This window comes from Schistocerca piceifrons, chromosome X (genome assembly GCF_021461385.2).
Source record: "Schistocerca piceifrons isolate TAMUIC-IGC-003096 chromosome X, iqSchPice1.1, whole genome shotgun sequence".
NCBI lineage: Eukaryota > Metazoa > Arthropoda > Insecta > Orthoptera > Acrididae > Schistocerca > Schistocerca piceifrons.
The window spans coordinates 408,683,238-408,755,326 of NC_060149.1; the positions used below are offsets into that span (position 1 = coordinate 408,683,238).

Here is a 72,089-nt window from a genome sequence, read left to right on the forward strand (position 1 = left end):
AAGGAGGTCCGACATGGTATTAGGAGATATCCTATGACTTTTGTCACCTTAGTGTAGAACAAGGACCATTTTAAGGTGATGTGAACATCTATTGTGTCATCAACCATGACAGCTACAAAGGAAGCTTTTCTAATTTCCGTCCTTGTCTCCTCACATATTTGTAGCAGGCAGTCAAGAGTCTCATTCCAAATGGCCTTAGAAATATCTTTGAAGACTGCAGTGGTTTCTAAGTGCTTCTTCAAATCTGAATATAATTTAGATGCAAAATTTACTAATCCGCTAAATATCTATGGATTTCCTGAATCATCTTTTTGTCATGTCCATATAAGATAGTTTCACAGTTTCCACAAACGAAATTTTAGTATATGATTTTGGTCAAAATTTTGTGGTTATTTTTAACCTTTATATTATGCTCTTTAACTGAAATTCTGTATTCATCATTAAGTTTCTCCATAATATTTAAAATTCCTAAAAGTGACAATGAAAGTACTTTTATCAGTGTGCTTCTTGGACTTCTCATGATTTTTAGGTTTTCCTCTCATTTTGTCTGTATTTCCAAATGCATCTTTTGTAAATGTCACAAAACCTCCAAATTACAAGCATGGGAAGCAAAACAATGCATATTTCATTTGATATCTGGTTGAGATATTATATCATCAGGTGTTAAACAACGTCTTTTTTTTTAACTGTAACTTCCTCATGGAAAGGAAACTATGAAAACTTAAACTTTCAAAGTTCACTTACTGTCAGGTAACTTATTTCTTGGAGCTGCAGGGCCATGTCTAAAGTGTTTTATAAGACAAAAGAACTGAAAAAATAAATTAAATAGAACAGCTGGAAGCAGGATAATAATCTAATTCTACACTTCAAAGAATATAGTACATGGCTTTTTAATCATAACATCACATAGAATGAAAAAAGACCTTCCCCCAGCATCATTTTGATAGGATTGGCACTGTACGAGCAACAGTGCTCTCTCTCCCTTGCAGTGTCACTTGCAGATTCATATGTGCACATGCACACAACAGCTGAAAGCCACACTGCTGGAACTCTGAACTGACATTAAGATTATAATTATCTACATCTATATCTACATGGATACTTTACAAATCACATCTAAGTGTGTGGCAGAGGGTTCATAGAAATCACCTTCACAATTCTCTATTATTCCAACCTCATATAGCTCATGGAAAGAATGAACACCTATATCTTTCCGTTCGAGCTCTAATTTCCCTTATTTTATCGTGGTGACCATTCCTCCCTATGAAGGTCAGTGTCAACAAAATATTTTCACATTTGGAGGAGAAAGTTGGTGACTGAAATTTCATGAAAAGATTCCATCACAACGAAACACGCTTTTCTTTTAATGATTTCCAGCCCAAATCCTGTATCATTTCTGTGACACTCTCTCCCATATTTCACAATAATACAAAACATACTGCCTTTCTTTGAACTTTTTCAATGTACTCCATCAGTCCTATCTGATAAGGGTCCCACACCACACAGCAGTATTCTAAAAGAGGACAGACAAGCATAGTGTAGGCAGTCTCCTTAGTAGGTCTGTTACATTTTCTAAGTGTCCTGCCAATAAAATGCAGTCTTTGGTTAGCCTTGCTCACAACATTTTCTATGTGTTCATTCCAATTTAAGTTGTTCCTAATTGTAATACCTAGGTATTTAGTTGAATTTACAGCTTTTAAATTAGACTGCTTTATCATGTAATCGAAGTTTATTGAGTTCCTTTTAGTAATCATGTGTATGACCTCACACTTTTCATTATTTAGATTCAACTGCCACTTTTCACACCATTCAGATATCTTTTATAAATCATTTTGCAGTTTTTTAATCTTCTGATGACTTTATTAGTCGATAAATGACAGTGTTATCTTCAAACAACCATAGACGGCTGCTCAGATTGTCTCCCAAATCGTTTATATAGATAAGGAACAGCAAAGGGCCTATAACACTAACTTGGGGAATGCCAGATATATTGTACAAGTATAAAGAAAGAGTTAAAAAAAAAGGACTCACCATATTAAATGTTATCAGTAATATCTAATGGAAATGGGGGGGTCCCTTCTGTTCCACAATGCCTGTACACAAGCTACCACTGTTGCTAGCATTAGTCATATTGAGAGAGTCAAATAATGTTAGCGGTGGTACAGTGGCCCAGATTGTTGATGTATTAAACAAAACAGAGTATGAAACCAACCAACAAATGGCAAACATAGATATGAGATTAAAGAATCTGCAGGGAGTTAGTTGTGTATACATGTTCACAATAATGTTGCAGTTGTATAGCTGTTTCTCTTTTTTTCCAAACACATGTACGATACATAAATATTACATTAAATGATATAATTTTGTGGAAATGTTTTTGTAACATGAGAGTTGTAAAAGTTTATATGGAGTGATGAGTGGATGACGTAAGCTTGGAAGAAGGCGTCATCTCTAAATTCTTTGACTGACCAACTTGTGAAAGTGGCAATACTATGGAACTTTACACCTTTGAGAAATGTTGTAAAGTGGGATCAGTGGAGGACAGTACTACAGAATGAGAAAGTGTTAAAACATAAAAGAAATTAAGCTATTGGTGAAGAGGGATTACAGTCAGGGTATAAGAAGTAAGTTGACGGGAAGAAGTTTGAGGTGCAACATGAAACTGAGGACCAGGAAATAAAGTACTTTTATGTTTGAAAGGAAGAGGGTGAGTCAAAGAATGAAGGTAGAAATGATACTGAATATCCTGGAATAGGTAGTAAAATCCTGGTTGAGCAAGTTGGACATGTTCTGCAAATTGCTGAGGGGAAGATACAAGGATATCTTTCAGACATTGATGATAAAGATAGTGTAATTACTCTGAAACCTAAAATTAATCCTGTACGGCACATTAGCAGCACTGCAGCTGTAAAATATGGTAATTCCATATGGACAGATTTAACGAATGGCAGTGAAAAAGCATTTAATGTGGATTTATAAAATTTGAAAGAATTTCATGGTTATTTGTGGATGTATTAGGACCAAGAATTGCATAGTAAATATGACTGGAAAGTGTTAGCTCTACTGTGTAAAAGTATGGACCATGAGAAGTAAAATGAGAGCAAATATTTAGTTGCTAGATTTATTCATAATAAAGAAATGAGTGAAGATGGATGGGAGGAGATACATGCATCGTTGTTCCATGATGATGTAGAAATAGATGATTTGTGAAGCAATGATAATGCAGTTAGACTAATAAGGAACACAGAAGAAACAGATAGCCTAAAACATTTTGTGTTCAAAGCTATCCTGAATACTTACCAGAGAAAATGGACACAATGAAATAATAAAAAACAAAAAAAAATCCCTTAGTAAATGTGGAGATAGGTTAAGTGATGACTGACTGTTTAATTGACAGTGGTAGCTAGATGTCAGCAGTATAAAAGAACAGAATCAGCTTTCATTTGCAATGGGGTGATAGGTTTTGTAGAGGGGTAAGCTTCTATGAACTAATCCTGGAAAGCCTAGTTTAAGAGCACTGCACCATTTATTTTATAACACTTTTTGAAAACTGCTTGTTGAAGCAACTGAGCTACCTCACTTAAAGCAGAAGGTTGAAATTCTTTAGTTCTGACAGCTAGTTTCACAGAAAAGTTTATAAATATTTATTTGTGGGATATCCACAACTATTCTGCTACATGTTCAAGGTAAGCAACTCCATCAAAGTTGTAAAATATTTTATTGACTAAAGTCTTGCTCAACACAAATCACTATATGCTAGCATGTTATTTAGTTTCACTTTGGGATGTTATTTGACAGTCCCCCTATGGTAGATGATTGCCTATTAGTTGTTAGGGCATGGACATGGTGTCCTATTACTAATGCTAGGTAGCTTGTTGTTCAATCATTTCATCGGTTTTGCAGTTTATTAATGTCAATCTTTAATTTTTTTTAAATTTCGTAGTTGGTTAATGGAGAAGGTTACAATTGTTGTGTTATCCACTTGAGCTAGTACAGAAGTTTCATTTGAAGTAATTTCTTTAATGGTAACGATGTTAGCTATCCTGAAATTTGAACAAATGTGGGTGGTACATTTATTTGTTTTTATTTAAGTGCAAGTGCAAAAGAACAGTAAATTGAATTTCTTTTGTTATTTAGCGGTAATGCAATAGCAATATAATCTCAGACAGAAAAAAAGCCATCAACCTGTGCTTCTAGACAAAAAAGACATCAAAATGATAAGTATAACCATAGCTTTTGTTGCTTTGGGAATCATTTATTCATGGGGACTCGTTTAGTTGCCAAAAATAAACATTTTGGCGTTTTCAACTTAGGGAACCTGTGCTGGGCAGACTATTTTAATTGAAGCGCATGAGTTTAGCACCAGATTTGGTTATCATTACAATGACATAAAATATTCCTATTCTGCATAAATGGCATACCACTAAATATAAATTCCCCATCAGTTCCATTTGCAAATGATGTTTCTGTTTTAATTGAAGCTGATGGTGTAGAAAAAATTCTGAGCTCTATTGCGAGAACACTTGTTCCACTTAAATGAACATTGCAAAAACCCATATGGTACATTTTAAAAAAACAGTCAAAATGTGTGGTGCATAAAGCAGTACTACAATGAATTTATGGAAGATTTTTACATAGTCAAATCCCTTGGATTAAATGTGGACATGAACATAAGTGGGAATATGCATGTTGACTTGATATCAAATAAATTAAGTAGTTTTGTGACTACAGTGGTACTGATGTGTGTTCGCAAAATGAAGTACATCCTTTTTTTTTTATTCTGTCATTATCTATGGTACAGTTTTCCGTTTAAATTAAAGCTGAAATAGTCTACCTCAAATACTGAAACTGCAAAAGAAAATTGGCATATATATGTGTACGATACAGCAAAAAGAATCTTGTTGTCCACTGTTTCAGAAACTGTGAAGGTTGTGGATATAGCCAAGCTATACAGTAACAGGGAGAAGCCAATACTGCTGGCCACTTCCATAAAATATATTAACAACAAATTATGACTAGTGCTAATCTACTCAAACTGATAATTATGGTAATTACATATAGAGTACTATATAACTTTACATAGACCACTATTAACTGCTTTTTTACATATAAAACCACGACATATCTGATACAAATATTAGAGTTAGGTAGATTTTTTCAATTTATTGAGTTTTGGGATGTGCATATTCAGCCATCTCAATAGTGGAATGTCAGTTATGATGATAGAAATATAGGGACAATGCAACACACAGACCTTGAGTGGGAAAAAAACCTCTGATCCAGCAGGGAATCAAACCTAGGCCCCTTCACTTAGCAATCTGTTATGCTGACCATGCAGCTACTGAGGTGAATGAGTTGGGTAGAATTTTCATTCTTGATGGTACATTGGGGCTATTGGCCCTCTCTCATAGCAACCAGCCATACATCACCATCAAGTGGGTGACCTACAAAGCAAAGCTGGAGGGGCATCTCCAGAATATGACAGCCCGAAGGTTTTGCATGCATTACAGACTGGCAGGCTATAGCGTGATCACCACAAGAGGTCTCTGGCCCCATGGACCTTCTTGCCTTCAGAGTCATGTGTAGTAGTAGTAGTAGGAGGAGTAGTAGTACCAATTTCAAATAAGCTAATTCGTATACACATATATTTACAGACTTCTAGTGAGAAACAATCATTAGATTTACTCCTGGTATACAATACTTTTTTTACAAATAACTTACTAAATAATGTAATGCCACACTGTTCACTCATATCTCACTATCAATCACTGCATACCACACACACTGGTGATCTCTGGGCCATTTTCTGTACTGCAACTTCCCATTCGCTATCCTGAAAAACTGAGTCAGCACCCCTCCATAATAAGTGAGATGTTGAGCTCAGAAAGAGGAAGAGGTGTTAGTATTGTGTTATGCATAGCTTGGGAGTAAGTATTTCTACAAAGGAAAAAAAAGAAGGAAAAAAAACATAAAGTGAAGGTGTTATGTGGAAGGTTGGATGTTTTATAATCACCATTATTATTATTTATTTGTATAACATTTTATATCAAACCCCTACTCTGTTTTATCTAAGTAATCCTTCAATGTATAAAATGTATTGTGTAACAGGTGGCCACAAACAGACCCAGCTGTAGCCTGGTGCCTTCACAATATTTAGGCTGACACCCAAGCCATGCTTGGGCAGTTCTTTCCTAATGAGCTCTCTGAGCCAAGCACACCAAATGCAGTAGCAATTCATCAATCAGTCTCACTAAGGAATCATCAGGATTTTTGATGCTACAATCCAGCTAGCAACGTACTCTGCATGGAGCAGCCAGTGCTGCCGATAGGCTTTGCTGAGATGTGATCTCTGCACCAAGGATTTTTCTGGTTTTGTCATTAACTTTTTCATTCCAAAGTGAACTTTAATTTTGATATTTATTGAGGCAGTCAGCCCAACAAACAGTTATTGTGACTTTCAAGTGCAACTCTGACTTGAGCACATAGTGTAAATAATATAAAAATTTATTTCAACGAGGAGATTTGAGTTCACGTGTATACTAATATACTTGTTCTGTGTTGTTCAGTTGGTCTGTGTTCCTATTGTGCCTATTGTGCCTCCAGCAGTGCAGTGTATATCACCTGAGTCTAGACTTACAGATACATTGTAAAAGAAGTGTCTAATGAGGTATTCTTTTAGTTTGTGTTAAAATATTTGGGGATTTTCAGTTTCCTACCAGGTATCTACTGGCAACCTGTAAGACTTTTGTGCCAGAGCATAAAACTCCATTCTTAACTCTAGAGAGGGATGCATAGTCCATATAGAAACTATTTCTACTTCTAACATTGTAGTTGTCAACTGCTAATTTAATTCACAATTCGTCCTTGTTATTAACCACAAATACTAGTATGGCAGAGATCACATGTATTTTAATGTAATGTAAGAATCTTTAGGACCTTAATTAGGCATCTCTGAGATGTTCAGTTATCTAATTTATGCAATATTCTTATTCCACATTTCTGTAGAATAAACATTTTTTTCAGCTTAACTGCAATTCCCAAAAGATTATGCCATAGGATAGAATTTAGTGAACAAATGCAAGCAAATTTGTCTGTAGGTCAACACAGTGAGAGAGATTTCTGAATGAAAAGCAGGCAGAAATGAGATTTTTGGTTAATGTATCTTTATGCCTGTGCCAACTCCATTTTTTTTTGGGGGGGGGGGGGGAGAATTGCATAATATGAGTTTCCCTAGATTAAGGGTTGAGGCAATGGTTGTGAATCAGTTGTAAGCCTGTTCCATTAATCTCCTGGCTGTGTCAACAGCAATCATTACCGTTTTTGAAGGCTCCTCCAATGTCCCCATTAAACCATTTATTTATACCAAGAACTGGAACAGGCCCAACAATGAGCTTTGTGGCACACCATATTTAATGTTTCTCCACTCTGAATTTAATCTTATTCTTGTTGTATCATTTCCCATTGTGACACACTGTTTTCCGTTTTTAAGATATGACTCCATCCATGCAAGGGGAAAACCTTCAATGCAGTTCCATTTTAGTTTCTCTGGCAGAATTTTATTGTCTACACAAGCAGAATCCTTATCAAGATCATAGAAGATGTCAACAGGGTAATTTTTTCTGTTTAGCTCTACTAGCATTGAATTTCAGAGAACACATATTGGATTCTCAGTACAGAAACCTTTGTCAAAGCTGAACTCAGCTTTTGTTAAAAGTTTATTCCCAGAGAGACAATTCAGTGTTCTGTCATAAGTTACTTTTTAAAAAGTATTAGAAGGAATAAGATCAATCTACAATTTAAGATCATTTACTTTTCTCCACTTTTGTGTGTTGATGTTCCTGTTGATACTTGTCTTTCAGGAAATACTCCCTGACACATTGACTGACTACAAAGATAACTCAAGAGTGTACACCACCAACTCCACACAAGATTCTAGTACTTTGGCTGAGATAGTCACAGCCAGATAAGTTGCTACTTCTTAGTGACATGATGATACTCGTGGTCTCTCTAATAGGTGTGTTAACAGAACTGGTTTCTGGTAGTGTAGCATACATTACCTCTCTGTGTGATTCAATTGGATCTGCTTTTTGTGGACAATATTTTTCCTTGTGTTTTCAGCAACTCTTAGGAATAATTCATTGAGTTTAGTAGCCAATGATTTTAATTAATCTCTCTCTCCCTCTCTCTGCTAATAATATTGTTCAATATCATTTCCTGGCCAGGTTTATTTGTTTCATGCCTACGTATGTTCCAAATTGTTCTTGACACCTTTTTGATGACACACTGGAGAATTTTTCAATAGTCCATTTGTAACTCTTAATGAGAACCAGTCCTTTGTAATACTTCCCTCACACAAATTGCAGTTACACGCAATGTGTCCACAGTATATGGGGATGAAAACATACACGGTCCACCCACATTAATGTGACCATTGCCTATGTTTGATGTCAGTGTGCAGTAACCACTCACAGATGGCAGGTGGCAGCACTAGCAGTGGAGGGTATATAAACAATATTTGGGAGATGTGGAAAACAATACAGTCATTCTCGTAATGCATAACTGGAGCAATGTGTCTGATGTCCTAAAGGGACATGGTCTATGGTTTTTGGGCCAAGGCATGGAAGCATTTCTGAAATGGCTAAGTTTGTAAAATGTCTGTGCGCCGCCATGTTTAAAGTATACCATGCATGGCACAATGACCCGACACAAAATCAGCGTCGAGGCAAGTGTGATACACCACAGGTCGCAGATCACAGGAGTAAATGACAGATACAGAGATGTCTACACATGAATATATGTGCAACTGTTTCACAACTGAACGCACTTATAAATTAAGGGGCTACCAACAGTGGCTCCTCAATGGTCATTCAGCAAACACTGCTGTGTCTGGGCCTCCACAGCAGGTGCCTTCATGTAGCCCTGCTGACTGCCACTCATCAGCAACCGAGGCTGGAATTCACATATTAATATTGCAACTAGATGTCCTCTGAGTAGAAACAGGTGGCCTTTTCAGATTAATCACATTTTATGCTCCATTGAACAGATGGTCATTGGCGTGTACATCGTGAAACATCTGAAATCAAACATATGGCAATCAAGAGAGTTATAGTCTGGGGAATGCTTTTGTCACATTCGTTGGGTGATCTCACTATTCTGGAAGGCACAATAGATCAACACAAGCATGCATATGTCCGTGGGGACCATGTTCATCCCTACACACAATTTGCTTTTCCTCAGCATTATGAGCTCTACCAGCAGGACAGTGCAGTGTGTCACGGAGCACACAGTGCACATGTTGATTCAAAGAGCCCCAAAGTGTGTTTCCCATACTCCCTGGATCTAAAATCAAAAAGAATCTGTGGGACCACCTCAACTGAGCTGTTCGCACCGTGAACTCTCAGCCAAAAACCTAGCATAGCTGGCCCTGACACCGGAGTTGACATGGCCGCATATACAAGTCAGTACCTCATTGACTCTCTTTCCGTGCATCTTGTGCTTCAAATGGTGGTTATCCAGGCTTTCAATAGGAGGTCACATTGATGTGACTGGACAGTGCATAATAAATTACAGGCCTAAACTTGCTTAATATGAAGCCAAATCCTCTAAAAATAAGGCTGCAGGAGATTCTGTGAGAGAAATGATGGTATTCGGTAACAGTGGTTGAACAATTCAGGAAAAGCTTGGAGGATGTAACACTATGATTTTTCTTAATAATAACAAGTAGATCACTTAATAAATCTATTGTTATTTGTTACCTTAAGGATGTATTGCAGTATAGGTGCTGACACTTAACTTTATTTCATGAGTTTGTCAGACTTAACCTACATTTGCCAAGGGTAAACAAACAAACAAAAAACAGCATTTTCTCCAAGGAAATGAAATTCTACAATAAATTGCCCAAATAGATTGAGGAGACAACAAAAACACAATACATAAGTCATTTAAAGTATACTAATTAAATAATTTGTACAACAAAGTTAAGGATTATTTAGATAACACTGTATAAGAAATGATTAAATAATTAACACTATTTAATAGTAAACAACTGTCATTTTGTAGCCAACTGTCATAGTTTAATAATTCTTACTGCAAAATTCTATGTCCAGGATCTACGTTGGACAGTTCTAACTTTTTTCCTTTTTCTTGAACTCAACATCTCATAGAATGGCAGCAGCATCATCAAGGTCCAGATCTCTCTCTCTCTCTCTCTCTCTCACACACACACACACACATACACACACACACACACACACACACACACACACACACACACACACACACACACACTACACTCTCTCTCTCTCTCTCTCTCTCTCTCTCTCACACACACACACACACACACACACACACACACACACACACACACACAGAGAGAGAGAGAGAGAGAGAGAGAGAGAGAGGGATCAAATGGTACACAGGCAGCCTGGGTACAAGACTAAATGTTAAGACAAAAATACTTGTTCAGACAAGGAAGGATCTACAGGCATACACCCTGCCCCCCACCCCATCCTCCCCCATACCCAACTCCCCACACAGTGGTGTACAGTGTGTCAGAAAGGAATATAGGATGTCTAGGAATGGTGAAGGGAAATATGTGATACATGCAAGGGAGATGGCATTATGGAGTATGGAGGTGTGTATGCTGAGTGGGGTAGAAATAACTGTAATAATATTTTTAATCAGGAGGCAGTGTGGGATTACTTAAGGAGGAAAATAAAAGTGGAACAGGGGAATAAGGACAACAAGAAAGAAGAAACACTAAATATACCACATCAAATTACAAGAAGTTATCTTAGAGAGTTAGCGTGAAGTATAAGTTAAAAGTAATATGTAAAAATATTTTATTTTTCAGCCCTTGTGTATGTGATCATTATTTAAAAATAACTTTTTTAAGTTGCATGTAGTATGTAAAATGTGATTTTTCTCTCTTTCTTTTCTAGTGCTAAGTATGTAATTTGAAATGGTTGAATCCTGGTATTATCTTCCATCCTCTATTTTCACTCATGTTCCCCTGCCTTATATTATTATTATTATTATTATTATTATTATTATTACTACTACTACAGCCACTTTCCCTCCCTCAGTACATGATCTCCCCCCCCCCCCCCCCTCTCCTTTCTCTGTCTGTGTCTCTGTAAAGATGTCTGATGTCTGCAATCTCACCTGCATGTACTCATGTTTCATAACAGCACACTCACATTCCTTCCATATTCCTAGTACCATTCTCAATAAGTTGATCTGCAGTGCTCAGGAACAACAGTGCTCATGATTGTGTTTTTTTCCCCCTCACTACCTTTTCTGTGTGGTGAATAATGACCCGTCCTTATATGCCTAGTAGTTATTCCATCCTGAATTTTCCTGCAGTTCAGTGGTTGTGCATGTTAATCAACTTAAGCTGGCTGGTGTGATTTCCAGAAGTACTGGTAATGCGAAAATCTCAGTTCATTTTCTTACAAACTTAAATAGTAAAATGTAATAAATAGAAGTGTAACACAAAAATTTACACATTTTAGTGAATCAGCATGTTCTGTATTATGTTAGTACTAAAAGTAAAAGTGGAATAACAGTAGGCCTGCAAACTTGAGGCAGCACATACTGGAACTTTAATTATAGGCTTCATCATGTAAATTGCAAATGTATTGTGCTGTGGTTACACTAATCATAGAAAGTCCTTATCTCAGCTGTATAAATATATTTCACTGTATGAATATATTTCACTAGTTTACACACATTCAGTAAAGCATTTGCATATAGTGGTACAGTGTTTGATGTAAACAAGTGTGTGTTCCACATTCCCGCAGTACACTAATTCCAAACAGTGATAGGAAACATAGGTCCAAATGAATTATTTAAGTTTTCCAGTGACTGAATGGTACTAATACCTTTCAGCTTTACTAATACCTTTCTTCATGGAGTTCAACATCCCATTGATCTTCATGTCATGGTAGTGCTGTGTTGGCTCAGTTCTTCATAGGAATGTAATAAACTCAGCAGATATTACATTAAGGATGTGAACTGCCTCCAGTTCCTTCTGCCTTGGCATTGCATCTTGCTTAAAGAGCAAAGGTGTTTAATCACACGAGCTGTAATTGTTATGAGTATTATGCAAGAGATTTAGTCTGATAAAAGTTTAGCATGAATGTCATCAGCTGTGTAAATTTCTTTTGTGAACATTGCATTGTGTTGCAGCTTATCTGTTAAAATGTGTGATTGTTTCTATCTACATTTTGTGTAGTAACATGAAGTGTGGGTTTTATTATCCCAGTGCTCTGAAGGAGTTACTTCTTTGTTTTTGTGTAATGCAAAGACACAGTGCAGTGATTATTACACAGAAGAACTGTAGCTTTAAGTCTGAATTTGCATGAGTTCATCATGTATCATAACTTGATTGGTGTGTTGTGTTTTTGAAGTAATAATTACTAGCAGCATTAACAAATGTATCATATGTGGGGTTCACCTGTTTAACAATTTCTCTTAAAGTATTGGAGTTGAGCCCATGGCCAGGGATCAGGACTCCATGCATCGATCACACCAGTGTCACTGGGCTTTACCCTGGTCATTATTACTGTGATTCTTCCCTTGCTACTTACAGCAGTCATTCACTGCAGCAAGGGATCCAGGCTCTGTTAAGCAAATGGCAGTTGAAGATCCCAAGACAGAAGCCAACAGGCCATTCATTGACAAGTTGGCCACAAAAGCCTCAACAATTTAGTAATCTCTCTTAAGATCATCAAATATGGCACCCCTCCATTAAACCTGGCTGGTGAATAAGTATTATTAAACAAAAGTACTATTTCTTTTATTTTTCTGACACTAATATTTCTTTTACACCTGTTTAAACTTTATATATTTATTTTTATTCTCAATACAGTATCTCTGTTCCTTGACTCATATTATGATGGTTGATATAATATTCTTATTTCAGTTTTTTCCATCTTCTAATTTATTTTTTTTTTTTTTGTTATTATTTACTTGCTATGCAACCTATGGTTTGTTTTCTAGAAGTTAAGGCAAACTACTACTACTACTACTACTACTACTACTACTACAATAACATTATGAGGTGGGCTTTGACATCCAGATTGAGTTTCATTAAAAATTTCTTTTAGGTATTGTGCCATGTCATTCAATAATGCAATGAAAATGTTAGAAATTCCAGTGTTTCAGCTGTATTGAAATGGCTTTCATCAAAAAACAATAACACAAAATTTAACATTTTAATTGTTTTGCATGACAACATATCATATCCAAAGGGAGTTTAATGAAATTGGATACTACATTCACAGAAAGAAAGATTACAATAATTAAATAACAATTAACTCTAACAATAAAAATTGACTTAAGAAATGCTCAAATTATTTCCAGTCATATTTTACTGATCCATGTACCAGCACACAGTAGATACACTACACCAAACATGTGCCATGTTCTTGTTCTCCATGAAAGATGCTGCTGGTTCCCGAATGTGCTACCTATATTTTACACTTGAGGGAACATTTTTGTGTATGAATTAATTCTTTTCCACAACACAGCTTTCTTTCCATACACATTTGAAAAAAGTGAAATGTTCTATGAATATAATATTTTGGCTTCATTTACCTGAATCATTTTTAAGTGTAGCAGGTGCCTTGTTATCAACTTCCAGTTGGTAAGTTACCTGCTTTGTAAGTGTCAGACAGTAGATGCATATTCCCATGCTGGACAGTTTCTCCTGTTCTGAGCCTCAGTCCTACAACCCACTGACAAAAATACAGGAATACATTTTCTGCAAAATTGTATGTAACCCAAACAGGCTTGTGATGAAGCAAGCTGGGATAATTTTAATTTCCCTCTTGTTTTGCCATCTGCCTCCTTAAATTCATTTTTTCACTTTTTAAAATTTATCATTAATATACATGAATATAATCTGTATTTTTGTAAAAGAGAAAGGCTGGCCCTCAGTTCCAGAGGATTTAACACCAGATCTAATTTTGTGCTTAGTTTTATCTATGTATTTGATTTTCTAATTTGTTTTGGTTATTCCTAGTTAGTATCTTTTGTTATAGGGTGAAATCAGTGATTGTTTCATAACTTAAATTTTATTGTGGACATATAAGCGAGTATAAATTCTGTAATAATTGTAAACATTTGGAAGACAAAATGCTAGCAATCTCTAAATATCTATTTGCCTCTAGTCAGAAACGTGTTAGTAAACCCAAATTCCAAAGTAATTAACAGTTTTGTCAAAAGTATTGTTTACATAACTGTATGTGTTAATTTCATGATTTAAAGAAATAATTTGGCTTAATCCTTGTAGTAGAAGAAACTGTTAAAAAGAACCAATTTTTCAATTTAGTCAGTTAATTTAATGAGTTAAGTTTTAATTGTAATTTCTGTAAATTAAACTTTGAACAATGTGTAGTTTCAGCACCTATTATTGTGAGGATATATAAGGGCCCGACTTTTGGTCACAAGACAGTCAGTCCACAGCCGAGTTTGTGCTGGTTAGAACAACAACAGTGTTTCAAATTAACTGTGGAACAAGTGTTAAACACTTAGGCCATGTGTAAAAACAGTGACAGTGTCTGCTCCATACATACCTGATTATTCTTCAATAACACTGAACTTTGTGGTTAGGTTTTACTACTTGTAGCTGTTCAACAGTAAACTATTATAGCAGTATGTGGAGTTTTGCCTGCAAACTATTAATGAGGCTTATGGAAAGTTTAAACAATAGTGCACTGGCCATATAACTGTGTATTATTGGGGGGTTGTGAACAGTGAAATTAAAGTACTGTGACACACAACTGTGCACCTGTCGGCTACATAATTTATAGTAGTCAGTGTCGGAATCTACAAATCCCAGATTTCATTCAGTGTAGCAATGCAGTACATCAACACCGAGGACAACAAATGACGACAAACAAAATAATTAAATGCAGGTGGAACCACTACAGGCTGATGTGACTGTGAGATAGAAGGATCTTAAAAAAATCCATTTACTTTAAGAAGATAATAACCAGAGTGTCTATTATGATGTTAAAATTTCTCCCTGCATCTAGAAATAGATGATCAGACTCGTCAAAAATATTTTTACTGTCCTACTATCATGTTTCATGTTTTGATAATAATTACAATTGACAGAAGCAAGGCAATGTCTCATGTGTAAATGAATAAATTATAATATTTGTCAAAAATTGAAATGAATAGCACTGATGACCTCAGAAGTTAAGTCCCATAGTGCTCAGAGCCATTTGAAATGAAAAATGTGTTTGTGTTGATACCTTTGGATTGGATCCACATCCATTTATCTTCTTGGTTAGAATTTTAATGTAATTATTGTATATATTATAGCAATTCATACTGATACATAAAGTGTGGTTAGTCTTGTAAAGAGAGTTAAAATTGATTTTTCTTCTTTGATAATGAGGTTTTCAGGTCATAAGTCAAATGTCCTATTTGTGCTAAATAAAAATTACATACCTCATTGGTACTTTGAAATATACAGGACTAATCATACTCATAGACTGCACTTACTTGGTATTCAGTAGGAAGCATGGGAGAAAAATCATATGCTGACTGCTGGCCACCACTGAAGCACATCAGATTCAAGCTCCAGGTCTGTCTGGCACTGGCTTTCAGCTAGCAATGATATAACCCTTCTCCTGCTATCCTTTTTTACTGGGCTTTGTTCCATTACCACAATTAACATATTCTCATGACCACCATGACTGGCTTACAGCCTCACAGGTCGACATGGATGTGCGCATATGTGTCCTGTACAGTGAACACACTGAAATTTTGTTTCAAACAGTTCTTTCATTGTAAAAACTCGCTTCAGTTGCCAACATGCTTGCCTATCCTTACCAGGTCAGTTTCTGCACCTGTACAATACAAAGTATATTTTTGCTGTTCCTTTTCTGTTCCAGTGGTTTGCATGCACTTTAGTATCTACAATTTTTGTAATGACTTCTCCATCCTAGTAATGGTTTCCTAAATTTTACCATCTAAATATGTAAAACACAAAAGCAGTTGTGCAGGAATGTGGATAGGACATCATCTCCTTTGAGGGAGAGGTGTATAAAAAATTCAAAGCACAACTATAGTTGCCCATGTGGCAGCCTCCTATGCCAACCTGTTAATGGGCCAACTAGAAAAACCTTCCTAGCCTGCAAAAAACCCAAACTTCTTCTCTGGTTCTCGTTCATTGATGATATCTTCATGATCTGCAAACAGGGTCAAGACAATCTATCCTCATTCCTACACAACCTCATAACCTTCTTTCCCATCTGCTTCATCTGGTTCTCCTCAACCCAATGTGTCACCTTCCTGGACATTGATCTCCACCTGTCTGATGGCTCCATCCTCACTTCTGTCTATATTAGACCCATAAACTACAAACAGTACCTGCACTCTGATAGCTGTCACCCCTTCCACACCTAACAATTGCTCTCATGTAAGCTGGCCACCCACAGATGGCATATCTAGAGTGGCCCCTACCCACTATGCTGTAGGTTTCACAAAGGCCTTCACAGAGGGGCACTACCCCCTAAAGCTAGTCCACAAATAGATTTCCTGTGCCACATCGTCACACCCTCGTAATCCTTCCACCACCACCTAAGTATCAGCTACAAAGGAATGTACCCCCTCGCCCCACCCCCCAACACCCAGCATCACCCCAGAGTGGAGCACATGATCCATGTCCTTTGCAGGACTTTGATTATCTGTCTCAATATACAATATCAATAGTAGGAATAAAAAATCTGCATCAAGACCTGAAATCACTTATCTTCATACAGAAAGGGTTCAATTTTCAGGAGTACACATTTTCAATAAGCTGCCAGCAGCCATTAAAAACTTGGTTTCAGATAAAGCATAATTTAAACAGAGTTTGAAAGACCTCTTTGGTAGGTAACTCCTTCTACTCTATAGCTGAATATCTTATCAGAGACTGTTAGACCAGTTTAAGTAAAAATGTCTGTTAGATTTCAGTTCTGATAGCACTTCATCACATCAATCAAGATTGGGTATTGTGTCTACAATAATTTATTAAAAGTGCATAACTATGTTTCATTCTGACAGTGTATTAATTCTGCAAATATAAGCAGTTTGAATTTACTGTAATGTTTTCACATATCTTGACAATCTCCTGACAAATGAGCAGGGAAGTGAGTATTATATTCAAATGTTCTATGTTTTAATGTTTTATTTTCTGACATGTTCCACACCCATGAGAATCATCTTATTTCTGGGTCTATGGAACGAAAGGTGAATCTAATGTAACTCAATCTGTCATCATGCCCAAAAATGAGGAACATCCTACCTAAGATCCTTCTCATCCCTCTTAAAGTGGTATTCCATCACCCACCTAAACTACACAACAACCTGGTCCATCTCTACATCACTCCCAAATGCAAGACCTGCTCCTTTCTCCCACCCAGTCCATCCTACTCCAGTCCTGTCACTGGCTTAGCCTGTCATGATAGGCAGCAAAGTCATATACCAGCTCTGCTGCAATCACTGCTCAGCATTTTATGTGGGTATGACCACCAACCAGCTGTTCCCCAGAATTAATAGCCATCCCAAACTGTGGCCAATAAGAAAGCTGACCACCCAAAGGCACAACGTGCTGCTTAGCACAACATGGTCAAGTTCTACCTGCTTCACAGCCTGTCGCATCTGGATCTTCCCTCCAGCACCAGCTATTTCGAATTACATAAATGTGAGTTATCCCTAGCACGTGCAGCTGTCATCCCTCGCTCCCACATTCCTAGCATGCACACATGCTGCCTTCTCCAAAGCCGTTAGCTACCTTTCCCCAATCCGTCCTTCTGCTTCCCAACTCTTTCTTCCTCAACCAACCCAACCCAACACAAATACAACTCCAACATAGTCCACCTGTCAAACTGCAATTCTGGCATTGTGTGTCCACCCAGCACACTGTAGGTGTTAAGTTGCTTGTGCGTGTACATGTTCTCTTGCTTGTCATCGTCAAAGCACTTTTTCTGAAAACTAATAAGTTTTCTTTCTCTTTTGTGTGTCCTTATCAATGACTCAACATTTCTCATATTCTGTGAGTGGTTTCCTTTACTCCTAAATTAATTATTTACATTCTGCTAGAACTTTCCTTACTACATGAAAATAAATGTGACTGCACCACTTAGTATTTTTATGGTTACAAGTTAACAATCAAATGAAAAATAATAATCATTTCAAGAAATGGTCTTGCAGTTGTCACTACTTCCTTATGTTTGGTTGACAGAAGCAATGAATTTACACAACCTATTTATCAGGTATAACTAAAAATGTTCAGAGAAAATAACTTTAGTTTTAATATTTTACCATGCAGTAATGCATAGGCAAGAAAACTGTGCAACTAGTCTTAGGCTGATCTAATTCCCCATATTCCTCAGGATCTACCATATTATAGCATTTTTAATCCTCCCAGCTCTCTTGTTGACAACTTGTTTCTCCTTTAGATTTCATCAGTGATCACTATTATAATTATTAATCCCACATTAATCTGACAGTTCAAATTCCCTGACCGATTGATCTCAAAAAGTTTTTGTATAATAATCAATAAAATTGTGGACATATAGTTGTTTTTCTTTTCATGTTTCTACAGAAACGAGATAGTTCGGTTCAAGGAATGGCATGGAGTGGAGAAAAGGAGAAATAGCCTAAGCATCTAGAGGGACCATGAGAGGGAGAATGTTTACTTGTTTCTCAGTTAGTATTGACAACCCACAGATCTGCTGACCTTGTACTAATCATCAGTTATGGTATGAGTGCTGTGAGTATGATGAAAACAGGAACAACAGAAGAAAGTTGAGTCAAAATTTTTTTAAGATTTAAAAAAGAAACAAATTGATGTGCCTAATCTTAGTAAAGTGATAAGCTTTTTATTAGGCATACCAGGATCAAATGCTTACACAGAAAAAGTTTTTTTGTCTTATGACTAATCTACTTACCAAGAATGCAGCACTACTGCTGGTAGCTACTCCAAAATTTTGTGCATATCACTGCCAGGATGAAGAATGGTTGGACTGCAGAGCACAATTAGAGGCATCAGCTACTAGCACACATAATATATGTTTGCAGATTTGTTAAATTTTATTGTGATTATATTTGTGTATCCTATACCATAAACTTTTTTTGTTTAGATTATATTAGATTCATTATCTTTTATGACTAAATCTCCCTTAAACCTCCCTCAAAATCGAGGTCTCATGTTGGTTATCATCTTAAAATCAAATGTTGGCCACACTAGCTAGCCCCAACTCATCTTATCTTCATTAATATTTCATATTGTAAGCAAATTTTTATATCTGCAGTATGCTGAATGAGATAACTTATTTTAGAAGTGAGACAATAGGTCAATGTTGTATCACCACTAGCACATTGTGTAACAATCATACCATAAACTATACCATAAATATAAAATTAGTAGAGAAAAAGAACCCTTACAGATTACTCTGAAATATGGGCTTCCAGCATTGATTATTGACATGGACAACAGTAAAAAATTGATCTGCAATTAACTCAAATTTTACCATCGCAGAAAGCATCACTTTTAAACTCTTTTGCACTACATGAAAATCAGTGAAAGCTGAACAAAACTACCATATGTTATAAATAAACTGACTCTTCTCTCTAAGAACCCATATTTCTTAGCTATACAATAATCTCCATTTTTGGTCTAGCATGAACATGGACAGAAAATAATGTTCATAACTAAGTCAAAAACTACAAATTCACCAAAGGTTTTCTTGGGAACTTTACCATTGTCATAAATCATCCTGCATGAGCCTGCACATGTTTCAGTGTTAAAATTCTAATGAAAGAATGGTAAAATGTATTGTGGTATTGCCCAGACATTGCGGTGCCACACTAAAGTAAGTAACGTAAAACAATACAGCAAACGTTAGCGATATCTCACTGCAATCCAGAACAACATATGGGGAGTGCTCCTGAAGACCACGCCTCCCCTCTCATTATAGCAGTGCCCTTGTGCTGAGGTCAATACTGTGTGGAGCATGCAAGAGTTCTGCCTCAGTTTGTCACCTCAGCTTCAGAATTCAACATCATCTGGTAGGACACTCTTAGTCGAAATCTCAACGAAACACGTTGTTGTCTTGTTGTTAAACTTTGTACCATACTTCAAGAGAACAGTTTGTGATTGTATGCATTAAGTGATTCTTTCATAGTCAATGACAGTTGTAAATATTCTACACTTTCCTGTGACAAAGAACTTTCAAGTTAAGTTATCATTTTTATTCATTCATGCAATAAAATGAACTAATAGTAAATGTGTTTTGATAAAAATGAACCACCTCTCAGAGGTGCAATTTCATCTGATATCATCTGATATCAACATAAATTGTGGCTGATAATACTAAAAATTAAAACAAATAATATAGTGCCTGTTGGCTTCTGTCTTGCATTCTTTGACTGACGTTTGACGATTTTTTCTCTCATTTCACCAACATGAGTGGTTGGCATTGTCAATGGTTCACTCTCCATTGCGGGTGGCAGACTGAAGTCGAGCATGCACCTGCATATTATGTGAGGGACTTTCAATAGTTTAAGAGACAAATGGATGTATAAATGAAAAAGTTTGTAGGAAGAATTTTGTACTTTCGTGGCTTTTGGTTGGCATCGGTGGGATGAGCTGAGAACAGCTGATGGACATAAAGTTTTTTCTTATAAACTCACAACTGTTTTTAATGATGGCGTGTCCACTTGGAGTTTCCACATTGGTTGAGAAACGTTCAGTGATACTTATTTGCTTTCCCCGAAGGCGAAAAACCAGTTAAAATCTTTTCTCAAATGATTTTACAGTAACATGAAAGTTGTGCAATCTGTGGAAATTTTTATAAGTGGGTAGAACAGTTCAAAGACTTCCGCACCTCAGTTCAGAAAACATGAATCAGGGGTAAAAGTCATGTTGACCATCTTGGGAATGCCTTAGGTGATATCTTTTGTGATTATTTGGGAGATCACCATACAGTAAGCAATGGCTACTACTCAGACATGCTTTTGAACAAATTAAAAGCAGCAATGGAAGAAAAATGTTGTGGATCTCAAAGTAAAAGCTGCATGACAGTGCTCGCCCTCACACCACCAAGCTGATCCGAAAAACAATTGAAAAAATAGGTTGGCAGATACTGCCTCATCTTCCCTACATTCCAGATTTTACTCCATTAGATTTTGATTTCCTGGCTCCATTCAAGGAGGCATTATGTGAAAAAATGTTCAGCAACAATGAGGAGATCAAAGAATTTGTAGGAAATAAACTCAAATAAAGAGACAAAGACTTCTTTGTATCAGGTCTTGAAAAACTAGTTCATCTTTTAGACAAGGGTCTTAATGTTGGTGGGGATTATGTTGAGAAGTTGTAAAAGTGTCACTTTTTAAATACATACTTTTTTCTGTATCAGTGTGTCTCTTTAATACTGTATGTCCCTCGTATGTACCTGTCTCAGCAAAGTCTGAGGACTTTTAACAGGTCATTACCATTGTGTTTATCCTGATGCTACCTGCAACAGCCGTATGCTGCAGCACCAAAATTCAGGATTCTGTCATGTTTGTGAATTTCTATGGCCTCCCTGAACAAATTGGTCTGGTAGCTCTTCTCTACAAAAAGAATTTCAATGTCAGCAAAATTTTTTATTAAGTGGTCTGTTTCATGCAGTGTGTACCTCCGATAGCTGATTTCTTCACCTGTCCCAGTTCACAATATTATTTACATTCAGTGATCCTGGTGTTGGTGGGTCATCCAGTCATTTCCACATAGGCTTTTCCACAAGTACAGGGTATGCGATATATGCCCGACAATGCAAGGGGTCTGTTTTGCCCTTTGACAATCTGAGACACATTTTGATCTTCTTGGTCAGGGTTTGTAAATAGTCATTGCGCCTCTGTTTGCACAATATTTATTGTGTATTCTTGTTTTTCTGACATATTCTACATCCTGGAGGATCTCCTCACCATGGCTGCATTGAAGATCTACATCTAACGTAACGCATACAGCTGATTCTGTTCATCATCCTTGAGATGTATGGCAGAAGGGCTGTTCTTGATATTTCTTCCTCTGACATGTCACTTTGCCAAGTGTTAGATTTTGTGACATTTCTTATGGAACTGGTTGAGTACTCTTTGCTACTCAGAACGCTTTCCAGACATTGCAGTTTGTGTCTCATGTACTGTGGCTGAGATATTGGTCTTACATGCGTGACAAGCATATCAGTCCTTCCTCGTTTCTGGCTCAGGTGATGATTTGCAGTTTGTGTAGGTATCAGTCTGTGTGTGCTGGTTTTTGATACAAACCATGTCTCAGGTTGCACCATTCCTGATACCAGCACATCAAGGAAGTGTAGCTGTTAGTCCTTTTCAATCTGCATAGTAAATTTTATGTTGGCATCTACACTATTCAGATGGGTTAGTAGTTACAAGCTGCTCCTAACCATGGCTTCATGGCTTTACACAATGGAGGTGTTATCAATGTACCTGTATCACACCTTAGTTTTACAAGATGCCAAGCCTAGCACCTATCTTTTGAAATACTCCATGAAGCAATTGGCCACCACTTGACACTTTCCAGCAGTTCATAGAAAACACCATTCCACATGAAGCAGCTCATGTTAAAATGAATATGAAAGAGCTTGATAATGTCATATGAGAAATGGAACTCATATGCTCCAAAGAATCATTGAGTGGCACGTTGGTAAACAAAGCAACAACACCAAAGCTGACTAGGATGTTGTCTGGTCCAAGCCATAGTTCTTCAGCTTCTCAGTGAAATGCCCCGAGTTCTCTATGAAAGTGCTCATCTTTCCCATGAGCAGATGAAGCAGAGAGGCCAAGTTGTAGCACGCACTGAAACAACTGAGATGAGATCGACAGTGCTACTCACAGGAACATGCAGAATGAACTCCTGCACTGCATGGAGTGACAGAAGATAAAGTTTGCAAAACACAGAGAGCAGATTGACAAATCAGTTGCTGACATGTCATGTGCAATGGTCCACATCAGTCAGAGGCATAGACAGTGGGGGGTTCAATACTCCCCATCCTCCCCCTCCCCTTGACATTATATGTTTTCCTTTAAAGCAGTACATTCTCTGCTTGTACTGCCATATCATGCTTTCAGCTTTCTTAGACTTGGAAAACAGTGAGTGTGATAATCATAAACAGGTTTACTAGGTAGTAAAAGAATTAAATTCTACCATAAGATTACAATAATAATAATAATAATTTTACTGCTTAAAAATTGAAATTATCAGGACCCGTCGGTGTCTCCAGACTTAATCAAAACTGGGAAACGGCAAGCTTAATTTTAACTTGTTGTGCTCCTCTCAATATTCTGACCACCATGGAAAAGGCAGCCAAGATAATGTCGGTTGCCGCAAGGAGCACTGTAACTAGTGTATTAGCTACTCCATGAAATTTTAATTTGTTGGAAGTTGGATTATACGCCTCTTTGATGTTGGTACAATTTGTGTCAACTATCATGTTTATGACAGCTGTGAACTTCAGTCTTCTAATGGCTACAGTGCTATAGTACCGCAATGAACTCATGTTGTGTGTCAACTGAAAAATAAACAGCATAATGAGTGTGTTTGAACATGAACAACTCTAAGAATACTTTCACATAATCTTGTTACCTCCGTGTGTAATTTATACCATAGCTGCCGATCATCTGCACACACTCCTGCTGAAAGTAGCATCATTTTTTAGCAGATAATATTCACTCTCTCACGTCCCTCCTCAGCATGGAAACAAAGTTATCTGTTCTGCTTTCTCTGCACCACCACACTCTCCACTGAAGTTGAAGCTTAACACCGACATTTTATATTCACTTCTATCAATATCTATAGAGTGTAACTATTGCATCTGAGATCATTAAAACTTGAGATAAAAGAGACATGGCTTATACTGAGCCATGTGGCTCCATCAGCGATATTCACACTGCCGGTATGGGTCACCTTTCCAGTGGTACGCACAGAGTGCTCGGTGGAGCCACCTACCGAGCCGATCAGGGAGCGAAGGGTAAGCTCTAGCAAGTAGCAAGGATTTTGCTTTGGGACACCTTGCAGTAACGTTGTTTGGGAAGTCTGGCAGACAATACAGGAATCATGCGAGGCAGCAGGAAGAGCACATCTAAAAGGGGCTGTTTACCCAGGTGACGGCACCATAGCAAATATCGCCGGCATGGAAGCAGTCACGTTACTGGGATGCCGTTGGTGTATTTCGCTTCCTGCATGTCTCCTGGCATTGGAATCTGCAGCAGCTGGCTTTGTCAAACAAGCAAGAGGGTAAGGGCCTTGCTTGTGCTGTAAATTTTGGCCAGAATTGTCTACTGGGTTCAGTGCTGTTGACTTCATTTTCTTGGCCAGCTATTGTTACTCCTACTGAGTCTGTCATAAAATATGTTAATTTCAACTTGCTTGGTAAGCAAGGTTCTAGAGAGCTGTATGTGATGTGATGATTAACATTTACTAGGGCCTAGAGTGCTGATACATTCTGTTTGTAGATTGCTACTGTCAGTGTTAACCGCCGTTGAAAACAGTTTGGTTGGTCCTTGTCGAAGTGCCACATGGTTATTGTATTTATATCAAACAACAGAGTTAAGCTGGCCAATTGCTATAGGTATACATTGATGAAATTTTCCCTGGATATATTTTGCTGCGAATTGCAATAACATTACTCTTACGTTTCCGTCTGAAGTGATAGTGCATCTGAGAGACACGTGTCTAATTCTAAATGAGTAGTTTCATAAATTCTTACAAGTTACTGAGAGGCCAGCTGTTATTGCATGTTTAAATAGTTTGAAACTAATTCTATTAATGAGTGCTGTAATGAATTATTGTGTTTCTAGTTACTTAATGTAGATGTCAGTCTGTTTTAGATACCCACTTCTGGGCGTAGTTTGTTGAATCCCACGAGGTTGTTTGGTCGCATGAAATTTTGTGTTTTATATCCTACATTGTAGGGCGCCTGCCATTTAAGTACCGTGCTTATGTGCCATGGTATCTGATTTGTTGCTGCCTGTACTCTGAATTACCTTGGTAATACCAATTACAGCAGTAACAAGAGACTACATTTCCTCATTAAATTTTAGTAAATTGTTCTTCAGATTGATCATAGTCTTTGAGTAAATAATTTTTAATTCATTTCACTAAATGTGTAATAGGCCATAAGTGCCATGGTTTATGAAGGTTTAAATTTTGAAGTAACTTGCTGTCACCTAAATGGTAATTTTAAAAATGTGTTGATGGTTTTATGTTATTTGTCTTGTTTAAATAAGCCAAATAAATGTTCAGTGCAACTGTCTATGGTGATTGCCTGATGTGTCACTTGGTCCAGTCCTACCACCCCACAGTCTATTGAGCTGAGCTTGTGTCATTGTGTAAAAATTGAATTCCACGCTGTGCTGACACATCATGTACAACATAGTGATTATCAAAAACCAGAATTTTTTTAATGCTTTATGCTTCAGAGTGACTCAGTGATGAAAAAACTAAACTCCACCCGAACGGGCTATGAAGGCCCAATGATACCGACTGTCCGCCATGTCATTCTCAGCCTACAGGCGTCACTGGATGCAGATATGTAGAGGTATGTGGTCAACACACCACTCTCCCAGCCGTATATCAGTTTACGAGACCATAGCTGGTACTCCTCCATCAAGTAGATCCTCAGTTTGCCTCACAAGGAGTGGGTGAACCCCACTTGCCAACAGCACTTGGCAGACTGGGTGGTCACCCATCCAAGTGCTAGCCCAGCCCAACAGCCCTTAGCTTAAGTGATCTGACAGGATCCAGTGTTCCCAATGCGACAAGGCCATTGATCATTCATAGTGATGTAACAGTGATGTACCCGACATGTAAGTTGGAACTACACTGAGGTGATAAAACGTATGGAAACCTCTTATTATCGTGTCAGACCTGCTTTTTCTCGGCATAGTGCACCAACTCCATGTGATATGGAGTCAACAAGTCGTTTGATGTCCCTTGCGGAAATACTGAGCCCTGCTACCCCTTTAACTGTATGTAATTGTGAAAGTGTTGCCAATGCAGGATTTTGTGCACAAATTTATCTCTCCATTATGGTCTATAAATGTTTGATGGGATTCATGTCGGTTGATCTGGATGACCAAACCATTCGCTCAAACTGTCAAGAATGTTCTTCAAATCAGTCATGAATAATTGTGGCCCAGTGACATGGGGCATTGTCATCAATAAAAAATTCCATAGTTGTTTGGGAACATGAAGTACATGAATGGCTGCAAATGGTCTCCAAGTAACCGAACATAACCATTTCCAGTTAAACACAGCCCACACCATAATGAAGCCACCACCAGCTTGCTCAGTGCCTTGTTGACAACTTCAGTCCATGGGTTCATGGGAACTGCACCACACTCCAATCTGTCAGCTCTTACCAATTGAAATCGGGACTCACGTGACCAGGCCATCGTTTTCCCGTCATCTAGAGTCCAACTGATATAGTCACAAGCTCAAGAGAGGTGCTGCAGATGATATCGTGCTGTTAGCAAATGCACTCACGTCGACTGTCTACTGCCACAGCTCATTATCACCAGATTTCGCTACAGTGTCCTAACGGATACGTTCGTCGTACATGCCACATTGATTTCTACGGTTATTTCATGCAGTGCTGCTAGTCTGTTAGCAGTGAAAATTCTATGCAAACGCCGCTACATCTCGGTCGTTAAGTAAAAGCCGTCGGCCACTGTATTGTCCATGGTGAGATGTAATGCCGGAAATTTGTAATTCTTGGCACACTCTTGACACAGTGGATTTCGGAATATTGTATTCCCTAACGATTTCCGAAATGGAATGCGACGTACATTCAGCTCTAACCAACATCCCGCGTTCAAAGTCTGTTAATTCCCGTCATGCGGCTATAATCACCTCAGAAGTCTTTTCACACGAATCACCTGAGTACAAATGATAGCTCCATACTACACTACACTAGTCGTAACTAGCAACTCGCAACTCACCTGTGGGCAGGGTGAGCAGCTAGTGCTGTTCCTGCAATCCCTGATTTCAGAGTAGAAAGTGGACTCAGTCAGTTGGAGTGGCCTACCGGATGCGATGCATCCATTGACTGTTGAGTTTTTAGGCTCGCAACAGGTCATGCCAATGTGTCGTTGGCCTGCGGTGTATTGAATGGCCCAGTTCGTGAATGAGCCTATTTTAAGACCTTTGGGTCTCGTGATAGAAAGTACGAGCCAACTGGTGGAAACAGCCCCATATAAGTGGGATTCCTGCTGTTCATGCAACTGAGCAGTCGGGTATTGTCATGGAAGTCACAGGGCGAGCTAAAGTGCTCGGTTCTGCACGCTCTGGAGCTCAGCAATGTGTGTGGCAGTAGCGTTACCCCACACAACGGCAGCATACTTCACCACTGGACGGACCAGCGTTAGGTACATGGTGATGCCATGGCGAGGGGGAAGCGTCGACGTCGGCTTCAGCGGAGGGTGCAGGACACGAAGACGCCCTGCAGCTCTACCCTTCACCTACTGAATGTGTGGACGCCACGTTAACCTCTGGTAGAGGGTGGCCCCGACGTATTTCGCTGTTCTTCTCCATGGGACGGAGCCCCTCGTCATCGTGACTGGCTGACAATCGAATGGTAGCTGTCGTCTCGTGAAAATCATTGCCTGGCTCTTGGCAGCATCAAATTTGAGCCGCCATTTCGTTGACCACGCCCCTAGTGCGTCGCAACCTAACTGGGGACGGCGTCGCATCTCTTACCACGTTCATGCTCCGGACGAGTAGCGCAGTGTTGTCGGCGTAAAGCACCAGCGACACCCCCGCCACCCGCGGAGCATCCGCGGCGTAAGGGGAGTACAATAGGGGTCCTAATACGGACCCTTGCGGCACTCCAGCCTGCATCGATTGCTGTGTAGAGATGCTGTCATCCAGGCGCACCTGGAAAGTTCGGTTTTCTAAGTAGGACTTTAGTAGAACTCTGTGCGACGTTGGCACCTCCTGCACAAAAAGTTTGTACACAAGGCCATCGTACCACACGGAATCGTAGGCCCTTGATACATCCAGGAACTCTGCCCCAGGTGTCCAGGGCGCGCATGGCCTCCTCCACAAGTCGCATGAGCTGATGTACCACGGAGTGATCTTTGCGAAACCTGAACTGCTCTTCAGGCAGCAAACGTTCAGTTTCCACGTGCTGTAAGAGCTGTTTGGCATACAGTCGCTCAAACACTTTAGAAAGCGTCGGCAAAAGACTGATAGGGCGGTAATTTACCACCAGACAGGGGTCCTTATTGGCCTTGAGGATTGCTACCACTTCCGCACGTTTCCACTCGGAAGGGTAGACTCCTGTGTGTAGTATCGTGTTCAAAATATCGGTCAAGGTCTGGTAGGGCCCTGCTGGCAGTTCGCGCAAGAGGATACTGACAATGCCTTCATACCCTTCCGCCTTTCTAGGGCTGAGCGACCGCAGCTGAGGAGCTACTTCTTCCACCGAAATGGGGTCTAGGACACTTATATCTTCCCTGACAGGCAGAATGGTGGACAGTTGCACTTCAACAAGGCGAATGTGTTCCACATCGATGACGTCCTCTATAGGCGTAAAAGACGGCGCAAAATGGTCTACCAACATATTTGCCTTTTCATCTGGGTGGCTAATGACATCTCGTCCGACCTGAATTGGGGGGACGCGCCGCAGACTTCTCAGGAATGCCTTAGCCACGCGCCATGCGTTGCCATCTGCAGGATCCACTGTTGCCACCAGATCTGCCCACTCTTGGTTTCTATGGGCCTCAACTGCCGCCTTGACGTCGCAGCGCAATCGATTGCGGCGAGCTTTGGTGCGTGGCTGACGCGTAAGTTGCCACTTACGGAAGATTCTGTTCGTCTCCTTAATCGTCTCACTGGTTTCTGGCGGAAAGCGACGGGAGTAGACCCTTGGATATTGCGGGGGAGGTGAAGAAGCTGCTTCAGCGGCCCGAGGGAGTTGTTGATTTAGACTGCAGTGCAGTGTCAGTGCTAACTGCAGGATGATCTGGGCCATCTTCCAAGAGAGACAGGACCTCCTCTTGGTAACGCTCGCTACCCAGCCGTTTATAGTTGGGGCGCTGCGGCAGGACAGCAGCACCAAGGATGTCCTCATGATCAGGCAACAGTGCACATCGTGTGCAGGCAGAAATGTTCTGCCCAATGCCCTTAATAAGGGCAATGTCTAGCACGTCAGATAAATGATGTACAGGAAATATTGTGTGTTCATATGGCCCAAGTGCTAGAGCACCATTTCTCTTAACAGCGCGGAGGAGGCGACGGCCACTGGCATTTGTGAGGCGGGAATTCCACACCGAGTGCTTGGCATTAAAGTCACCCGCAATGAAAACTTGCCCCCCACCCCTCCCCCACTGCCAGTAGTGCGTCAAAGTCATCTTCGTTAAGATTTATATGAGGTGGTTCATAGGCACCAACGAATGTGATCTGCCCTATAGTGGTAAACACCCCGATCCCCGTCGTCTCCAGGGCTACCAGGTCAGGTGGTGACTGAGGTGACGCCTGAAGGAGCGCATACATAGACAGCCATCCCGCCCCGCCAGTCGGCCTATCATAGCGATAACGCGTAGTTCGATACCCGAACTTGAACACCAGGCTTGAGATGAGTTTCGCAAACGAGACAGATGTCAATTGCCTCTTCCTGCAGTAGGTTACGAAACTCACCTTGCTGTCTCACCAGTCCGTTTGTGTTATAGCCGTAAACAGAGAGGCAATGAATGTGAAGATTATCCATTTTGGTTCACAGTGTGTGTACGACGTTGGTCTGGAAGACCATTGTGACTGCCTGGACAAGCCAGGCAGCTGCTGTAGCAGAGAGTTGAGTGAACGCAGAAGCGAGCTTAGGTCGGATGTGTCTACACTGGGAGAGGTGGGGGCCTCAGGGCGAGCCACCTGAGTAGACGCAGCAGGGAGCGACGGTGTGGCAGAGACCACAGGACCGACCGCTGGAGTAACTGTGTGAGAAGGCTGAGAGGTGAAGAGATGGGAGTGGTGCGCACAGGGCGCCGTCCGCTACCTTGAGTATCCTGTGAGGCGATGGGCTTGTCACTGCAGGCTGTTGCGCAGAGGAAGAGGACAAGTGTTGCTGCCCCTCGCGGACAGCCACATGGGGCTCGCTACAGTTGCAGCACTTGGGTGGCTAGTCTTTTATTTTCTTACATTCATTACTTGGTGCCGGCCCGCGCGTTTCAAGCAGTGGGCATCGTGCAGAAGCGAGCTACGTGATAAAGGCCCTGACAAGAGAAGCACTGAGCTCTTCTTCCATTGGCCCTGAGGGCTCAACTTCGACACTAACCTGTGCTACCGTCTTTAGTTGACATATTTTATGGGCCCTAATGCTGTCAACCAGGACAAAAAGGACCAATGGCTTGTCCCGTCGCGTCCTGGGCGAGTTCATGAGGTCCACAGATCGGACGCCGTACCCCACAGTGATCAGTTCTCCCTTGAGATCGGTGAGTTCCATACTCATAGGGAGGTGTCGGAAGACTACCTTCAGAAGTCGGAGTCGCTCTGCGTCGTGGATGTAGTAGAACAGCCTCTCTTCACGAACCGTCTTCATTGTTGCGCGACAGTCTTCCATATTTGCTAGCTTGAAGGGCAGCAGTTCGCGCCCGACCATTTTGACCTTATAGGGAGTGGACACCCCTTCAGAGAATTTCTGCAGGAAGGAGCGAAAGGTGTCCTTCCAGAGGACATTTGTCAGTGGAGAGGCCGCCATTTTTGGTGCCATAGGTGTTGTCTCCATGGCCTCACTACAAACAGATGCAGCATCGAAAGAGTTCGACGTCAGAAGAGGCTGCACCTGCTCGAGCTGTCTTGCCTGAGCAGTGTGCTTACATTTGTTAGCAACAAACTCTCTGTCTGGATCTTGTTCAGCCGGCTGCGCCACTGACTTATTTTTCTGCCTCTGTCTGGGGCAGAGTCAGATTTGAGGGAGGGATCTTCATCCTCTGAAGCAACATGCACCCTTCACGAGGGCAGAGAGGTATCCATTGCCTCCTGCTCCCCAGTCAGGTCACCTAAATTGGCCTCCACAATCTCGGCAGCCTTATGGGCTGCGTCGTCACCCGTCACCCTAGTCTGGTCGGAACTTGGTTGTACCGCGGCCTCTTCATTGACTACGGCCGTGAGTGAGACTGGCAATTCTGTGGATTCTTGTCTAGCCACACCTGGTTGTGCAGCACTCTCTGAGGCAGCCTCCGGCTAAGTCGTGTTTTCTTGAAATAACATTCCAAGCAGGGCTCTCAGCGGCACATTAGGCCGGTAACGCACTAGGCAGCCAGGCTGCAGCAGCCGCAATTTTGAGCAGCCAGCATCAGCAGTCAGCTGACGGCCAGTCGTGACGAATTGGCCGAGCGCGATGGACGTGGAAGACGCGATAGTTGTCCACCTATTGTCTCAGAAGAAACGCAGAGCCAAACAGAGATACTGGATTCATCCTCTACTGCTGGAACGACACACAAAGGGTTTATTTAAAAACTACTTCAAGGATCTTCGAAACTATCCAGATCGTCTTTTTAACTATACAAGAATGTCAGTGGAATCTTTTGATAACCTTCTGGAAAATATAAGAAATTCCATGACGGGTACTGATACTCGTACGCGAGCTTGCGTAACTCCGAACGAAAAATTGTTGATTACTTTGAGGTGAATTTAAAAACAAATATGATAGTTCATTTTTAATAATATTTGAAAATAATTGGCCAGGAGTTAAAACGATAAGTCACAATTTACTTATCTCTTTTAAGAGAGAAAAAAAAATAGTACTTGCCCTTTCCAAATTCTGCAGCAACTATCAACACCAAAGATTTATGTCGCTGACTATTAATGGTCGCTAGTATTAGAAAATGTACAATTAAAAATCCTCAAAGCAGTAAAAAGCCAAATTTGTGTGTAAAATTATTGTATGAAGATAGTAACCGTTCACGAAAGAACATTTACCATTGACGACCGTGCAGCTTCTCTAGCATAAATGATAATTAATTGAAACCCTCAGCTGCCCGACAGGTGTTGTTGATATACCTCGATGGGGACAGCTGAAAATGTGTGCTCCGACCGGGACTCAAACCCGGGACTCCTGCTTACATGGCAGACACTCTAACCACCTGAGCCACTGAAGACACAGATGAATAGCGCGACTGCATGGACTTATCCCTTGCACACCTCCCGTGAGACCCACGTTCCCTACTGTCCACAATCTACATACGTAATGTTCCTAATAGATATTTGCCCATCCACTAAGGTGACGATTCCCGTAAGAGTTCGGGCAACTTGTGCGCATTCGCACGGACGAAGGTCAATGGCCAGGTAGCCTTTAACTATATATGAACATAGTAACTGTTCACGAAAGAACAGATACCATTGATGACCGTGCAGCCTCATACGTATGTAGATTGTGGACAGTTGGGAATGTGGGTCTCACGGGAGGCGTGCAAGGGATAAGTCCCTGCAGTCGCGCTATTCATCTGTGTCCTCGTTGGCTCAGATGGATACAGCGTCTGCCATGTAAGCAGGAGTTCCCGGGGTTGAGTCCCGGTCGGAGCACACATTTCCAGTTGTCCCCATCAAGGTACATCAACAACACCTATCGGCAGCTGAGGGTTTCAATTAATTAAGAAAATTATTGAATTGTCATCGGTTTTTCCCCTGGCCCTTTGATTCTAATGTTACGAATTTGAAGGAACTGAAAACGGACGAAGTCAGGAAACAGAAGTTCAAAAATAGTTCAAATGGCTCTGAGCACTATGGGACTTAGCTGAGGTCATCAGTCCCCTAGAACTTAGAACTACTTAAACCTAACTAACCTAAGGACATCACACACATCCATGCCCGAGGCAGGATTCGAACCTGCGACTGCAGCAGCAGCGCGGTTCCGGACTGAAGCGCCCAGAACCGCTCGGCCACCTCGGCCGGCGAAACAGAAGTGATAGTTTGAAAATAATACAACATGCATGATGGTTTGACATTATTATTTTAATTTTATATGTTAAATTACAACAACATTTGGAAAGAATATTAATATTAAAGTTGTTGTAGTGCTGATGACTGGAACAGATCAAGTATTTCAGAATTCTGAATTGACACAGTTTAGTCAGTGGACGATGACGGCTCATCGTATTCGGCGGCAGTGTCCTGTCTGTATGTAATGGGCATAGAATAATCACGGCGACTTTCCTTCTGCCCTCTGCTGAAGTCTGCTCGACCATCATTTGGCTGTAGTACGCATCCATGCTGAAACTGCTGTCTGTCGAGGCTTCTGGTTCATACCTACAGCTATTGCTCCAGCCACTGTTGTTTCTGACGCATAATCAGAATAGCCTTGGTGATGAGTCCGCAGTGGAAGCATCTGTGCTCTTTTTTTGACTTCAGTAATCTCCATTTTGATAGTAAGCTTGCGTTGTTCCGAAATCTTTTTCATATCTTCTAGTAATGAAAGCAGAAATAGTCTATCTGAATCAGATTCTTGGTTCCTTTCACGCTCCTCCCTCAGTTCGATACTCTGTTGTAGTACAGCAATCAATCTCTCGTCGTTATTTTTCTGCTTCTTTTTGGGAAGAAGTGAATGTACGCCACATCCCCCATAGTTACTTTCAGCAACGTCAGTTTCATCCAGGCTATCTTGAGTTCTGTTGTCTACAACAGTTTCCTTAAGAAACTGTAAGTGCTCGAAATACACGTAAGGGCTTTTACGCAAAGCTGCTGATCCACTTTTGGCACCTGCTCTGCGTTTTAATTCCCTGCTGAAACTGGTCCTAATATTATTACACTTCTGCTGTAGAGATTTGCCTGCAAAAAAAGTCTCTTAGCGGCGCCGATGGTATGAAATTAGAGATGTTAATACGACTAATCTATTATAATAATGTAATGAAATTCCTGGCAGAAGTACGTGGGTTTCATTTTTTCATATGAATATAATGTTTCGTTTCAGATATCTGGTTACTGGATGTACTATGGCAGCACTGAGACACAATCTTCGGATCGGATGTACTACTGTCCGAGAAGTCATATATGAAACTTGCTTGGCGATTTGGGACAAAATAAGACATAATGCGTTTACAAAATTAAATGAGGAAAGATGGATTGAAATAGCAAATGGATTTAATAGACATGCAAACTTTCTCAATTGCATCGGTGCCATCGACGAGAAACATATCAGAGTAATAGAACCTCGTCATTCAGGTTCACTTTACTATAATTACAAAAGTTATTTTTCGATGTTTTACTTGCTTTATGTGTTGCAGGTTGTAAATTCACTTACATTGATGTTGGAGCATATGGAATATGTAGCGACTCATCTATTTTTAAGAAATCAGTTCTGTATGAAAACTCCTAAATTAAAATTTACAAATACCAGAGAATGGAATACCGATGCCGTACGTCATTGTCGGAGATAAGGCGTTCGGTATGTCTGAAATTTGAATGCTTCCTTATGGAAGATGGAGCTGAACATACAAAAAAAGAATCTTTAGCTTCCGACTGTCTCGGGCTAGGCGATTTATAGAACGGACGTTTGGCATTCTGGCAAATAAATGGAGAATTTTTCATCGTCCTATGGATGTTCGGGAAGAATTTGCAATTGCCATAATAAAAGCATGCTGTGTTTTACATAATTATGTGCGAGAAAGAGATGGCTACAACTTTGAAGACACACTGTACGTCCCTCCAGAACTGGAAATTTCGCCAGGTCCTACAAGAGCAGGGTGCCGTTCATCAGCATCAACATACAAAGATTTATTTGCGGATCATTTCACAAATGGAAATCCGCTGGAATGGCAAAACAGAATTGCATTGGGGTAATAATTATATGTGTTAATTGAATTGTGGCTGTGACTATTACTGCTTTCATGTGAATTATTGTTAAGTGTACAATTATACCCTCTTCTTGATTATTGTACCTATAATCATTTTAATTATGTAATAAATAATAAGTGACTTACCGAATTCATTCTTTTCATTTTCCGTCATATTCTCCTCACGCATTATACACTACTGGCCATTAAAATTACTACACCAAGAAGAAATGCAGATGATAAACTGGTATTCATTGGACAAATATATTATACTACAACTGACATCTGATTACATTTTCACGCAATTTGGGTGCATAGATCCTGAGAAATCAGTACCCAGAACAACCACCTCTGGCCGTAATAACAGCCTTGATACGCCTGGGCATTGAGTCAAACAGAGCTTGGATGGCATCTGCAGGTACAGCTGCCCATGCAGCTTCAACACGATACCACAGTTCATCGAGAGTAGTGACCGGCGTATTGTGACGAGCCAGTTGCTCGGCCACCATTGACCAGACGTTTTCAGTTGGTGAGAGATCTGGAGAATGTGCTGGCCAGGGTAGCAGTCGAACATTTTCTGTATCCAGAAAGGCCCGTACAGGACCTGAAACATGCGGTCGTGCATTATCCTGCTGAAATGTAGGGTTTCGCAGGGATCGAATGAAGGGTAGAGCCACGGGTCGTAACACATCTGAAATGTAACGTCCATTGTTCAAAGTGCCGCCAATGCGAACAAGAGGTGACCGAGACATGTAACCAATGGCACCCCATACCATCGCGCCAGGTGATATGCCAGTATGGCGATGAAGAATACTCACTTCCAGTGTGCGTTCACCGCGATGTCGCCAAATACGTATGCGACCATCATGATGCTGTAAACAGAACCTGGATTCATCCGAAAAAATGATGTTTTGCCTTTTGTGCACCCAGGTTCGTCGTTGAGTACACCATCGCAGGCGCTCCTGCCTGTGATGCAGCGTCAAGGATAACCGCAGCCACGGTCTCCGAGCTGATAGTCCACGCTGCTGCAAACGTCGTCGAACTGTTCGTGCAGATGGTTGTTGTCTTGTAAACGTCCCCATCTGTTGACTCAGGGATCAGGACGTGGCTGCACTATCCACTACAGCCATGCGGATAAGGTGCCTGTCATCTCGACTGCTAATGATACGACGCCGTTGGGATCCAGCACGGCGTTCCGTATTACCCTCCTGAACCCATCGATTCCATACTCTGTTAACAGTAGTTGAATCTCGACCAACGGGAGCAGCAATACGATAAACCGCAATCGTGATAGGCTACAATCCGACCTTTATCAAAGTCGGAAACGTGATGGTACACATTTGTCCTCCTTACACGAGACATCACAACAACGTTTGACCAGGCAACGCCAGTCGACTGCTGTTTGTGTATGAGAAATCGGTTGGAAACTTTCCTCATGTCAGCATGCTGTAGGTGTCGCCACCGGCGCCAACCTTGTGTGAATGCTCTGAAAAGCTAATCGTTTGCATCTCACAGCATCTTCTACCTATCGGTTAAAGTTCGCGTCTGTAGCACGTCATCTTCGTGGTGTGGCAATTTTAATGGCCAGTAGTGTATTTGTGATATCCTCCCATCTTCTTCTCTTCACGTCGCAGTCACTGTACTCCTCACAAGATACGTCCCAGATTGCTCTTCGTCTTTCAATTTCTGGAATAAATTTCTCGATATCTATAGCCAACGCGACTTCTCGAGGTGCAGACAAGGTGTGGCTGCTCGGACAAGTGCGTGGAGACTGAGGCAGCCCCACACACTCTTTGCGAGACGCGCACCTCGCCACTGGCTGCGCGCAACCGCCTGGCTGTCGTGCAGTCGACCGTGTTCTGTTGGCTGCCGCGGCCACAAAATCCTGGCTGCCTTGTGCGCGGCCTGCAATCAGCTGTCATTGTTTTATTGGCTGCCGCAGCCTGACTGCCTAGTGCGTTACCGGCCTTAGTCTGTTCTCTGACTGCAGCCAGCAAGGGAGCGGACTGAACAGTCACTGAGCACGTGTTTATTTACATCAAGGTTTACACGATTGTTAAATGACGAATAGTCTGTGGAAGCTTTAACGCTGCGTTGTAATGACACGTGCGTCGCAGTATTTAGTGTGATTGGGATTTCGTTGTTAGTCAATTTCATCTGAAGGTGTTATTTAATGCTATTTTTTTATTTATTTTCTGGAAAAGTTATGTGTTATTAAATAACTGTGCAAATTTAATCATACTAAACTTAGATGATAATAAATGCACCTATGTATCATTCCTTCAGTGTTAAGATTGGGGTTACGATAAATAAATCATAAACTGTTTGTTTCTAGTGGCCTTTTAAAACATTAAAAATTAGGATAATGCTCCAAAAGAAAGAGCTATTGGGTAGAAAACTTCTGAAGAGAGGAATTGTGACTTAAGAAGCCAACACTGTTTTTGAGAGAAGCCATGGAAGTACATAGTAAGACGCTGATAGCATATTGTAACAGGATGGCTGGAGCACGTGATGTGGTCAGGGTTGTAAGGCGTGGCTGGGTAGAAGAAGGTGACTGTTTTTAGACATCTTCCTCTTTATTGTTGGTTCTCCCAATACATCTTCCGGTAGCTCAGCCCCACCACTCGTGTCATGGTGGACACGAGCTGATGCACGCAGTCCAGGGAACGCGACGTCGCGCTCGGTCAGTGGCTGCGCAGGCGGTAGGAGGTTAGCAGCACGAGGCGCGGCCCAACTCACAGACGCGGCAGCTCGTGACGACGCTGGGAGTCTCCGATGCAGCAGCGGGCAACGCCCCCCGCCGATCGGTCCTCGGAGACAGCGTCACTGATGACGACGACGTGGCAGCGACCGAACGCCCAGTCAGTCCAACCGAATGCCGACTCCCGCCTCTGATGCCCTTAAATAGTGCAGACCGCTGCTGAATCCGCCGGTTACGCGGCGGCGTGTTTATTAAAAGGTTCTCGATGAGTTGGCTAACGCAACCGCGCCACACGCGTCCCGCGCCTGCATAATTCTGCTAATGCTGCGTTCTGATGGCTGCCGCACACGTAGACACATACCGATGCTTGTTGCAAAACTGTGTCACCTGCATAGCGCGCCGGCCAGCCTTTGTCCGCCGTTTGCCGTGAGGATGGCGCATCGCGCACTGAAACACACTAAATCACAATTTCGCACCGTATTTCCTAAAAATAACCCGTTGTCCTCTACAACTCCTCCCTCGTACGAAAAGAATTCGTACCCGAATTCAACCAAAAAGTCAAAACAACTACAGTTCACTTCACAAACACCACAAAATGCGATTGAGTCACTATTTACACTGTGTTCAGTCACTTCTATCCTCAGTCTAATCTTTGTCCATAAACATTACTCAGTGTTCTGCTGCAGTGCCTCACAACTGTTCAGCTATTTTGTCTGGACCCTTAGGTTAAAGGTTGGAAGGGGCGGGATTTGGTCTACCACTTGAGCCGATAGTACACTAATGCTACGACAAAGATAAAAATACAGTTGGCGGTGGTTGATGATCCAATAACTAGTAAACGATGCTTATGCTCATTACAGTACTCATGCACTCGTTGAAAAAGATGTTCCACAGTTATACGTCCATCCTAAGCTGCTAGCATCCGGTCCAAAGAGGCGAGCAAAGTCGGGTCTAATGTGCCATTCATAAGAGTGAGATTTTCTTTCGTGACGAATTGCACTGGTTGGTCGGGTACATAGATCAATGTGCGTGTTTTGTTTATGATTGTAGCTCCAGTAATCACGGCTGGTAAACGGAAAGTTGGCCCTGAAATGTCACACTGTGTGCCGTTAATTAACAGTCCCTGCCCCTGCAATTCTATTCTTTGCGTACTCCCTTGCTTACCCGGCTCACAACAAACGCAAATAACGACTGTGTTTTCCATTACTGAAAATACCCAATGTGGACTCACTTGCTGAAAGAACTGCAGTGTGCCTGCTATAATTTCCTTAGGACACTCCGTGACTGGTTCTTGAGAGCAGAATAGAGAATACTCACAAGGTTTGGGAACAGTGTGTAACAATTTCACGGGGCAGATGGTAATTGGACCAGTTTGACAACGCAGCACGTCTTGTGCAGTGAGGAATGCATGAGCTTGTCTGTTACGTGCCACTAACAGTATTTCCCGTACGGTTAATTGTACGAATTTCTGCAAAATTTCCCACTTCATTGGATACGTATGCAAGGCGTAACATTCAAATTTACAGTCCTTACATGTTAATGGTATTATGATATGAACTCTCAGCAGGATACCCGTCCGCGTACTGGTAACAGAGATAAGTAATCGTCTGTTAATGTCGTCAGTAGCTCCAGGGATGCTGGCAATTCCGATTGAACTTTGCATAATCCTTCCCGAAGTTGTTCCGATGGTAACAGTACCGGGGTTAGGTGCCCACGCATTGTGTGCAAAAGCTGATCGTAGTAGCTGAAATTCCCCCTGTGTGTCATTAAACCTTGACTGATTAGCCACCATGGAATGAAGTTCATTAAATGTATCCTCTAATTTACAGATTTCGTCTTCATCCGCCCAAATATTACAGTCCACCCTTAAGGTCAATTGCTGTCCAGACATAATTACGTCCGCTTGTCCCGAGAACAAAACACCACTTGATATAGGACGTACCTTCAAGGCTTCAGCTAAGTTGCAACAGAAAAACAGAATAACTATGCTGAGAGATAGTGCACACCTTCCCTCTTCCCTTTTCAGCGCAACCCATGACGCTGGAACTGCCGGTCTTACCAGAAAGTCACAAAAGAAAGGCAACTCACATTAGCTCTTCCTTTTTACGTGTGGCCTAAGAGCATAATAGCACGTCCGATTGCTTCCACAATTAACTTGGTTCTCTTGTTTATCTTCGCCTTTCTTATTCTTTTTCTTAGATTCATCTTTCTCTCCACTAGAAGTTACTGCAGACAATGAAGAAAGTGCCTCAAAATTCCCTTTGAAAGGCCTAATTCGGCTCACATGGACAATAGTAGGGCGAGTTGGAAGCTGTAATTTTACATTCACCGGCGATGTCACCTGATCACCTGGAAAGGACCTTGATAACGGGATACAAATTTTTTTCGTTTTGCCTTTTGGCACATACGGATTAGTCATCATCACCCAATGTCCTACATGATATTTGGGTAAAGCTGCCTTTCTATTGTGAACTTTGTGCTGTCTCTCTAACGCTTTAGTGTTAATTTTTTTCACCTGCCACCAGATTGTTTTCAACTTTGTGGATAAATCCTTAACAGCCGAAATATCGGTTCCTTGTGGTGTCTGGAGCAATTCAAACGGAGATGGCATCTTCCGACCGAACAGTACTTCATACGGAGACAATCCTGTACTTTCATGAACTTTTAAGTTATACGCTTCGGTTACAAACGCCAATAGGGTATCCCAATTGTTGTGTTGCGAATTTACATAATAACTTAACATCTTAGCTATTGTACGATGTACTCTCTCGGTCCGACCATTAGCCTGCGGGTGTAACGCAGTTTCTTTACATGCAACAACTTGCATAACTGTTTCATCAAATAGGACATAAAGTTTGACCCTTGATCTGTAATTATAGTTTCAGGTGTTCCGAATTTCAATATCCATTGATGTACCATGGCGTGAGCCACTGTTTCGGCTCGCTGGTCCAGAATAGATGTCATAGACGCATAGCGCGAAAAATGATCAATTATTGTTAAAACATATCAACTACCCGCTGGTGTTTGCACAAACGGTCCTAAGACGTTTACGCCCAGTAATTCGAGAGGTCTATCCGCTTCCGGTAGTCGTTGCAACACAATTTTCTGATGACTCAATTCCACCCATTGAGCACACGGAATGCAATTCTTTACGTACTGATCGACATCTTGTCTACGCGTTGACCACTAATAACGATGTGCTACCCTCCTTTCCGTTGCTCTTCGACCTGAATGACCAGAAAACATTGAATCATGTGCTTGCCTTAAATTTCGCTTCGCAGTTTTTCTGGTATGACTGTGCGTGGACCGTTCCTAGTTTTACGGTAGAATATCCCGTCTTCCACGACGAACTGTCGTTGCGAGGTAAATCGCAGACAATCTGTGTCAGCGGTTTGTGCCTCCACCCATTGGTTCTCATTTATTCCTGTGCATTCCATGGCGCATACTTTACGACTCAGATCATCCGCGTCTCCATGCGGTTTACCCGGTCGATGAATCACTTCAAAAGCGTACTAATTAAGACGCAAAGCCCACTTAGTTAATCTACTTGTTGGGTCTTTAAGCCCTAACAACCACTTAACTGCTGCATGGTCAGTAATCACCTTGAAACATCGTCCATACAAATAACACCGGAAATAGGTTATTCCGAAAATTGATGCCAATAACTCATTCTCGGTTGTTGAGTAATTTTTTTCTGCATTGTTCAGCTGTCTGGAAGCATATGCTATTGGGTGTTCCTGCCCATCTATTTCCTGAGATAATACAATGCCCAAAGCAAAACTGCTGGAGTCACAAGATAATATAAACCGTTTACTAAAATCTGGAAAATCCAAAACCGGACTAGATGTTAACGAATTTTTTAACTTTTGAAAAGCCTCATCGCATTCTGCTGACCAGTGAAATTTTGCTCCCTTCTTCAACAACTGTGTGAGGGGCGATGCAATTCCCGCAGATTTTGGAGTAAACCTCCTGTAAAAATTGGCGAGACCTAAATAAGACTGCAACTCTCTTACTTTTGTAGGTGTCGGAAAATTCATTACCGCCTCTACAAGTTTTGGATCCGTGCGTACACCCTCCTGTCCTATAACATGACCTATATGACGGACTTCTTGCAACAAAAAATGACATTTTTCCATATGAAGAGTTAACTGCGCTGCTTTCAGACGATCGAAAACTTCAGGCAAACGGCGCACATGTTCTCGCACCTTCTTTGAGAAAACAATTATATCGTCCAAATATACCATACACTGATTAGGTTTCAGCCCTCGTAACACGCTACCTAGTAACCGTTGGAAGGTTGCCGGAGCATTTTTGAGTCCGAAAGGCATTCGCCGATACTGAAAATGACCTGTAGGTGTTGAAAAAGTTGTCTTCGGTCGGTCTTCCGGGGCGACCTCCAACTGGTGGTACCCTCTTCGAAGACCCAATGTCGTGAAGTACCGACACTGACCCAAATTATCCAGAGTTTCAGTGATATTAGGCATTGGGTATGCATCCGGTACAGCTATTTGATTCAGGAAACGATAATCACAACAAAAACGTTATGCCTTGCCCCATCAGGTGATTTTTTACCCACTATTACGACAGGAGCGGACCAGGAACTACTACTGGTTTCTATTATCCCATCCCTAAGCTGTTGATTAACAAATTCTTCCATGACAGGCTGTAAACTTTTTGGAACACGATACGGACATTTATACACCGGTGCTTCATTCCCAGTGGGGATGTAATGCTGAACTAACGGTGTGGCGAGCAGTGGACCATGAGAATTAAATAACTCTTTATACTCCGTCAACAGGTTCTCCATGACTTCTCTGTCTTGCCCTTCTAAATGTGCTACTTTACCTCTCAGTGAGGACCAGCTGACAGACTCTCCCGGCATTGTGTAATCTGCTGCGAATTCCTTATCCAGTTCGTCAGGGATTTTCTCTGCCTCGTGATGACTGGGTGTTGTGTGCTGTCCTTAGGTTAGTTACGTTTAAGTAGTTCTAAGTTCTAGGGGACTGATGACCATACATGTTAAGTCCCATAGTGCTCAGAGCCTTATCCAGTTCATCTTCCCCTGTTATCTCCAGATTCGCTATTACGGTACCCCATGGTAACTGCATCTCTTCAAGGCCAAAATTATCAATACTGACAGGCACAACCTTTTTTCCTTCTATCTCCCGCACGTAGGACACGCTACGGCGCGTAAAACACTTCATTTTATCCAGCGGCTCATTCTCAGACAAAGATTAAACGACACACAACGAATTTACCGACACGCTAGCTCCAACATCTGCCCAGATTATTTTCCCTGTACCCATCGGTATAGTACACGCGAGTTAACCATAAGGGAACAGTCTAGGTGGCCCAACCGACGTCTGGGCGGTTCCTTGCGACAGTAATGGTTTTTCGGCCGCAGAACCTAGGCGAAATTGTATTCCGTCCAGTTCTACTGTTCGCCGTTCCATGTTAAGTTTTGCATGATGCGCAACCAGGAAATCCAATCTGAGTATGACATCATAGCTGCTGCCAACAACTGGAGGAATTTCTTCCTTCACCTGGAAGTTCCTCATTTCCATTCGGAAGTTTAACACCGCTGATCTGAGTGACTTCACCTGTCCCCCACCCACGCCACTTAACGCCCAGCGTGGTGGTTTTAATTCTACTTTTACGAGACCCACCTTGCGGTTTCCTATCATGTTTCTGCCAGGACCCATTGCAATTACGCTCCATGTGACCCCATCGTCTGCATTTCCTGCACTCCAATTCCTTGCAATCGCATCTGCCAGGACCCATTACAATTACGCTCCATATGACCCCAACGTCTGCATTTCCCGCACTGTAATTCCTTGCAATCGCGTCTAATGTGTCCCATCTGACCACATCTGAAACAGTTTTTTTTCTGCATTAAATACTGCTTTCCTGTCCGGCGTCTTTGTTACTGTTTCAACTTCCTCTAACGTCACAGCGATTCCGACTGCCTCATTGAGAGTCTTAGGGAATTCCATCCTAATCTTGCGGGAGGTTTCAGGCTGTATTCCCCGCAAAAATGCGTCTAGTGCCCTCTGCTCAGCTTCCTGCAGAATGGCTTCATTAACCCTATCTGAATTCGTTAGCTCATAGGTATTAACATTAATTTTTCGAATTCGATCTACAACAGCTTCTATTGATTCCCCATTCCTTTGATACATTCTATTCAATTGTTCCCGATAATATCTAGAAGTATTTTTCCTCCGATATCTTTACAGCAACCCTTTTCTGAGTACTTCAAATGTCTGAAAATCCCTTAATTCTTCATGGCATGTAACGTCCGCACTGGTATCCCCAGTTACTTTCAACTTAGCCACATGCAAAAGTGTTTCTGCACCCCAATTTCCCAATTCAGTGGCCGTGCTAAGGTTCTCAAAAAAAAAAATCATAACATCCTCCCCAGAATTTCCCGAGAAAGGGGTGACTAAAGACGCAACGTTAGTGTCAAGAATTACTGCATTAACAGGAAACCATTCCTTGCTCGCTTCTTTAGAGTGAGCAAGCTCTATCTCTAATCCCGACACTTGCTCAAGGAGCTGCTGAATAGCCACCTCAGCTGACACAGACTGCTCCATCACTACCAGCTATCGAATCAAGACTGCAGTAAGCCCAGAAAGAAGAACAGGAAGGGAAGATGGACTATGCTATAGGTTCAGACAAACCACCAAACGAAAAATTGGCACTTACTTGTCATGTTGCAGGAGTTGCTGATTCATTGTTGCCCTTCTCAAGTGCCACATATCCTCGTCGATTACCAGCCACAATTTCCTCAGGGAGAAGACCACTACTGTCACAACTTGTAATAGGAGTGTGTGATGCGCAGGTTGCCCGACTGACACCACTTGCAATGGGATGACCAGTTGGGGTTGTCGGGGTTCTAAGGCATGGCTGGGTAGTAGAAGGTGGCTGTTTTTAGCAATCTTCCTCTTTATTGTTGGTTCTCCCAATACATTTTACGGTAGCTCAGCCCCACCGCTCGTGTCATGGTGGAGACGAGCTGGTGCACGCAGACCGGGGAACGCGACGCCGCGCTCGGTCAGTGGCTGCGCAGGCGGTAGGAGGTTAGCAGCACGAGGCGCGGCCCAACTCACAGACGCGGCAGCTCGTGACGACGCTGGGAGTCTCCGATGCAGCAGCGGGCAACGCCCCCCGCCGGCCGGTCCTCAGAGACAGCGTGACTGATGACGACGTGACAGCCACCGAACGCCCAGTTGGTCGAACCGAATGCCGACGCCCACTTCTGATGCCCTTAAATACTGCAGACCGCTGCTGAATCCGCCGGTTAAGCGGCGGCGTGTTTATTAGAAGGTTCTCGATGAGTTGGCTAACGCAACCGCGCCAAACGCGTCCCGCGCCTGCGTAATTCTGCTAATGCTGCGTTCTGATGGCTGCCGCGCACGTACACACATACCGATGCTCGTTGCAAAACTGTGTCACCTGTATAACGCGCCGGCTAGTCTTTGTCCGCCGTTTGCCGTGAGGCTGGCGCATCGTGCACTGAAACACACTAAATCACAGTTTCGCACCATATTTCCTAAAAATAACCCCTTGTCCTCTAAAATATGAAAGAAAGTGAGTGTTATGAGATATCGCTCAATAAATATACAATACACACAACATATGGGTAATGTGGCTACAACCTTAACTGACCATAGTTACTAAGAAAACTACGGACGTGTAAGTTTACTTATGGTAGTCTACGGTAAGTTACAGTAATTTTACAACTCTAATGGAGACTATTCAGATGTCTAAGGAAATCACTGACATGTTCCTCATCACAGCTCGAAATGGCGAAGTTATCAACATACCTGAACCTTAAGTTAGGTTTACAAGTTGCCAAATTCAGCGCAAGTCTTTTGAAACGCTCCGTGAAAGAATTGGTCACCAATGAACTGCGTATATTACCCATGTAGATGCCTTCCAGCTGTTCATCGGAATAGGCATGCCACGTGAAGTAGCCAACGTTAAGACATTCATGACAGGAGCGTCTGCAGATTTTCGCGGCAGTAGGGGCAAAACATTTTCCTTGTACATGTCATTTAGAAATTTTGAGGACAATTTTATATGCTCATAATTTTGTCATATTATTTACTATGGTGTAGTTTTAGTACCTGGTCAGTATTATAAACTTGCTGAAACAGTAGTTAGAGTAAAACTCGTTTTTACATTGTCAGATTTTACGTTTTCACACATTTTCATTATTTTCTGTTGGCCCTGTTGTAAGCTCTATCCCTGCCGTTAAAATATTCATGTAGACAACATTTCCCACATTTTGCGTTTTTGAATCACAACCACAAGCTTCAGCATCGATTTCACTTGAAACAATCATTCACAGGTACTATGTACTGTAGTTGGAGAAAAATGTTGTTGGGTGCGTTCTACGAAGCTTTCACTCAAATGAAAGTAAAATTGATTAACTTAATAAAGTTGAACGTAATGACCTTTTCTTCGAATTGTTAATTTAAATCAAATTCCGTGATATCATCTCATTTTGGAGTACGCATGTCCCAAGGTGGCCTGTACTGTTTCTGTCATTATGGCTGCTCCACACAGGATACGCAAGCTGCAGGTGGTACAAAATACAGCCTTGCAGGCAGCATTATGCACACACACACACACACACACACACACACACACACACACACACACACACACACTCCTTGTACATCATTAAGGTTGCTGTTTGCCTCATGTACATATATAGTTTCGTTACTCAGTCGATCAGCAACTACATTTTCTTTTATTGTAGCTTATTATTAATGCCCGAAGTTTGTTGACATGTAATGTTTTTTTTGCTCATGAGTTTCTCATTCATGTTTCACAAGTGCTAAAATCCTGAATATTCCGGTGGTAGGAATATAAATTTAATTTTGCATTTTTCGTCACATACTGACTATACTGTATTTCACTTTTCAATGATGATGTCTTTTTAAGCTTTTACTTCAGTTTTTATATATTAGTGATCAGCGTTCATTTTTGACCTAGAAATTTGTTCTTTTAGTATTGACAAGAGTGCACAATGCTGGTGCCTCTAGGACAACCACAACACTGTTGCTTAAGGATATATTTGAACATGCTGAAAAAGAAATGACAGTTCTTCTGTTATATTTTATGTCGATATTGTACTATTATGTCCATTTGCGAAATGTCAACATTCATGTTTTGATTTTTTAGTTTCGCTTTTGAAATTAAAGGAAAACATCAAAGTGCACTCTCCAGTTATTTCATTCTCACTAGGTGAAGTTGCTTCTACTGGCCGCACCTGGAGCTTTGTGATACAATGCATAAAAACAGAACTCATAGCCTATGCTATAGAGAATCACTGTGTGGCACTTTACTAAACAAGGCAAATCTTCAGGTCGTTTGGTCCAAGTTTCAGTTTCTTCAGCTTCTCAATGAATTGTTCCGAGAGCTTTATATATGTGTTGGTCTTTACAGTGCTCAACTGAAGTAAAGAGGTCAAGGGTGTCACCAGTTTATAAGTCGGTGAGCCAGGAGCGCTCACGATCAGTGTTAGTGGAATATTTCTGATTTTCAGCAATCCATACTGTCGATGTGGTAGGGCTTCTGTGCTGCACACGTTTCTTTGTACGGCCGCCAAGAAGAAAACACCTCGATTAACCGATTCGTATTCTTTGTGAACCTCTGCGTTGCACCTGCACTTAGCTTTTTGTACGCCCTTGGATCTAATACATCCCGAATCTTCTGCTCATAATTTTCGGTCATCATTATAAAGGTTGCATTTCCCACTCTCGCAGACGGTGCCGGCACTGACGCTCTTGGTATCTTGTAACTTCTCTTTTTTTTATGTTGCAAGCAGGTGGTTTTGGTCGGCGCAGTATCCTGACCGTTTCAGTGCGCATTTCCTCATCCTTCTCACAAGGAAATGTCCACATGCCACTTCGGTGGTAGTATTTATGTCATTAGGTAAAATTCTGTGGATGACAGCAAAGATTTCCCTTTCTTTGAAGAACAGAGCGTTCCGCTGAAGGTAATGGTCGTTCATTAATATCAGGAGCATTGATAATTTTATCTTCTTGATGGTTAAGTGGTGAAGGATGGAGGTGTGGGATGTGGCCGGGGTGGGGGAGGGGGGGGGGGGAGGGGGTTGTTCAGTTCTGCTCATATCTAAGACGTTCATTGAAATCAGTATCCCAAAATATCAGAAGGTGAATTGTCAAACTGTTTCAGTGTATAGAGCTGGAGCACAGATTTCATCTACTGAAAATTGTGATACTATGATGGTAGGTAGGAGAGATGGTGCCGAGTTGAGAGATGTGCAACAACTTTCAGGAAACATTTTTATTAATCACATAAAATTTTAACGGACAACTCAAAATCCAGAGGGTTCCACACCCTTCCCCACCCCAGTTAATCATATAACAGACAGCTTACAGTGATCTTAAAACAAGGCCATTAAAAGAAATACGGAACAAAACGGGGTATATAGAAACCTATCAGATTTAATTCTCACACTAGACAGTTGGAAATGCCAAAATTAAAATACTCTAAGAATCTCAGATCTATGATACCATTTTAATTTGCCCCTTTAAAATCATTACATAACAAGCATCATGATTTGAAATCCTGATAGATTATTCCTAAAACAAAAAAAACTCAAACCGTAATCACTAGGGGTTATAAAATCACAGTATAGTCAAAATAGGGCCACTTAAAATACTCAGTACTCGAAACATTATCAATAAGGACTGTTATCAATTACCAAAGACGAGCTCAGAAAAAAACCACACCTAACACAGCTCAGATGGCAATGTAATTTAATGTGGAACTATTGACTGCTAGTCCGTAATGAATAGAAAACATTTGTATAAACAAAGAACACAATCACCCATAAACTTGTCAACAGCAAATTTTATAGGACGTCGGTAACCGATTGTCCCTTACACCCGACAAGTTCCGAGCGAACGAGAAATCAGTACACTTGAGCTCCATTTCATACAAGCCAAAGTGAGCTGACACCGTCCCAAAGTAATATGCCGACGGCAAATCTTGTTGGTGCAACTCGTTGGCAAGTCGAGGCACGTGGCACGTTGAACCTACGGGCCACCAGTGTGATGACAGACCATGTTTTCTTGCTGATGAGTCGACAGGGAAGACCACGCTCGGAAATTCGCGCCACCTAAACGGGACCCGGAGAGCCTCATCTGTAGTTGTGACGAGCGTGAATATTTCTCCGGCGGCTGACGCAGAACGCGCCAGAGCCGTTCGGTGGGTGTTCAAAGTGGCTAGGTGACGTGACGGAATTGAAACTTCGCTAATAGAAATGAGCGGAGATGAATGCACCGTAGCAGAAAAACTGCCACAGGTATTGATTCTGACGTAAATCACGAGTATTTAGTGTCTATAAACTGCATGTAATGCGACAGTACAATTCAAATTATTTCTTTCTCAGCAGAGTTTATCTGAAAAGAAAGCACTTTAAAAAACACGGAACGCATTTGAACAAAGGGTCAAATCATCAGTCAGACTGAGGATTGGTGTTTCTGAAATTTTTATGAGTAAATATAAGAAGCATTGAATGAAGTATTGAGGACATTTATACCAAATATATTGTTCTATGGAAGAATAAATAAATAAAACACGGCTTTAGATAATTAAAGGTTAAAGAAAGGTACCAACAAATGAAATGCACTTTCCCTATGATGACATATCCAGTTCCTTCTTTCTCTTGACGAGATTGTCTGTCTCCTCAAATGGTGTAACAGATAAAGAACGATGAATGGACAGAAGTGCTAGTCCATTTAGTCTTCTCTGAAAGGATAAAATTATTTATTAATTTGTTTTTTATCTATTTATCCATATAAATCTGTTTTTCAGGAGATGTATCGTACACAGGATATTGGACAGAAAACCTATTTATCTATTGGTTTTACAAACATCAAACATACGAGGGCAGTTCAATAAGTAATGCAACACATTTTTTTTCTCGGCCAATTTTGGTTGAAAAAACCGGAAATTTCTTGTGGAATATTTTCAAACATTCCCGCTTCGTCTCGTATAGTTTCATTGACTTCCGACAGGTGGCAGCGCTGTATGGAGCTGTTAAAATGGCGTCTGTAACGGATGTGCGTTGCAAACAACGCGCAGTGATAGAGTTTCTTTTGGCGGAAAACCAGGGCATCTCAGATATTCATAGGCGCTTGCAGAATGTCTACTGTGATCTGGCAGTGGACAAAAGCACGGTGAGTCGTTGGGCAAAGCGTGTGTCATCATCGCCGCAAGGTCAAGCAAGACTGTCTGATCTCCCGCGTGCGGGCCGGCCGTGCACAGCTGTGTCTCCTGCAATGGCGGAGCGTGCGAACACACTCGTTCGAGATGATCGACGGATCACCATCAAACAACTCAATGCTCAACTTGACATCTCTGTTGGTAGTGCTGTCACAATCGTTCACCAGTTGGGATATTCAAAGGTTTGTTCCCGCTGGGTCCCTCGTTGTCTAACCGAACACCATAAAGAGCAAAGGAGAACCATCTGTGCGGAATTGCTTGCTCGTCATGTGGCTGAGGGTGACAATTTCTTGTCAAAGATTGTTACAGGCGATGAAACATGGGTTCATCACTTCGAACCTGAAAGAAAACGGCAATCAATGGAGTGGCGCCACACCCACTCCCCTACCAAGAAAAAGTTTAAAGCCATACCCTCAGCCGGTAAAGTCATGGTTACAGTCTTCTGGGACGCTGAAGGGATTATTCTGTTCGATGTCCTTCCCCATGGTCAAACGATCAACTCTGAAGTGTATTGTACTACTCTTCAGAAATTGAAGAAACGACTTCAGCGTGTTCGTAGGCACAAAAATCTGAACGAACTTCTCCTTCTTCATGACAACGCAAGACCTCACACAAGTCTTCGCACCCGAGAGGAGCTCACAAAACTTCAGTGGACTGTTCTTCCTCATGCACCCTACAGCCCCGATCTCGCACCGTCGGATTTCCATATGTTTGGCCCAATGAAGGACGCAATCCGTGGGAGGCACTACGCGGATGATGAAGAAGTTGTTGATGCAGTACGACGTTGGCTCCGACATCGACCAGTGGAATGGTACCGTGCAGGCATACAGGCCCTCATTTCAAGGTGGCGTAAGGCCGTAGCATTGAATGGAGATCACGTTGAAAAATAGTGTTGTGTAGCTAAAAGATTGGGGAATAACCTGGTGTATTTCAATGCTGAATAAAACAACCCCTGTTTCAGAAAAAAAATGTGTTGCATTACTTATTGAACTGACCTCGTATATCATTAAAATTTTTATAACAAATCGAATATATACAGTTAATATTACAAATTTTATTAAATATTGCATATTTATAATTTATTTCTACAGTTAAGGATACAAATTACATTTTTTCTTGCATAAGATGCTGTGAGATTGAATAGTAGCAGTTTTTCAGAAGTTATGCTGTCACAGACTTTTTAAAACTCTGTCGTTCAGGACGAGAACTAATGCGTCTTGGTAATATGCTGTATAGTTTGGGTCCTGTACGATATACACCTTTTTGGCGAAATGTAGTGTTACAATGACTAACATGTATGTCACTGTCTGACCTGGTATTGTAATCATGGACACTTTTGTTTTGAGGAAAAAGGTTTTCTTTTCTCAGTATACTTTTATAGAGATGCATGACTACCTCCAGTATATAAATGCAGGGAAGGGGGCAAGACCCTTGGATCTTTAAAGAAAGGTTTACATGATTTTCTGCTGCTCGTTTGTTTCATTATTCTTGTAACTGCCTTTTGTTCCCTGAAAATTGTTATGGTCTGGTGCACATTTCCCCAGAAAATGATACCATACTTCAATGTTGAATGCACACGAGCAAATTATACAGCCCTAACTGTTTCTACACTAGTACTGTTGCAAAGAATTCCTACTACATAGCTCGTTTTTGCTAGTTTTGAATTTAGGGATGTGATATAAGAGCTCCATTTAAGATTTTTCTGGATATGAACCCCAAGAAATTTAGTTTCAGTGACAGCACAATTATCAACGTAATTCAACTGATACAACAGCATATATTGCTTATTTTTAGAACTTGTTGAAATTAATAAATGATTTATTTATTTATTTATTTTTCCGTGGGACCAAATTAAGGAGAAGTCTCCATGGTCATGGAACGAGTCAATACATTAAATTATAACACGATAGTAGAAACAGATAAAATGAAATATAAAAAACATATTCAGGCGACAAGTCGTAAGTTTAAATAAAGAAAATCAACAATGTAACACTGGAATTTGCTTAATTTTTCAGCTCTTCCAGGAGCTCCTCGACAGCATAGAAGGGGTGAGCCATGAGGAAAATCTTCAGTTTGGACTTAAAGAGTTTGGGCTACTGCTAAGATTTTTGAGTTCTTGTGGTAGCTTATTGAAAATGGATGCAGCAGAATACTGCACTCCTTTCTGCACAAGAGTCAAGGAAGTGCATTCCACATGCAGATTTGATTTCTGCCTAGTATTAACTGAGTGAAAGCTGCTAACTCTTGGGAACAGGCTAATATTGCTAACAACAAACGACATTAAAGAAAATATATACCGTGAGGGCAATGTCAAAATTCCCAGACTATTGAATAGGGGTCGACAAGAGGTTCTCGAACTTACACCACATATAGCTCGAACAGCCCGTTTTTGAGCCAAAAATACCCTTTTTGAATCAGAAGAATTACCCCAAAAAATAACACCATACGACATAAGCGAATGAAAATATGCGAAGTAGACTGCTTTTCGTGTTGAACTGTCACTTATTTCAGATACTGTTCTAATGGTAAATAAAGCAGCATTCAGTTTCTGAACAAGATCCTGGACATGGACTTTCCATAACAGCTTACTATCTATCCGAACGCCTAGGAACTTGAACTGTTCCGTCTCGCTTATAATATGCCCATTCTGTCTGATCAAAATATCGGTTCTTGTTGAATTGTGAGATATAAACTGTAAAAACTGAGTCTTACTGTGATTTAGCATCAAATTATTTTCCACAAGCCACGAACTTATTTCATGAACTACATTATTTGATACTGTTTCAATATTACACACAAGATCCTTCACTACCAAGCTGGTGTCATCAGCAAACAGAAATGTTTTTGAATCACCTGTAATACTAGAAGGCATATCATTTATATAAATAAGAAACAGCAGTGGCCCCAGCACCGATCCTTGGGGAATGCCCCAATTAACAGTGCCCCATTCGGACTGAGCATCACTACCACTCTTAATATTGCGGAGAATTACCTTCTGCTTTCTGTTCTTAAAGTAAGAGGCGAACCAATTGTAAGCTACTCCACTTACCCCATAATGGTCCAACTTCTGCAGTAATATTTTGTGGTCAACACATAATGTAATAATTGTTGTATAAGTTATTGTGAGACAATAAATTACAAAATTTGCTTGTACTACTGAATTTCGTGGGTATGTCTCGATTCTTTCTAAAATGGAGAATGATGTCTCTGCTGTAGCTGTAGTTACAGGATGTGTGGTCAGTATCTTGAGAAGGTTGTTGATACTTGGACAGATGGCTTATTTCTCAGATTTCCTTCTCCATAAATGTAATTCAGCAACAATATCTTCAGCTCCGCATTCTGCAACTTCAGTGTGGAATTCAGTTAAAGCCTTGAGTTCTTCACCGTTTAAGATACTACACTGGCCGAAAACAGGCAGAGTGAAGAAAATCCAGGAAAAACTTTCTTATATTCTGTAAACTTCACCTACGTTTTAAATAATCCAGAAATGGGATAAAGACTGACCCATGGTCATACTCGTCAGCATCGCCCATCAAGTAGTTTCGTCTGTTCCTTTGCATCCTAACCACCTGGGGAATCAAGATTGAGATCTCCACCTGATGACAAGATTCAGTTGCTCTCTCAAAAACAGACGTGATAGCTTTTATAGCACCAGGACTCAGAATATCCAGTTCTGTTATAGTGACTCCACCTACGAGAAGAAAATCTGTGAAATAAGATTCCAGACCTTCATCTGCCATGGAAGCACTGCAATCGTGTAAAAAAGCCATCTATCCAAGTATAAACACACATCCCACACCTCCATCCTTCACCACTTAACCACCAAGAAGATAAAATTATCAATGCTCCTGATATTAATGAACGACCATTACCTTCTGCGGAACGCTCTGTTCTTCAAAGAAAGGGAAATCTTTGCTGTCATCCACAGAATTTTACCTAATGACATAAATACTACCACCGAAGTGGCCATGTGGACATTGCCTTGTGAGAAGGCTCAGGAAATGCGCACTGAAACGGTCAGGATACTGCGCCGACCAAAACCACCTGCTTGGAACATAAAAAAAGAGAAGTTACAAGATATCAAGAGCGTCAGTGCTGGCACCGTCTGCGGGAGTGGGAAATGCAACCTTTATAATGATGACCGAAAATTATGAGCAGAAGATTCGGGATGTATTAGATCCAAGGGCGTACAAGAAGCTAAGTGCAGGTGCAACGCAGAGGTTCACAAAGAATACGAATCGGTTAATCGAGGTGTTTTCTTCTTGGCGGCCGTACAAAGAAACGTGTGCAGCACAGAAGCCCTACCACATCGACAGTATGGATTGCTGAAAATCAGAAATATTCCACTAACACTGATCGTGAGCGCTCCTGGCTCACCGACTTATAAACTGGTGACACCCTTGACCTCTTTACTTCAGTTGCGCATTGTAAAGACCAACACATATATAAAGCTCTCGGAACAATTCATTGAGAAGCTGAAGAAACTGAAACTTGGACCAAATGACCTGAAGATTTCCCTTGTTTAGCAAAGTGCCACACAGTGATTCTCTATAGCATAGGCTATGAGTTCTATTTTTATGCATTGTATCACAAAGCTCCAGGTGCGGCCAGTAGAAGCAACTTCACCTAGTGAGAATGAAATAACTGGAGAGTGCACTTTGATGTTTTCCTTTAATTTCAAAAGCGAAACTAAAAAATCAAAACATGAATGTTGACATTTCGCAAATGGACATAATAGTACAATATCGACATAAAATATAATAGAAGAACTGTCATTTCTTTTTCAGCATGTTCAAATATATCCTTAAGCAACAGTGTTGTGGTTGTCCTAGAGGCACCAGCATTGTGCACACTTGTCAATACTAAAAGAACAAATTTCTAGGTCAAAAATGAACGCTGATCACTAATATATAAAAACTGAAGTAAAAGCTTAAAAATGACATCATCATTGAAAAATGAAATACATTCCAGTCAGTATGTGACGAAAAATGCAAAATTAAATTTACATTCCTACTACGGGAATATTCTGGATTTTAGCAGTTGTGAAATATGAAAGAGAAACTCATGAGGAAAAAAACATTACATGTCACAAACTTCGGGCATAGGTCACCTTGGGACATGCGTACTCCAAAATGAGATGACATCACGGAATTTGACTTAAATTAACAATTCGAAGAAAAGGTCATTACGTTCAACTTTGTTAAGTTAGTCTATTTTACTTTCATTTGGATCTTCGAAGAGGGTACCACCAGTTGGAGGTCGCCCCGCTAAGACCGACCGAAGACAGCTTTTTCAACACCTGCAGGTCATTTTCAGTATCAGCGAATGCCTTTCGGACTCAAAAACGCTCCGGCAACCTTCCAACGGTTACTAGGTAGCGTGTTACGAGGGCTGAAACCTAATCAGTGTATGGTATATTTGGATGACATAATTGTTTTCTCAAAGGACGTGCAAGAACATGTGCGCCGTTTGCCTGAAGTTTTCGATCGTCTGAAAGCAGCGCAGTTAACTCTTCATATGGAAAAATGTCATTTTTTGTTGCAAGAAGTCCGTCATATAGGTCATGTTATAGGACAGGAGGGTGTACGCACGGATCCAAAACTTGTAGAGGCGGTAATGAATTTTCCGACACCTACAAAAGTAAGAGAGTTGCAGTCTTATTTAGGTCTCGCCAATTTTTACAGGAGGTATATTCCAAAATTTGCGGAAACTGCAATGCCCCTCACGCAGTTGTTGAGGAAGGGAGCAAAATTTCACTGGTCAGCAGAATGCGATGAGGCTTTTCAAAAGTTAAAAAATTCGTTAACATCTAGTCCGGTTTTGGATTTTCCAGATTTTAGTAAACAGTTTATATTATCTTGTGACTCCAGCAATTTTGCTTTGGGCATTGTATTATCTCAGGAAATAGATGGGGAGGAACACCCAATGGCATATGCTTCCAGACAGCTGAACAATGCACAAAAAAATTACTCAGCAACCAAGAAGGAGTTATTGGCATTAATTTTCGGAATAACCTATTTCCGGTGTTATTTATATAGACGACGTTTCAAGGTGATTACTGACCATGCAGCACTTAAGTGGTTGTTAGGGCTTAAAGACCCAACGAGTAGATTAACTAAGTGGGCTTTGCGTCTTAATGAGTACGAGTACGAAGTGATTCATGAACCCGGTAAACCTCACAGAAACGCGGATGATCTGAGTCGTAAAGTATGCGCCATGGAATGCACAGGGATAAATGAGTACGAATGGGTGAACGCACAAACTGCCGACACAGACGTCGTGGAAGACGGGATATTTTTGTTACCTGAAGATATGACATTTCTGTGTCTTTATATATTGCAATTGTTTTATTATATATATATATATATATATATATATATATATATATATATATATATATGTATGTATGCATTTATGTCGATGTATAATTCGTTTGTTTTGTAAATACTATTTGTATTTTTACGTTGGGTCTTGCCTAGGGAAAACTATGCTATCGAACGAGTACATCGATAGGTCGTGTGGAGAACCAAAGTGTTTAGGATCTTTGATAATGTTAACTCTGCCGCGTGGAGCACGGGCAGCGGGCCGGGTGGGGGGGGGGGGGCAGGCTGGCGGGGGTAGGGCAGTGGAGCAGGTGTGTTGTGTGACGCTCTCGCGAGTTGCCGCGCTTTTGGGGTTTGGCAGCATGTAATTGCGCTCGACTTGCTAAGATAGTTTCTGACACGGTGTCGCGGACGGGAAGCATTAGCTGGCGCACATCAAGAGCCCGTCTCGCCTGGTGACCGTGTCGAGAAGAAGGCGCGCCAACATCCAGCTTCTGCAACACCGACGGCCGACAATGAGTGACTGTCGCCACCTCCTCGATCGGCGTCTTCAAACCTTCAATCAACCAACAAGGAAGACTAAAAGCACATAAACTTTTAGTACTGTATGGCAGACCTCAGCTTTTCAAACTGTTGCATCTCAAAATTACAGCAACGTAGCATGAACCTTTGTTGCTCATTGTCCCAATTGCATTACCAAGCAGGGTCCCTTCCTTTTCCGGAATGAACCCGAGTGTTGTTGAAATTCAAACGCCAGCATTAAAGTAATATCATTCCATTTCACTGTTTTAATTTCAAAGTTCAGTTAAAGTATTCATAGCTGGCTACATTATTTAGATTACACAAGCACAAATTAAGAGTGGGAGTTTTGTTACCATATTTTAGCTTACCTGTGACTGCACCTCCGCTTGGTACATACTAAATTTTACTATTGTTAATTGTTCAGAATCATTTAATTCAAGTTCAAAGTTAAATGTCTTATTTCTAAATTGCTTAGATTCAAGTAGCTTTTGAAATGATTGTTGAGGTAGCCCAAGACTAATCTTATTTTATTGAATTTCGTAGTGCTTCAGAAACAAAGTTCACTATTAATTTCAGTCACTAAATTAACTTTCAATTTTCCGGTTTTATTGATTCTTTTGCTAAATTAAGTCAGAGTGTAGCGAAATTTATTACTTCTGACAAACATTCAGTTTTCACACAACACATGTCAACCTTCAGTTGCCACGCTTTTAGTGCTAAATATATGTGCATTAATCTTTCATTTTCAGTTATTATAGTAGTTGTCCATAGGACTGGCGACCGTAATTTTCCCCATATCTCAAATATCTAATTAACGCCAATTAATTGTTAATGTAACAACTGCACATTTACTTCCTTTATTAATTTTACCCTTGTCTCGAAATTAATTTCCACCAATTTCATTTGCATTTTGCGTTTCATTTAGATGTAACCATTTCCTCACTCTTTACTGACAAATTAACTTCGGTGACTATTGCTTTTCCCAAGTTTCCATTAGGTGCACGCAGTTTAATTTTTCACTGTCATTAAGGTCGATAAGTGAGGGGGAGGTTACATGTGGGGACATGGTGACAGGCCAATCTTCGGATTTGAGGTTGTTTTGGACACGAATTCTGCATTGTGCAAATATCGTACCAAAATACTGGTTACGAACAGGTCGTTATGTCAGCGAGAATAAGTAGTGGGAGGAATCCTAATTAGATTTGAGATTTGGCATTTATATTGAAAATTATTAAAATGAGTTAAGTCTACAATTACCAAAATTTGGTAGACTTGGATACGGAAGAATCAGTCGAACAGTGGGATACGCTACCGCGGAACCCATTGTTCAGGGGCAGGCGGCTAGCATGAAAGACGTGACCGCCGAAACGCAACAAAGAGCAGAAACGGAATTCCAAACTTTAGAAAATGTTTCTGAATCGGAAGTGAAAATCAAATCTGAACCCCTTGATGACGAATACGGGGGGACAATTCAAGATTCACCCGCTACGGATGTAAAACCAGTATCATACTAACGTGATACGGGCTTCACAGAATAGTAATAACTCCAGAGGGTGTGATAAGCCGCCTCAGCAGCATCCGGGGAGCAGATCTGCTGGGACGAGACAGGGAAACCATTAGCCGCGCCAGTGAGGGGTCGACCGGGCGTGGAGAAATTTTGGCGGCCCAATAACAGGAGAAAACCCAGGTGTCGTCGTTATGAAAATTCCGTATGGAATAATCAACGGCGGGAGAGTGTGGCAGTGTTAAGAGAAAGGAGTGCGACCACATGTAGTAGATCAGCTGTGGACATGGCAGTAGAAAATACATTCACTGTCAGTGAGAACAATTTAAGTAGTGTTCCGGAAATCGATTATAAAGTGACAGCTGTAACACCCACCGCGGAACTGGAGATTGAGTTTAAGAATGATTCGCAATTGTTGAGAGAAGATCAGATGTCGGATAACACGTCCGTCATCGAGCGAGGGGATTGAGAGAGGGATGAGGTCTGTTTAAGGTAGTTCGGTCGCTTATACGACGAACTAAGAGATTATAGGGGCCTGTATGGGAGAAGTGTTTATGGGGAGCATGGGTAGGATTTGCCGCGTCTCGTCCCGCAGGAAGATAGTGTTTGTGAAGTGATAGAAAGTTCTGGCCCTAACCTGCAGTCTTTACCAGAAATAGTTGATGTTAATGGGGAGCACGAGCAAGATTCATCGTGTTTTGTCCCGCAGGAGTTGGATGTTGAAGTAGTAACGGAAAGTTCTGGCCCTAACCGGCAGACCTTACCGAAAGTTATAGTGGTAGAAGTAGCCGACCCATCTGACGAAAAACTCCAGTTTAAACGTTGCGAGAATATTAAGGAGAAAGATTACGAAAATTTTAGTGATAGCTGGACACAATTGGTGGAAAGCACGTAGATTACAGCGCGTATGAGGTTAGAGCTGACGTTATACGGTCGGACTATAGCAGTGTGGGTTGTGCACATCCAGAGGAAGTAATTGCAGATACTACTGGGCACATTCCTCCAGGTAGATTGGCAGATGAGATCAATCTGACAAAAGAGGAATCAACGAAGGTGACAATTAGTGAATTGATAGCAAAGCAACACTCACTAGTTGACGAGTTACAGGAAAAGGTTTTGGTATTGGAGGCGAAGCTACAGATTAAGCCTCAGGACAAACGTGTTGAAATTAAAACTGTATGTAAACAGAGGCTGAAAAAGCCGCCAGATAAGCCGGATTTAGGATCAAAGCCAGATGGTTTTTTCTGGAATCACCTGGATATAGACGAGGATTTATTGTGGGAAAATAAAGAAACAGTCGAGGATAAGTGTAGACAGAGAGTAGTGTATGTTAATATGCACAGCCTACAACTAAACGTGTTGATTGACACCGGTGCGGAATTGACAGATTTTTGTCAACTTCGAGATATGTGGGGCACGATTTGAAAAGGAGTTTCTCGTCGTGCCAGACTTAACTACGGAAGTAATTATCGGGTTAGATTGGCTATTAAAGTACCATGCAGTGATTAATTGCGAAAGCAAAACTTTGACATGTACGTCTCAAGATAAAACAATAGTAGTTACATTTGACAAGGCAGGAGATGGTGTGCATAGGCAATACCAGCCTATACACATTGTTAACTGGCCGCAGAAGTAAAAGTTTAGTGGAATAGTTAACCAAATTCCCTCCACGGATTGACAGTAGTATTGGTGTGAAAAAAGATCGTTTGCCAGAAATAATGAAGCTAAAAGCCGATGTTCGCATACATCGTCATGACACTAAAGCATGTTTTGCTAAATTTGCAATCGGAGAGTTAGTACTTGTAAAAGCTCATGAGAAATCGAGCGAGATAGACAATGAAATCTCTAAATATAAGTTTGTTTATAATGGACCATATAAAGTCATTGGTAGACCTCACACAAATGCTTACTGCTTAGAGTATCCAAGCTCTGGAAAACTATTAGGTATACAGAACACTGTAGACTTGAAATTGTACCAACAAATTCTTAGCTAATACTGGAGATATTGGAGCTAATTGATAAAACTAGAAAATATAAAAATTAAGCAAGTGAAGCAGGCGAAAACGAATACAACATATAAAAAGTGAGACTGACAAGAACTGCAAAATGGCTAAACAGGAATGTCTAGAGGACAAATGTAAGGATTTAGAAGCGCATTTCAGACAGGGAGAGATTGATACTACCTATAGGAAAATCAAAAAGGCGGTTGGAGGAAAGAGAAGCAGCTGTATGTGTATCAAGAGTTCAGATGGAAAACCAGTTCTAAGCGAAGAGTGCAGAGCTGAAAGTTGCAAGGAGCGTATAGAGGGTCTATAAAAAAAAAAGAGGTGAACTTGAAGGCAATACTATATAAATGGAAGGGGATGTAGATGAAGATGGGATGGGAGATATGAAACTACGGGAAGCATTTGACAGAGCACTGAAAGATACAAGTCAAAGCAAGGCCCCAGGGGTAGATGATATGGTGTCGTGGGGTTTCCTACCATAGGGCTTCCTACTAGCAGTGGCGCACTAAACATGTCAGAGGCCCGGGCCGGCAAAACAAATTGAGGCTCCCCTTGCTGTCCCCTCCCACTCTTCTCACCACACAGGAGTTCCGCAAACGGAAGGAAGCCTCACATTGCTTATTATCTTCATTTTGTGTCGTGATAATTTACATTTATAACGTTATTTTACGTAACACTGAAAGTGACTGCTCTCGTAATCTCGTTGCTATTATTTAATAGCTATGTTGCCCCTTATACGACAGAAATCATTACATTATTTCTGTAGTTCGAATCTATTATTTATGTTTCGTAACTAAGTCGTCATAGAGCGAATGGGGTGTATAAAAATGAATCCCTATTTCCCAAACCAAGAGGAAGGTCACTGTCTACATAAAACTTCGTTCAGTGCATGGAGGAGGGTACTTCACTTACGTATTTCAACAAAAGTCACAGTGCTGCACCGATCATGATGAAAATTTGTACATTTGATCTTCAAAACAAGGGAAACCTCGCCATCTACGTGAAGTTTCATACGGTGTATGGCCGAGGATACCTTACAACAGAATTACACACCGTTCGACTGATCAGCTTGGGCGTTGTTTGTTTTCGTGGTGAAGGTAGCCTAGATATGCTGGATGACGGAGGGTTGTCCTACCTTTATATAAATTCAACATTGTTTCGTCAATTAGCATGAACGTTGGCAGATATACGTATTTTTTCATAGGTGAGGTAAGAGGAGATTGCATGACGGAGGCAGAGGAGAAAATATACGGAGAAAGCAAAACGAGATGGGGGCGGGGAGGGGGGAAGAGGTGCATCCAGAGAAGTGAGAGAAGCAGATTAAAAGAAGGAGGGAGCAGCAGGTAAACAGAGAAAGGGGGAAGGTGGTGAATGACTAATGGAACACTGTAATAAATACAAAAATTAATTGTGTTATTGTGAATTTTATGTACTATTAGAAAAAGCGGAGGAGGAGGTGGACAGAGACGGAAAGATGGATGGAGAGGGAGAGAAGATGGAGAGGAGGAAGAAGTGTTGTGAGAGGGGGGGGGGCAGATGGAGGGGATGGAAAGAGAGACAGATGGCCAGAAGGAGGAGGTGGATAGAGAGACGAGATAGGATTAAATGGACAAGAGAGATGAGGGAAGAGGGGATGAACTGACATAAAACTGGGATGAATAAATATTCGGGCAACGCCGGGTTTGCTATTAGTAATTAGATAAAGATTTACGTGACAATGGGCGTGTTCATCTGAAAGAAATTACAGTATGTTTTCCTATGGTTGGATGCGGAGTATGAAGTCTCGATAACTCGAGTGTTGTTCTAGATGTCTACCGTCGACAAAATTCGCTGCTTAATATAAATGACTCCACCAAAGATCATCTAGTTGGAATTTCACCTTTCTAAAATGAACTACATAATAATCAGTTGAAAAATACTGCTGCTGGAGCAGAATAAAGGCAAATATGATCGTGTTTAAAAGACTCTGACAAAAAAGTGGGCAACCAGCTGTCTGAGTCTTCATTCTGCCTTCCTCACCAAAAATTCTGGAAGCTTCACAGGACGAGTGACCATGTTACGTAAGAAATAAAATTTCAGTTTTGTTGAGTTAAAAATTCAATAAACAGCAGATTTTGTATTAGAACTTTAGAAATACCGTTAAAAGCGTACTTCTGTGAAGGAGATCCGCCAAATACAAATAATTAGTTTCGTATCACATGTATGACGAAACTCCAGAATCGGCAAGTTAACTTTGCGAAGTTATTGATTCTGGTAAAATGTGTGCTGTATTTACACATACCGTTTTGAAACAATACTTTTAAGGCCGACAGCAAATCCCCAAATTTTTCACACAGAACATCATGGTAAATTTTTTATCATCCAACTTTTCGAATCTCTAGATCCCCTCCGTGGTGACGCCCATCTTTTCGACTACAAATAACTATCATAACCGTGAACTTTCCGACTGACATGAAAATAAGAACATCCCTTCACATTTTATCCAGGCTTAGGACTGGCTATGCACGTAGTACATAGGCCTGTTTAAACTTTTTTCATTTTTTCATTGTATTTATTTTTTGTTGTTTTTGTTGTTATTGTACAGAAGCAAATTGATAACCTTTTTTCCTTATCAATCGTAAATTATTATTCAATTATTTGTAAAAAGGCTAGAGATTTTAAACACCTTTTTATCCAACCAGAAGGTTGTGCTTCAAGGAACCCTGAATTCATTGCTTTAATTGTAGCCATTTCCATCTTAGATTTCAATCCAGAAAAAAGTCTTTCGTATGAATTTTGACTTTTGTCTGGCAGCAAAGCAAATAAAACAGGAAATATCTTAGTTGCCTCTTCTGTACTTCCGATGTCGACGTGGATTGTGTACAACTGTTTGAACTGTTTCGAACAGCTGTCAAATGTCCTATCCATAAGCACAGTTCCATTGCCACAAAGGATTTTCTCTATTTCTTTACAAGCAAATACTAGAAGTCTCTTGCCTGGAACAGAGCCATCATCAATCTTCAAAAAACTATTACCTTCCGTTAATTTCAAAAGGTCTTCGCTAAGGTGAATTTCCGAACTAGAGCCAGGGATCTGGGTTGTCCCAGTAGCTCCTCTTCTCGCCTTACACAATTGAGTCTTGGAGCTGTCATAATTCGGAATATATGCCACGAATGCTAATCCTTTATCTTTCAAATCTTGAAATTCCTGCTTAAAAATTTGGGCTATAGGCACTGCTTTTTCTTCAAGAACTGTTTTTCTGCAATTATGTAGTCTTTTTTTTTATCTCCACATCTGTTTTGTCAGGTGTACAAGAATGTTGGTGTTGAGCAACGATTTCACCATTTGCAATTTTTAAACGGCCTTTGCACCTACTCCATTCATAACAGACGTACATCCAGTCCGTATATTCATTTTTCCTATAAATACGGTAGCGATGACCATCTTTGATAAGACACGGCCTCCCTTTCGTTGTTGTTATCACTTCCATCCTGTACACTGCATAGAACAGAAGTCGTATAAGAAAACGCACGGAGCGAAAGCTATCGACGACGACACTGTCTGAGAAACGATGACACCCGCACTGAGGGTGAGCGGCTGGGGTAGAAAAGCAGTGGGGGAGGCTCAGTTCGCAAACACCTCGTTAGGGAACCGGTTGCTCGGGACAGCTTCTCCACCTGCTGCACCCTTGTAGGAAACCCCAAGGTAGGAAACCCCACGTAGCCGACGATATTCCGTCAGAACTACTAATAGCCTTGGGAGGGCCTGCCACGACAAGACTCTTCCATCTGATATGCAAGATGTATGAGACAGACGAAATACCCTCAGACTTCAAGAAAAATCTGCTAATTACGATACCAAAGAAAGGAGGGGCTGATAGGTGTGAACATTATCCAGCCTAATAAGCTCAGTAAGTCATGACTGGAAAATACTAACTAATATTTGTTATAGAAGAATGGAAAAACTGGTATAACATGTCCTTGGGGGAGATCAGTTTGGATTCCATAGAAATGCAGGAATACATGAGGCTATACTGACCCTACGACTTATCTTAGAAGATAGATTAAGGAAAAGCAAACCTATGTTTAAAGTATTTATAGACTTAGAGAAATCTTTTGAAAATGTTAACTGGACTACACTCTTTGAAATTCTGAAGGTAGCAGGGGTAAAATACGAGGACCAAAAAGCTGTTTACAGCTTGTACAGAAACCAGCAGCAGACAGGTAATGGAGTGTGACAAGATTGTAGCCCATCGCCGATTTTATTCAGTCTGTACATTAAGCAAGAAAAATTTGAAGTAGGAATTGAACTACAGGGAAAATAATAAAAACTTTGTGATATGCAAGTGACATTGTAATTGTCAGAGATAGCAAAGGACTTGGAAGATCAGATGAATGGAACTGACAGAATCTTGAAAGGTGGCCATAAGATTAACATAAAAAAAGCAAAACAATGACAATGGAACGTATTCAAATTAAATCATATGATACTGAGAAAATTAGATTATGAAAGGAGACATTTAAGGTAGTAGATGATTTTTATTATCTGGGCAGAAAAATAACTCATGATGGTTGAAGTAGGAAGAATATAAAATATAGACTGGCAATGCCAAGAAAAGCGTTTCTGAGGAAGAGAAATTGTTAATATCAAATATAGATTTAATTCCAGAATGAGATTTTCACTCTGCAGCGGAGTGTGCGCTGATATGAAACTTCCTGGCAGATTAAAACTGTGTGCCGGACCGAGACTCGAACTCGGGACCTTTGCCTTTCGCGGGCAAGTGCTCTACCAACTGAGCTACACAAGCTCAGTGTAACTCAGTTGGCAGAGCACTTGCCCGCGAAAGGCAAAGGTCCCGAGTTCGAGTCTCAGTCCGGCACACAGTTTTAATCTGCCAGGAAGTTTCATAGATTTAATTGTTAGGAAGTCTTTTCTACAAACATTTGTATGGAATGTAGCCATGTATGGAAGTGAAATGTGGACAATGAACAGTTTAGACAAGAAAACTTTATAAGCTTTTGGAATGTTGTGCTACAAAAGACAGCTGAAGTTTAAATGGATATATTATGCAACTAGTGAGGAGGTACTGAATAGAATTAGGAAGAAAAAAAGATTGTGGCACAACTTGACTAGAAGAAGGGATCAGTCAATAGGACACATTCTGAGACATCCCGGTATCAGGAACTTAGAACTGGAGGGAAGTTGGGGGGGGGGGGGTGAAGAAGTAAAAATTGTAGAGGAAAATGAAGAGATTAATACAGTAAGCAGATGTGGAATGATGTAAGTTGCAGTAGTTATTCAGAGACAAGAGGCTTGCACAGGACAGAGTTGGAGTTGAATGGAGAGCTGCATCAAACCAAACTTCAGACAGAAGTGCAAAACAACAGCTATTCTCCTTTCTGTTAATTAAGAATAAACAGTATTTATAGAAAAACTGGATTCAGGTTCTATTCCATAATTATTGATTTGTAATGTCACCCAGAGCGATGTTGTTGTAAAATAAAGAAATCAATGCACATTTATCATATAGCACTGAAAAACGTAATTTCCTTGACAAAAAGGTAAAATAAAAAAACGCAAAATAAAAATACATCAGATATCGCTTCAACACTTCATCGAACTTATGTAAACAATGTTTCTGTTATTCATAAACATCTTCCACATTTATCAATAATAACTGACAATTCTTGCCTTTTATCATGATGAAGAACATTCTGTTGAGTACAAAATAACAACAATAATTATATATATTTTTCATGTTGTACACGTAAACTTTAATTACTTTCGTTATATAAAAGCTCAGAACTTACGCAATTAGCAAATTTTTATTACTTACAAAATGCAGTTTATATGCTGAACTAACACTGAACGATGTGCAGTTCCAGTAATGTGCAAAACAAACAGCCAAAAAGAAAAAAAGAACAAAGAGAAATCATCCATTTTCTCTCTTACAAATTCATTCATTTATCTTTCTTTCCCTGGCAGTTTTATCAGTACTACCAGTAATCCTACAGTTTACTTCGACATTTATATAATGTACCAAAACTACCAAACCATAGTTTTGGTAGAACACATCTCTAATCTCCTTGTCAACATAAGATTTACTTTGGAGGTAGAAAGGGACAAACAGCTTTCCTTTCTTGATGTGCTGGTTATGAGGAAATGGTGAGAACCTGGGATACAGGATCTAGTGAAAACCACCACACACGGACCAATGCTTGAATGAACTATCAAATCATCATCCAAGCCAGAAGAGAGGAATGATTAATTTGCTCGTAACGGACACTAGACGAATATCTGAGCTACAGCACCTTGGACACGAGATGCAACACATGGAAAGCATTCTGAGCCACGGTGTGTGCTTCACCAGTGTTATAAGAAGTGTCACAAAATGTAACACTTGTCAAAGTGACACGTTGGAGGAAAAAATATCGAGTGGGAGAAAGTGTCCCAAAATGATTAACAAGGGTAAAATGATATAGTGGCTTTTCTTTTGATAATTTGGCAGCGGACAGGATCATAGTCTTTGGTTTACTTGAGTGCTTGTGGTGGCTACACTTTGCCCGCAAGCCATTAATCTTTACCTGCTTCCTTTAGATGAGGTCAAATACAGCAAACCACTTGTAAAGTCAACGAATTCAGTATTTCTGTTAGGAATCTTGTGAAACTGTGTGGTGTGGTTTATCTGAGTAGAAGATTTTCTACCAGTGGGAGATCATGTAACACTAAATATTTAAATCTGTAGCAATATGTTGATTGGGTATTTGTTACTTTTTGACGTTATGATCAATGATTATGATTGTGCTGATGAGACGAAAATAACGTAGGACGATTTTGCTTTTGCATTGCTGCATCACATATCTTATCGATTGCTGAAACACAATGTATCTGTTTATAAAAAGACTATTAGAAATTAAAACCGCAACTAGCACAATGATCATTATTCTTTATAACTCATGTTGTAAGATTCTATATTCCTTGCCATTAATTTTGGTATATTTTACTAATGAATGTTAGTCATCTATTACAATGACAGTTCTAACAATTAAGTTATAATATGTGTTACGCTATAATTCGTGCTTAACTAACAATTTAATAGTAAAAATAAAGCAATAAATTTGCTAACAGAACATTTACATCATTTTACCCCACCAAGTAGCCCAAAATGACTCGCACGCAACATTTTTTAAATTGTGAATTTATAGAGAAACTGATTATTTTATGTTGAATCTTTTATGCATATGTTGCTCTAGAAAATCAGTCTAATGTTAAATTGCTTTTATATAATTTTAATTGGCATACATCAGTTGTGAAAGACAATTAACTTTTTAGCATGACATTTTGCCTCACTACAGACTTTCTGCCATACATCCCCAGAGTGACAAATAGAAATTGTCATACAGATAAGATTAGATGTACTTTTCGTTCCACTACATCTATTTTCAGGAGATCCTCCAAGATGTAGAACATGTCAAAAAAGAAAACAAAAGTAACTATAAAAGTTGCCCAAAAACAGTGTAAAGACTGTTTACAAACCTACCAAGAAGGTTACAAGCTGTCAGAGATCGTCAAAGGACGAAACGACACTCTTCCAAGCAGAATAAAATTCGCAGACTTGGAAGTTTTTCCTGTGGAGACGAGCTATCACACCTGCTTGTTCAAGAAAGCTATAGAATTTCATGTCCACAAAATAAAATTTGCTGACATGGAAGTTCTTTCTGTGGAGAAGAGCTACCATGCACACTTGTTCAGAGAAGCCACAGAAATCCATAAACAGGACAACGCCTTCAACAAGATGTGGATGTAGAAGAAAGAGGGAAGCCTCAAGCTGAACGAATCCTGGATTCCCATGCTGCAGTGAATGACTGTTGTAGCTACCAAGGGGACAACCACAGTGGCACTAAATAGGTGAAAGCCCTCACACTTTGGCAGGACAGGTACGTATAAGCTGCGGCCGTGAACTCGACTCTACACCGCCACCAGAAATGGAACGTGAACCTTTGACAAAGTCAGTCACTCATACTGGCGAAACGTCAGAATAATCGTCAAACAAGGATAGGCCGAATCCAATAGGCAATATGTCAACAAGTGGCCACAAAAGCCTCAACATTTTTAATAAATCCTTCTGAATGAAAGAAATGAAACATACTGACAGAAAAAAATTGCAGCATCAGAACGAGTTGTGCGATATAAACGAAAGTTGCTAGGCATGTTTCTACATATGAAAGATGATGTCTCTTCAGATTTCGTGCAAGTCCCATAAGAATGGCGCCAGCCATCATGAGGCCACAAATTAGGTCTCCTTTACATACAGGCTGTAATGGTCGTGAGTGGTAGTTACCTTTGAGATTGGATGTAGCAAGTTGACATTAGTCAAGAATGCCTACAAAGCGACAAAGATGCACTATCAACACCTCACTGAGTTCTGACGAGATCATGTAATAGGGCTACAAGAAACTGGATGTTTCTCCTGTGATACTGCAGAGAGACTTGGCAGGAATTATGCCCCTGTGCACTACTGCTGGCAGCGTTGGTCACTAGAATCCATGACTGCAAGAATATCATGCTCTGGATAGCCACGCGCTATTACTGAGAGGGAAGACCATCATGTTCAAAGTATGGCTCTGGAGCGTCATACTGCATCTATGACACAATTTGAGCAGCAGTTGGCACCACAATGACACAACGAACTGCTACAAAATGGTAACTTGAAGGACAGCTCCAAGAAAGACGCTCTGTAGTGCGCATTCCATTGACCCCAAACCACTGCCATTTGCGACATCAGACGAGTCAAGGAAGATCTCATTGGAGAGCAGGGAGTAGATCTCATGAAAGCTGGGTATGCCTCGGTGCCAGCGATGGCAGTGTCTTGGTAAGGAGGAGGCCAAGTGAGCGCCCACAACTGGCGTGTCAGCAGCCAGCATACATTGGACTTTCACCTGTATTTATGGCCTTGGGTGCGATTTAGTATGATAGCAGAGTCTCCTTCCTCGCTATCCCATGCACCCTGACTGTAAATTTGTACTTCAGTCTGGTGATTCGACCTGTTGTGCTGCCATTCATGAACAGCAGTCCAGGGCGTGCTTTTCAACAGGATAATGCCCGGCCACATAACATTGTTGTAACCCAACATGCTCTGTAAAGTGTCGACATGTTGCCTTGGCATGCTCGATCACTAGATCTGCCACCAATTGATCACTTATGGGACATCATCAGTGTAATCCACAACCAGCATCAATCGTCCCTGTACCGATCGACCAAGTACAATAGCCATAGGACCCCGTCCCACATACTGACATCCAGCACCTGTGCATCACACCGAATGCACTTCTGCATGTTTGTATTCAACATTTTGGCGGTTACACCGGTTATTAATGTACCAGCATTTCACATCTGCAGTGGCTTATGTTGCGCTTCCGTTAACCTATGATCTTGCAGGGTTAATCACCTAAATATGCTACCTAGACACATGTATTCCCGAAATTTCATTACTCGGCATAATTATGTTTTGGTTTTGCGATTTTTTTCCATCAGTGTATAATGCAATATGTTTCTACTCCGGTATGGATATTATGTACAGTTTTCCTGCAGTGTTTTTCCATCTTCATATAACACATAATGATGGATATAATTTTATAATTATTAGACAGCTTTCATTCATCAGGTAAAATAGTTTCTCAACTAGATTTTCCAGATTTCGATTCTTTTAAACCTTTATACACTGATAAGACAAAACATTATGACCACTGTCCACCACAACATTGGATACCAGCTGGTGGCGTTATGGGCACATGACACAGTAACAAAGATATGTAAGCAGAGCAGGCACAGATTGAGAATCACCTTAGCGAAAATATGGTCTGCAAATGGGAAAATCAACTGAGATGAGTGACTTTGACAAAGGAGAGATTATAATTACACAAAGACTGTGAACGAGTATCTCGAAAACAGTGAAACTGGTCTATTATATACTTGCTACTGATGTGAGCATCTATGGAAAGAGGTAGAAGGAAAGTGAAACGACCACTACACGCTAAATGGTGGGACGTCCACGAGTCTTCACAGAACGTGGGGTTCAGAGTCTTGTCTGCTCTGTAAAGTAGGATAGGTGCTGATCTGTGACATCTCTACCGAAAGAGCAAAATGCTGGTGCGTGCACAAGTGTTTTGCGGCACATTGTTCATTGCACATTTCTGACAAGGAGCTCCACAGCAAACCACCTCTATGGGTTCACATGTTGACCCAACTTCATCATTAGTTACGATTGCAGTGGACAGGAGACCATCGGCTTTCCGCTGTCGACCAACGGAAACATGCATGCTCTTTGGGTGAATCACATTTTTGGTACACTAGGTCGATGGTCGTCTCCACAAACGCGTCGTCGAGGTGAACAGCGTCTCGAAACGTGCAGTGCACCATGGACGCAGGCTGATGGGAGTGGTATTATGCTATGGGAGACGTTCCTCAGCTCTTGCTTGGGACCTGTGGTAGTAGCTGCAGACACGCTGACAGTTGAAAACCACCTGCATCCCTTCGTGCTTGATGCCTATCCTGTCTACGATGTCATCTTTCAGAAGGATAATTTTTCATGTCTTGGGGCCAGAGCAGTGCTATGGTGGTTTGAAGAGCATTGTAGTGAACTAACATTGACCTAGTGGCGACAAAATTCGCCTGATGTAAATCCTATGGAACCCATCTGGTCGCTATAGGCCGCCATTACCGCGTACAAAAATCAGTGGCACATTATTTATGCGAATTACATGACCTGTGCGTAGCCATTTAATACCACATACCTCCACAAACCTGCCAACAAACTGTGGGGTCCCTGATAAGCAGAATCAGTGATTTTATTTTGTTCCAAAGAAGGACAAATAAGCCGTTAAGCAGGTGTCATAATATTTTCATTATTCAGTGTATGTTAAGAACAGATTTTTTCACTCTTTTGTCCCCTGCTTTTTTTTGGATTAAACATAATTACAGATGTTAGGTAATGATATTTTGTGCTTATAATTTAATGTTTAACTATGTTCCTTCTCAAAAATTTTATCTGCAATACGAGTTCTTTTACTTAGTAAAAATTATTGGTTTAATTTAGTTATTATTTATATAGGAAAAGGTTATTCAAAATTATATTGCATAAATTTTTATACAAATCAATTAATAAAAAATCAACATCTGCTGAAGAAAGCTTGTTCAGAAGAGCTTTATAAAGATTACTGTATGAACAATAAAATGAAGTCATCATAACTATGTAAATAGATAAGCAGATAATGATTTTGATAGGATCAGAAAAGGAAAAACAAAAGTTATTTAGTTCAGAAAACTTTTCAAACCATTATTTTAGGTCATTGCTCCTCTGACTGAAACACATTATAACTACTTGATACTGAAGCAAGAAATATCAGGTAGAATCTAGAAATATTATTTTCTTTGCTGAATGACTTTCATCATGTTGCATTTCTCTCTTTTTACATATGGATTTCATGTCTGTCACAGCTGTGCCCATAACTGTCATGGCTGTGAGAAACTGTTATTAAGAATACCTTCACAAGTTGCTTCCTCCAGATGGATATGTGGAATATGTGCTGCTTTATAATTAAAAATTTTTACCATCATGCAAATAAGACAGGTAGTTTGAATCACAAACCAAAGTAAACACTCAAAAATTAAACAGCCTACACATAAAAATGACTTTTGTCAAGAAATTTACATTCGCTGTGGTCTCATGTATGCAAAAGACTATTTACTAAAGGTCTTATGTTGTGCTAAAGTACAATGAACTACAACACTATCCAACCATTATGAACAAATACTTCAAATTATTTACATTCAGCAAATAATTATTAATTATAATACAAAAAGAGACAATACCTGTGGACTTACTCCATCCACAAACATATATTATGTTTAAGCTACATAAATTGATTTTAACTCTTTGAAGAAAACTTATTCTGTGCACTGTTGAT

General features: G+C 40.7%; 1 protein-coding gene across 1 annotated transcript; it reads right to left on the bottom strand.

Moving 5' to 3' along the window:
- Window positions 1-33,239: 33,239 nt before the first annotated feature.
- On the bottom strand, window positions 33,240-35,014 carry LOC124722389. Its single transcript, XM_047247561.1, has 2 exons — window positions 34,972-35,014; window positions 33,240-33,820 (listed from the first exon to the last, which is right to left on the bottom strand). Exons 1-2 carry the CDS (start codon window positions 35,012-35,014, stop codon window positions 33,240-33,242), a joined length of 624 nt encoding a protein of 207 aa, XP_047103517.1.
- Window positions 35,015-72,089: the final 37,075 nt, after the last annotated feature.

Bases quoted from the DNA above. Each gene is read 5' to 3' on its own strand.
- LOC124722389 (XM_047247561.1), bottom strand. From the start codon at position 35,014: ATGCGTGAGGAGAATATGACGGAAAATGAAAAGAATGAATTCG. The intron at 33,821-34,971 runs GTAAGTCACTTA...CTTTTTTTGCAG, and splicing joins AAATGAAAAGAATGAATTCG to GCAAATCTCTACAGCAGAAG.